The sequence below is a fragment of the Nicotiana tabacum genome, chromosome 17 (genome assembly GCF_000715075.1).
Source record: "Nicotiana tabacum cultivar K326 chromosome 17, ASM71507v2, whole genome shotgun sequence".
Classification (NCBI taxonomy): domain Eukaryota; kingdom Viridiplantae; phylum Streptophyta; class Magnoliopsida; order Solanales; family Solanaceae; genus Nicotiana; species Nicotiana tabacum.
In genome coordinates this window covers 88,831,196-88,890,568 of record NC_134096.1, presented here as the reverse complement: position 1 = coordinate 88,890,568, position 59,373 = coordinate 88,831,196, and the positions used below count along the sequence as shown (strand labels likewise).

Here is a 59,373-nt window from a genome sequence, read left to right as displayed (position 1 = left end):
TAAAACTTCTTAATATAAATAACTCTTAAAATTTGTGTAAAACCAAATAACTTAAAAAATAAACAACTTATCATAGAAGTAGTTTTTTATTTATAAGTTATTTAAGAAAAATTATATATTAAATGCCAAGCGCTACAAAAATTTATTTAACAAAAAGTTCTCATAGAAAACTTCTCGATCCTCTCTTTCTTCTGATTCTATGCTTACTGTCACGATCCAAAATTACGTGACTGGTACCTGGCACACTACCCGACCCGAGCGAACCAAACATGACGTCTTTCATGAAAACCAATTTTAACTGCGGAAGCTTCTTGAAAATCATATACATTTTCAAGTTAAATGATAAAATATTTTCCAATTCAAAATCACACATGACGTCTTGCATGATAATAAAAATGAGACTAAGTAAAATAAATATACTTTTATGTATATTGTGTACAACCCCGTTATTACAACTTTTCACAACTATCTATGGAGTCTTTATACCAAAGAACAGAATTAAACAATTGGGTTAATACCCGACTAGCGTAAATTAAGAAAACAACATGATAACTACCGCGAAACAGGAGTGGTGCCTTACCATATACCTCAGGAAGAAAGTCATCCTAGCCCTGACCGCATGCCACGTATCATACCTCATCCTGAAATATGTAAAGTAAGCGGGACCCTGGAGGGAAGGCCCTAAGGGATGAGTACACCACATCGGTACTCAATAAGTGTCATAGACTCTCTCTAACTTAAGTTCTTGGGACAAACTTTATAGAAAAAATGCATCAATATTTGATATAAAACGATAAGAAATTTTATCAATTCATGATCCTTGTCATTTTAAATAAAAGACAAGAAAAACATAACCCACAATATATACTTTTAAAACATATATATCAACCCAAGATTTTGGATAAATTCATACAAAATCATTTCATTTGCTTTAAGTCATTGAAATTACTTTCGGCTCCTTAGGCCTAAACATAGGAAAATCATCATTACCTTTCACTGGGAGTACTATACCATCACCGACATAAGAAGGTCAACTAGGTTATGTACCTAGCAGAAAGTATCATACACCCTACTTGCTCAGGTCGTCTCATCGTAATGTCGTACGAATCGACTCAGCCATGCTAATAATAACATAAAATAGTACCCCCCCCCTCGAGGGAGAGCACTCTGCCGTAGTCTATACCACAAAGTGGCCATCTACGCCTACACCGACACGTATAGTTTCATAACAACGAACACAATATATCTGAAGTCAATCTCGGTGAACACAACTCCCAAAATATTTGATACTTCAAAAATAGATTCATAGCATAGTAGTCTCAAATGATCTATTTTTATCAAATCATAGCATTAATAGAAAATCAAGACATTTGAACAAATTTTAAATAAATAACCTTTTACATATTAAAACTTTTAGCAATTTAACATCAATCTTTGAAAGATACCGGTCACAAGTGCTATTCTATTTATCAATTTTCAAAAGAAATACTTTTCATGAAAACTTATCTTTAGCACTCAAATATGTATACTCTTATCAATACATAAGTTTTGATAAAAACTTATAGTAACATTTATCTTGAGTGTCATTTTGGCAACAAGATTTAAAATAAAATTTTATAAAACAACATGACACTACATGTGCAACGTAATATTTTAGTACATGGAGACATCTGTACTTCTTTGTCCCCACAAGCACGAAAGCACATTTGCAAATAACTTAAGCATTAACTCGAAACATGCTTTTAGAGAATCCCTCAAAAAGAGTAAGTTTTAATCAACTTACCTCGCTTTCGCTTTATTAACATTCACAAACTTTCAATCCTCTTCCATCGTTCCAACCTTGATTAAAATGCTCAAGCATCACCAACAACTCGATATCTACAATTAGATATCCTAATTACATCAAAATATGACCTAAAATATTGACCAATTTATGGCTCATAAGTTGACTACAAGCCTCCAACAACTCAAATCGCCGAATAGGTTCACTTACTAGCATATTCAACTCCACTCTTATCAATTAATACTCATTTGAAGTCATCAATGATACTATATTAATTCTCCAATACCGCCAAATTAATATTCATCGTCTTAATTAACCAACATTTCCAAAATATTCAATTTGGTGATTACTTAGCTGAACACTTTCAATTTATCTAGAAAATGATTCCATAGGTTCATCGCATCCTTTAATTTCATTTCTAAGAACACTCTTCATCTTCCTCATTTTCTCAAAAATACTATTTATGCCATGAACTAGGGTTTGTGAATTCAATTATCCAACCATAATAACTTGAAATAAATATTATAACTACTCTCACCGACTCATAAGAAATGAGTTTGAATCATTATGATTACCTTCTTAAAGCTTTTCCTCAAAAATCTAATATTTAGAAAATTTTGTGTTCTTGAACAACTTGAAAGATTTTTAGGGATTTCAAAGATTGAATTATGTTAATACTAGTGTTAATAGGATATTATTAACTTAAAATATCCATAAAAACTCACTTTGTATTCTTAAGTTGTCCCAAAGTCGAATCCACCATGAAAGCACCAAATACTAGCTCCAAAATACCCTCTCACACGACCTTGCCGTATGCACACAAAATAATATAATTAGCACACATCAACTTTCTTAATAGCGATTAAGTACCTTGAAATTTTTCCGGGGTGCTACACTTACTTTTATTAGTAGAATTTTTGTTATGTCTTTTTATGTTAGTTTGGATTTATAAAAGTGTTGTTTCATTACAAATATTTTGTTAGTTTAAGTTAAACATTGTGTGGTTTGATTTAAAAAATTTAGGGCACCCATTCATTGAAATATATTATTGACTCCATTAAACTTTGAATACCCTTGGCCAAATTTTTGACTACGTCACTGAAAGCGTGTGCAACTTAAAATTTCAATTTGATAAATAATCTTAAGATTGAGTCACATAATTCGAAAACTTTATGAGATGTAATGAATACCAAAAGAGACTAATGTGGTTAGATATCTGACGATATAGGTATAGATAATTAATTTGGTACATTGAAAGCGAGCTAAAAACGAGATAGTTATAAGATTATGTGCAAAGAATAATATTGGGCTATGAATTATGATACTGGCAACTTTGCAAATTTATACGAATCAAACAATTATTCAAAGGATTGGAATTTGGAGAAACGAGAATACAAACTTCTGTAGTTTGATAGATACGTTGGTCGCCCTCGGTCCATCGGTTTATGAGAAGGCCAAACACGTCAAAATTGATTGTCGTTTGTTAAAGTAAATATGCTTTTAGAGACAATATCTTACCACGAAATTTGATAGTTTAATAATATACTTATAGACATTTTTACCAATTCTCAACCAGACAAGGGAAATAATATGATGTAACAAACTATGTATACACGACTTGTGATATACCATCATAAAGAAAGTATTATTAATAAACTGGAAATATAAAGATTTTAGACATAAGATATTGATGTTCACAAATTTTCTCAATTGCTTCTCCTATTCTTTTGTTTCTCACAATAGTTTTGTTGGTTAAATTATCTATATGATAACTGTTTATCCGAAAAATGGTACAATTAAATTTGTTCGTGGTTTCTAGACAGATGAATCAATTTGATCCCAATAGATAATGAATTAATCAATTTTCGTACAAGATACTTAGCTCAAATATAGATAAAACGACAGATTTGGAGAGCCCAGGAACAAGATTTCTGGGCACGATGATGATAAGAACAACAAGCTAGAGAGAAATAGTATCAAGATGGTGTATTAGAATATGTTCTTTGATCTCCATAAAATCGTGTCTTACAATGATTGGTGAGCCTATTATTTATAGTTCAGTGGGTGTAATGGTCGGTCCTAACACTAATGATAATTATTAAAGTGCGATAATGAAAACCTAACAGTAAATATAAATGCCCAAATTCCTGTAATGGGTTATTATTCTTTATTGCTATAAAATATTCTTCATTGAATGCTACCGGGCGTATCATGCTCATTGCTTTTATGGACTTTCCTTTCTCAGTGACATACGAGGTAGATGTACCCGGCTATCCGTCTTCCCGGCTTTGATTCCACGTGTCCCCTTCTTCAATGGCCATGTACCGTGACATATTTTACCCAATACAGATAGTCCCCCTGCTTTCTGGTGACATAACTTTGTGTTACCGGGAAGTTGGTGAGAATCTTCTTTTGGCGTGAATTACTATAATTTCTTTTCAAGGTTAGTAACGGTTGATTAGACGCCGGTCTTTCAGCATTTAATTCCTTGAACACACGTCCTCCTATGATTTAGCATGCCTTTTGCCGGTTATCGAGGTAATTAGGGCCAAGTGTTTTACCCCACCCAAAATTTTTACCTATACGTATCGACTCCCTTTTCCTTTAGGTTTTACCAGTTGCTTGAACTTCCAACCTACATCCATGTTCTACATCTCTTCTTTAATTTCTTCCAAACACATAACTTTTTCTTCCCCTCCTCCAATGGCTTCTTCATCTAAACATTCTAGTTCTTCGAAGAATAAGAACAAAAATGAAAATTATGCTCCTCCCACAGTAAGTTCCATAATCCCCAAAAGGCTCAGTACTTTGAAGGATTTGAAGGAGAAATTTTCCACTGATAACCCATGTACATGGGCGGTTAGCAGGTATCCATCTTCCATTAATCCTTCTAGTATTCCTACTGTGAAGGAAGACTGTTGTTGCTGGAATTTGAACATCATCGCTCCCGACCTATCGGAGCGATTGACCCTTCCCAAAGAGGGTTCCACGTATTTTTACACGTACCATTTTACCTTGGGTACATTCTCTTTGAGTGGGGAGCTTGATTCCGTGATAACAGAATTTTGTCCTCGCTACCAGGTATGTTTGGCATAGGTAAGCCCCTCTGTATGAAGGACGGTTGCCTATCTTCGGTGCTTATGCTTTGAAACCAGAGAAGAGTTGACCCTGGCTCATATGATGAATTTGTACTCCCCCCCCCCCCCACCCCAAGATCTTCCGCGGGGGGATGATAAATCTTTGCAAGTATGGTCACCATGCTTTGATTTCCAACATGGATGATGACAATAACCGAGGGTGGATAGAATGGTTTGTTTGAGCTACCTCCGATGACATTATTCCAACAACGGCCTCATCCTTTCCGGTTGCTTGGAACCGTTCCCGTAAGTTTCTTTCAATATATTCTCCCCTCCTAAGTGCTTTTTTATGCATGTATTGATATTTCAACTTCTGTATATTGTACCGACCCGATAGGCCCCACCGGTGGTAGAAGGCTTGGACCGGTAGGTTCAAAAGATTTTGGACATCACCACGCCTGAAATCCGCTTGTGAAAAGACCTGTCCATTAAATACGGGTGGAAGGCCAAGAATCATGGTAACTATGATTTGCTTTGCTTTTAGTTTTTGCATATGTGGATTTTGGCTGAATCTCCTCACTTGTTTGTCAAATTAGGTCTACCCCCGGGCTCAGTCGAGATCCTCGAAGAGGATGTTTTGGTCGACCCTACTGATGCGGCGAGGCTGCTCCAGTAGGCGCTTGCTCGAACGGGTGCCTCCGGGTCTACTTCGGGCGCAAATATTTCTTCACGGAGTCCCCAGCCAGAGAACAAGCAACCAAAAAGAAGGTGTTCCTCTGCGCCCGGGGAGAAGAATAAGGGGGCAAAGATTGATGCCCCCAAATCATCCCAGGTGGCGACGTTGGTCGGTCCTCCCTCCGGGCCGGTCATAGACACTGTAGTGATTGATCATGATGAAGCTTGTGATGAGGGAGCTTCTCTTCATAGAAGACAACGATCCTTATCCTCTCAACAAGATGCTCAACCTGTTGATGCAGTCACACCCGCCGAGGATGATGTCTTGACACTTTGGGGAGAGTTTGATTTGGTGGAAAATGCTAACTCCCGTTCTTGGGCCCCAATCGTTGTGCCCGATACTGCAAGGTAGAGTACCGGGTCCTTGCCATCCTCGGTTGATGAGCACCCAACAATCAGTGTTGCCTTCGGTGCAGCTGCTTCCCATTCTTCTCCTTTACTAACTTCATCACCACCTTCTTTGCCACCAGCGGCTGCTACCTCTTTTCCATCTTCATCCTCGCTTCTCCTAATAACATCATCTCCAACGGCCTCATTTGACCATGATGAAGGCGTTCCTCTTCCCTAGTCTCCTGTTCATGACAATTTGGGGAAAAATTATGCTGCCTCTTCTGAATATCCTCATAGGAGGAAGAATGTTACCCTCTCGGTATCTACCGGGTGCAACCTTCTTTCCCCCCCGGTGGAGCTTGCAAATTATCTGAAGCCCTTGGTTTCAGAGAAGATTTGGGAAAAGATTCAAACACTCTCGGGAGAGTGTTTGTTGAACAATGTCATGCATAATGCTGCAGCGATATGCTTCTTTCTTCTACTACTATTTTGTTTAGCTTCTAAATGAGTGCATTTTAAGTTTTAATTCTTTTTATCTCGCATGCCAATTTTCCTTCTTTCAAGGGCCTACAAAGGTTAATCCGCGAGAAGGAGGAACTCTCTTTTGAATGGGATCAGCTTTTGACGGAACGGGACTGGGGTGTTCTTCGCTCTCGAAACTGGAAACCAGGGCCACTGAGGCCGATCTTTTTGAAACTCGTTTGCAGTAAAGTGAGCAAGAAGTGGTAACCCCCAGCCAGGAAAGTTCGGCCACTGAGGGCTGGCTTTGATGAAGTCGAGGCTAAATGGGCTGAGTTCCAAAAAGCCATTCTTGCTGCCAATGATCGTGAGGCTACTGCTGCTGAAAGGGTAACTAATTTAGAAGTAGCCTTGAATTCTAAGGCCGAAAAACTTCTAAGGTCGAAGAGTTTGCTACTGCGGGGGCGAAACATGCTCGGTTAGAGGAGAAGTATAAGAAAACTATCGAGCACAACATGCCCTATAGTTCAATTGTCCATGATGTCGATGTCAGTCTTCGATATGCTAGGTTCGCCCGGGAAAATGTTTCTGCCGAGATCACTCAGCTCAAAGAAGAACTCAGGCACTGAGAGGCTTCCCTCATTGTTAAAAAAAACTTACGCCATGTACAGTATGAGGAGAAAAATCTTGGAAGCAGCCAAAGCTGGCATTATTGATATTGATGCCGAAATTGCTAAGGCACGCGAGCTTGAGTTGGATGCAAAGAATAGACTCCCGACGCGGTCTGACGCTCCCGGTTCTTCTGATTCTGGTTCCGATATTTCTGATACTGAATATAAATCGGAAGGCGATGATGCCGAAGACCCAGTTGGAGAAGATGTTGAGCCATCGGTGGCACCACCTACTGCTCCCAGAGATATGGATACTTCTCTTCTCTTTCGGTATTCCGAACCTGCAAATTATATTTTCCCACAGGAAGCCGACCACTTCGCGTTCTCCGATCTTTTGATAAGGACTTCCTTCCACCCATTTTGAAAAATAGTCAGTCAGAATCAAAAGAAACCTTACCTTTCCAGGAGCCTGTGATAATGGTCTAGCGATGTCCATTCCCCATTTCAGGAACGGTCACGGGGACAGAACTAAATGCAGGGGTTTCGCCGGTTGATGTGCTAGTGGTGCGTGGCATTAGCACTTATCACATTTTCGTACAAAGTGTTTGGCATCTTATTCCATACGGGGCCAGTAATATCCTGCTCGGACTAACTTCAGCACCAGAGAATCTGCGCCCGAGTGGTTTCCGCATATCCCTTCATGGACTTCTCTCATGACATAATTAGCTTCTGATTCTCCTAGACACCAGGCCAACGGGCCTTGAAAGAATTTTCTGTACAACTGGCCTTTCCTAAAGCTATATCGCGCAGCTTTGGTGCACAATTCTCTTGATGCTTTGGGGTCCTCGGGCAATTTTCCATGCTCGAGATAATCGATTATCTCATTTTTCCATTCCCAGACCAGACTGGTCGAATTTACCTTGTAATAGCCCTTTGTGTACAAGGTTGAGTTCATCAATTGTACTACCGTACCTAATTCCGGTCCTCAAACTTCTATTGATGAGCCCAGATTTGCTAATGGATCCGCTTCTGCATTTTCTTCCATCGGGATTTGGGTTATTGACCACTACCGGAACCTTGTCAGTAAAGCATGAACCCTTACTATGTATTGTTGCATACGCTCTTCTTTGGTGTCAAAAATTCCGTAGACCTGATTTACCACCAACTGTGAATCACATTTCACTTTGATGGCTTCGGAGTCAAGTCCTCGGGCTAATTCAAGCCCTGCAATCAAAGCTTCATACTCTGACTCATAGTTAGTTAGAGGGATCGTTCTGATGGCTTGCCTTAAGGTTTCCCCTGAAGGCGTGATCAAGACAATTCCGAGTCAGAACCCTTTCACGTTTGAAGCTCCATCCGTGAATAAGGTCCAGGCTCTCATTGCCGGTTCTGACACCATTGTTGCCTCTTTGGCAGCCAGAGGCAATAGTCCTGGGCTGAAATCGGCCACGAAGTCAGCCAGGACTTGTGATTTAATCGCTGTCCTCGGTTTATACTCTATGTCTATCACGAACCAAACTCCCTCTGTATAATGTCGTGACGACACCTAGTCTCTACGACTAGGTAAGCCTAACAAATTACGAAAAATAACAAAACGAAAGTAAAACTTGGCAACTAACAGCAGTGGACAGTTGGATAACTAGTAACAATGCCGCTCGGCATGTACAATAACCAATACTCTATAAATACACAGTCTTCCCAAAACCCGGAGCATCATAAGTTACAAGCTACAAAAGGAAACGGGTATCTATATACACCAGAGTCTAACAAAAGAAGTACAGAAGGTAAATGGCATATGAGAGAATAGAGGGGGACTCCGAGGTCTGCGGACGCGACAGATGTACCTTGAAGTCTCCGTACAACAGCAAGCACTTTGATCTAGTAGCGGGGCTGATAAAAAGCACCTGGATCTGAACACAAAACATGTGCAGAAGAGTAGCATGAGTATACCACAATGGTACCCAGTAAGTGCCAAGCCTAACCCCGATCGATTAGTGACGAGGTCAGGTCATGCCCACTGGTAAATAATAAATAAGGCAGGAGAATATACAGTATAATGAGAGACTAGAATTTAACAAAAGAAAACACATTAAGGGAACTGTATAACACACAGGGCTAAACAACAGGGGATCTCCCGAGATACCGTCTCGTAGTCCCAAAACAAATATGCAAGGAGAACTCCTGAGGTACCACTTCATAGTCTCAAAAGTAAATATACAGGGAGAACTCCCGAGATACCGCCTCGTAGTCTTAAAAGTAAATATGCAGGGAGAACTCCCGAGGAACCGCCTCGTAGTCTCAAAAGTAAATGTGCAGAGAAAACTCCCGAGGAACCGCCTCGTGGTCTCAAAAGTAAATGTGCAGGGAGAACTCCCGAGGAACCGCCTCATAGTCTCAAAAGTAAACACACATCTCAAACCAATAAATACAATAGTTAACAGCAAGATTTCTACAGTTATACTAATAAGGAATAAGGAAAAGCAGGAAATCAACTAGGCATGCTTCACAAAGTTCAAATAAGCAGTTAAAGCACGTAGACATGCGGTATTAGACTAAACAAGATAACTACACATACTGGAATAGCTAAATTAAGAATGAAAACAGACTAATGCTCATTTAAACGGTATAACTCAAATAAAAGGGAAAACATGTTGCTACTTAGTAAAATAAATCGGGTTTTACAACAAATAGCCCGAGTACGTACTCGTTACCTCACGTACACGGTGCTCACATATCACAACATTACCAAATGCTAAGGGGATTTTTCCCACACAAGGTTAGGCAAGCCACTTACCTCGAACCAAGCTCAATCAATCAGTAAGAATGCCCTTTCCTCGATTATCCAACTCCGAATGGCCCAAATCTAGCCAAAAATAATTTCATACCATAAATACAACTATATTAGACTAATTTAATTAATGAAATCAAGTCTTTAACAAGAATTTCAAAAATCGCCCTAAAAAGCCTCCCCGGGCCCACGTCTCAGAATCGGGTAAAAGTCACAAAATATGAACACCCATTCACTCACATGTTCACTCGTACCAAAATTATCCAAATCCGATATCAAAATCTCAATCAAAACCCAAAACCTTAGTTGAAGAACTTCTTCCCATTTTCCCCAAATTTTTCACCCAAATCCGAAATTAAAAGATGAAATTAGTGATAGATTAGTGGAATATAACCATAAATGGGTTAAGAATCGTTTCCCAAAAGCTTCCTCTGAAAATCTCCCAAATTATCGCCCAAATTCGAGCTCTCAAAGTCCCAAAATTGAAAATGGGATAAAACCCTCGAACTTGGCCTTTTCTGCCCAGCGATTTTGCATCTGCGGGCATATAATCGCACATGCGATGCCGCACTTGCGGAAATTACATCGCAGGTGCGGACTTAACTTAAGTCCCCTGGGTCGCATCTGCGAGAGAAGCGCCGCACCTGCGGATGTGCTCCTGCGACCAAGGAACCGCACCTGCGACCATCACCGCACTTGCGCGCATATCAACTGCAGAAGCGAGGCCGCTTCTGCGCAATTACCTTCGCACCTGCGAACCCAACTTGGGCTGCCAAATCCCATATTTGCGCTCCTTCATCTGCACGTGCGAGTCCGCACATGCGGTCTCCCCTCCGAAGGTGCGAAAACACGAGAAACCATAAAATCTTCACCATAGCTTAAGTCCAAATTCAATCTGTTAAGCATCCGAAACACACCTGAGGCCCCTGGGACCTGAATCAAACATACCAACCAGTCCTAAAATACCATACGAACTTAGTCGAATCCTCGAATCACATAAAACAACACTAAAAACATGAATCACCCTCTGATTCAAACTTAATGAACTTGAAACTTCATACTTCAAAAACCGATGTCGAAACCTATCAAATCACGTCCAATTGACCTCAAATTTTGCACACAAGTCACAATTGACATCACAGACCTACTCTAACCTCCAGAATCAGAATTCGACCCTGATATCAAAAAGTCCACTACCAGTCAAAATCTCCCAAAATTTGACTTTCGCCAATTCAAGCCTAAATCAGCTACAAACCTCTAAAACACAAACCGGGCATGCCCCTAAGTTCAAGATCACCCAATGAAGCTAACGGAATCGACGAAACTCCATTTCGGAGTCCTCTTCACACAATTCCGACTACGGTCAAAATCCTAAGGCTTAAGCTTCCGTTTAGAGACTAAGTGTCCCACAAAAATACTCTGAAACCAACAACAAAACCTCCTGGCAAGTCACATAAGCAGAAAAAGATATGGGGGAAGCAGTTAATAGGGAATTGGGGATATAACTCTCAAAAACGACATGCCGGGTCGTTACATCCTCACCCTCTTAAAACAATCGTTCTTCCTCGGACGAGCATAGAGACATACCTGAAGTGGTGAAAAGATGAGGATAACGGCTGCGCATATCCTGCTCGGTCTCCCAAATCGCCTCCTCGACCGACCGACCCCTCCACTGAACCTTCACTAAAGCAATGTTCTTTGACCTCAGCTTTCGGACCTACCTGTCCAAAATAGCCACTGGCTCCTCAACATAAGACAGATCCTTATCCAACTGGACTGAGCTGAAATTCAACACATGAGATGGATCACCGTGATACTTCCGGAGCATAGAAACATGGAATACCGAATGAACTCCTGCTAGACCGGGAGGTAAGGCAAGCTAATAAGCAACCTTCCTAACACGCCGCAATACCTCAAAGGGACCAATGAACCTTGGGCTCAGCTTGCCCTTCTTCCCGAACCTCATAACGCCCTTCATAGGCGAAACAAGGAGCAAGACCCGCTCTCCAACCATGAATGCAACATCGCGAACCTTCCGATCTGCATAACTCTTCTATCTGGACTGGGACGTGCGAAGTCGATCCTGAATCACCTTCACCTTATCCAGGGCATCCTGAACTAAGTTTGTACCCAATAATCTAGCCTCGTCTGGCTCGAACCAACCCACTAGAGACCGACACCGCCCACCATACAGAGCCTCATACGGTGCCATCTGGATGCTCGACTGATAAATGTTGTTGTAGGCAAACTCCTCAAGAGGCATATCCTCTAATATCTGAATAGTGCACTCGGACTGTCCGTCCGTCTGTAGGTGAAATATTGTGCTCAGCTCCACTCGAGTACCTATCTCATGTTGTACGACCCTCCAGAACGGTGATGTAAACTGTGTACCCCTGTCAGAGATGATAGATACCGGTAAGCCATGAAGCCTGACAATCTCGCGAATATAAATTCGAGCCAGGTGCTCGGAAGAATAGGTAGTCATCACAGGAAGGAATGAGCTGACTTGGTCAGCATATCCACAATCACCCAAACTGCATCAAACCTCCGTTGAGTCCGTGAGAGTCCATCAACAAAATCCATAGTGATCCGCTCCTATTTCCACTCCGGAATTTCTAACTTCTCAAGTAACCCACCTGGCTGATGATGCTCATACTTCACATGCTGGCAATTTATACGCCGAGCTTCATATTCCACTATGTCTTTCTTCATATTCCTCCACCAGTAATGTTGCCTCAAACCCGGTACATCTTTGTGGCACCCGGATAAATGGAGCACCGCGAGCTGTGAGCCTCCTGGAGAATCAACTCACGCAACCCATCTATATTGGGAACATAGCCTGCCATGCATCCTTAATGCACCATCATCTCCAATAGTGACCTCCTTAGCATCACCGTGCTGAACCGTGTCCTTAAGGACAAGCAGATGGGGATCACCATACTGACGCTCCCTGATAAAATCATAAAGAGAAGACTGAGAGACCACACAAGCAAATACTCAACTCGGCTCAGAAATATCCAATCTCACAATCTGGCTGGCTAAGGTCTGAACATTCAATGCCAATGGCCTCTCTGCTACTGGTAGATATGCTAAACTCCCCAAACTCTCTGCCCGGCAACTCAAAGCATCGGCCACCACATTGGCCTTCCCCGGATGGTACAAAATAGTGATATCATAATCCTTAAGCAGCTCCAACCACCTCCGCTGATGCAAGTTAAGATCCTTTTGTTTGAATAGATGTTGCAAACTCCGGTGATCGGTGTAGATCTCACAAGGGACACCGTACAAATAGTGCCGCCAAATCTTCAAGCCATGACCAATAACTGCTAACTCAAGGTCATGGACATGATAGTTCTTTTCATGCACCTTCAGATGTCTGGACGCGTAGGCAATCACCCTACCGTCCTGCATCAACATCGCGCCGAGACCAATCCTCGACGCATCACAATATACAGTATAAGACCCCAAACCCATAGGCAATACCAATACTGAGGTTGTAGTCAAAGCTGTCTTGAGCTTCTGAAAGCTCTCCTCACACTCCTCTGCCTACCTGAACGGAGCACTCTTCTGGGTCAGCCTGGTCATATGTGCTGCAATAGATTAGAATCCCTTTACAAAACGACGGTAATACCCCGCCAAACCAAGGAAACTCCGGATCTCCGTAGCTGATGATGGTCTAGGCCAACTCTGCACTGCTTCTACCTTCTTCGGATCCACCTTGATCCCATCACTCGATACTACATGACCCAAGAATGCCACTGAGTCTATCCAAAACTCACACTTTCAAAAATTTTGTATATAACTTCTTTTCTCTCAAGGTTTGAAGCACAGTCCTCAGGTGCTGCTCATGATCCTCCCGAGTCCGGGAGTACACCAGAATGTCGTCAATAAACACAATGACGAAAGAGTTAAGATAAGGCCTGAACACATAATGCGTCAAGTGCATAAAAGTTGTTGGGGTATTGGTCAGCCCAAAAGACATCACAAGGAACTCGTAGTGACCATACCGAGTTCTGAAAGCAGTCTTCGGGATATCTGGCTCCCGAATCTTCAACTGATGATAGCCTGAATGTAAGTCAATCTTGGAAAACACTCTAGCACCCTGTAACTGATCAAATAAGTCATCAATATGAGGTAATGGATACCTGTTCTTCACTGTGACTTTGTTTAGCTGGCGATAATCAATGCACATACGCATAGAACCATCCTTTTTTCTTCACAAATAAGATAGGAGCACCCCAAGGTGACATACTGGCCGAATGAAACCCTTATCAAGCAACTCCTGTAACTGCTCTTTCAACTCCTTCAACTCATAAGGAGCCATACGATATGGAGGAATAGAGATGGGCTGAGTGCCCGGCAACAAATCAATGCCAAAATCAATATTTTTGTCAGGCGACATGCCCGGAAGATGAGCTGGAAACACATCTGGAAAGTCCCTCACTACTGGGACTGACTCAACTGTAGGGGCATCAATACTGACATCTCTCACATAAGCTAGATACGCATCACACCCCTTTTCAACCATTTGTCGAGCTTTATGAAATGAAATAACTCTGCTGGGAGTATACTATAAGGTACATCTCCACTCTAATCACGGTAGACCCGACATAGCTAGCCTCACGGTCTTAACGTGACAATCAAGAATATATAATGGGGTGACAACTAGTCCATGCAAAGATAACATCAAAGTCTACCACATTGAGCAATAATAAATCGGCTATGGTCTTAAAACCACTAAGAGCAATCAAACACGACCGATACACGCGGTCTACAACAAGAGAATCTCCCACAAGAGTAGACACATAAACAGGGGAACTCAAGAAATCCTGAGATACGCTCAAATATGGGGCAAAAATAAGAGGACATATAGGAATATGTAGAGCCTGGATCAAATAAGATCGATGCGTCTCTATGACAAACCGGAAAAATACCTGTAATGACAGAGTCGGAAGAAACTACCTCTATACGAGCCGAAAGAGCATAATATCTGGCCTGGCCTTCCTCTCTAGGGCGACCTCGACCTCCCCGACCTCCACCTCGAGCTGGCTAAGCAGGTGGGGCGGTAGCTGGTGCTGGAATCATAGACTGAGGACCCGGTAGAGCACGTAGTGGCTGAGAAGTCTGTGGAGGTACACCCCTCCTAAGTCTGGGGTAATCCCTCACCACATGGTGAGTGTCGCCACACTCAAAACAAGCTCTCGGAGGGCGTGGCTGCTATGACTAGCTCGGGCCAGGTCTGCTGGACTGGCCACTAAAAGTACCCCGTGCAGGAGGTGCACTAGTTACTGGCGGTGCATAATAAGGCTCTTAGGGCCTAGAAGGGGCTGGAATACCACTGGCGGCTGGAAGAGTTTAATGAATGGTGCGACTCACATAACCCTTACCATGGCGAAGTGCAGCTAGGGCACGAGTACCACTGTAAGTGCCAGACTCTTGAGACCTCTTGTCCTCCCTCTCCTCTCTATCCCGAGCGAGCATGCCCTCCAATCTCCTAGCAATACTCACAACCTACCGGTAAGAAATATCCATATCCAGCTCCCTGACCATACTAATTCTGATACTGGGGTAGAGTCCCTCAATAAATTGACGAACCCTCTCTCGAACTGTGGCAACCAAGGCCGGTGCATGTCGGGCCAAATCCCTGAAACGAACTGCATACTCTGACACAGTCATAACACCCTGGTGCAGCTGCTCAAACTCCACGCGCCATGCATCCCTAAGGCTCTGAGGGACATACTCTCTCAAAAATATGTCAGAGAACTGAGTCCATGTAAGTGAAGCTGCCTCAGCCGGACTACTCAACTCATAAGCACGCCACCACTGATAGGCTGCTCCTCTAAGCTGGAATGTAGTAAAAGAAATCCCACTCGACTCCGCTACACCCATAGTACGAAGAATACGGTGACACTCCTCTAGAAAACTCTAGGCATCCTCTGACGCTAATCCACTGAAGGTAAGAGGGTGGTACTTCTTGTACCTCTCAAGTCTAAGCTGCTCCGCCTCAGAAACTGCTGCCCTAACATCGGGCTGAACTGGAGCTACCGGTTGCACTGGTATGATCTCTGGATCCTGGTCTACCTGAACTCGCTGCTCTGGGGTACCGACGACGGGAGTCTATGCTCCTCCCCCTTCCTCAGATGTGGCAGGAGCAAGTGGAAGCAATCCAGCCTGAGCTAAGGTGCTGAACATGCTCAGAAACTGGGCTAGAGTCTTCTAGAGGGCTGGTGCACCAACAGGTACCTCAGGTGTCTGCCCTCCAGCTTGAGCTGCTGGGGGCTCCTCTGTAGCAGCTCGTGCGGGTGCTCTGGCTGCACCGCGTGGACGTCCTCGGCCTCCACCCCGGCCTCTCGCAGCTCTAGCAGGGGGCGTGGGTGCCTGGTCATCAGATCCGCCTGTACGTGTCCTCACCATCTGTGAGAGAATAGAATACAGAAGTTTAGAATTTCGACGTCAACAATTTCGCATGACAAGGAATCAAAGAAGTGTAATTTTTTCCTAACAGTTCCATAGCCTCCCGAAGATAAGTACAGACGTCTCTGTACCAATCCACGAGACTCTAATAAACTGGCTTGTGACTCATGACACCTATGAACTTAGAGCTATGATACCAACTTGTCACGACCCAAACTCCCTCCGTATAACGTCGTGACGGTACCTAGTCTCTATGACTAGGTAAGCCTAACAAATTATGGAAAATAACAAAACGAAAGTAAAATTTGGCAACTAATAGCAGTGGATAGTTGAATAACTAGTAACAATGCCGCTCGGCATGTACAATAACCAATACTCTATAAATACAGTCTTTCCAAAACCCGAAACATCATAAGTCATAAGTTACATAAAGAAACTAGTATCTCTATACACTAGAGTCTAACAAAAGAAGTACGGAAGGTAAATGGCATAGGAGAGAATAGAGGGGGACTCTGAGGTCTATGGCGCCACAGATGTACCTTGAAATCTCCATACAACAGCAAGAACTCTCAGCTAGTAGCGGGGCTGATAAGAAGCACCTCGATCTGCACACAAAACATGTGCAGAAGAGTAGCATGAGTACACCACAATGGTACCTAGTAAGTGCCAAGTCTAACCCCGATCGAGTAGTGACGAGGTCAGGTCAGGCCCATTGATAAATAATAAATAAGGCAGGAGAATATACAGCATAATGAGAGACTAGAATTTGACAAAAGGAAATACAGCAAGGGAACAGTACAACACACAGGGGTAAACAGCAGGAGAACTCCCGAGATACCATCTCGTAGTCCCAAAATAAATATGCAGGGAGAACTCCCGAGCTACCGCCTCGTAGTCTCAAAAGTAAATATACAGGGAGAACTCTCGAGGAACCACCTCGTAGTCTTAAAAGTAAATGTGCAGTGAGAACTCCCGAGGAACCGCCTCGTAGTCTCAAAAGTAAACACACAGCTCAAACCGATAAATACAACAGTTAACAATAAGATTTCTACAGTTGCTGATAAAGAATAAAGAAAAGCAGGAAATCAACTAGGCATGCTTCACAAAGTTCAAATAAGAAGTTAAAGCACGTAGACATGCGATATTAGACTAAGCAGGATAACTACACATACTGTAATAGCTCAATTAAGAATGAAAACAGACTAATGCTCATTTAAACGGTATAACTCAAATAAAAGGGAAAACAAGTTGCTACTCAGTAAAATAAATCATGTTTTACAATAAATAACCCGTGTACGTACTCGTCACCTCACGTACACGATGCTCACATATCACAACAGTACCAAATCCTAAGGGGATTTCCCCCACATAATGTTAGGCAAGCCACTTACCTCGAACCAAGCTCAATCAATCAGTAAGAATGCCCTTTCATCGATTATCCGACTCCGAATGGCCCCAATCTAGCCAAAAATAATTTCATACCATAAATACAACTATATTAGACTAATTTGATTAATGAAATCAAGGCTTTAACAAGAATTTTAAAAATCACCCTAAAATGCCTCCCCAGGCCCACGTCTTGGAATCGGGTAAAAGTCACAAAATATGAACACTCATTCACTCACAAGTTCACTCGTACCAAAATTATCCAAATCTGATATCAAAATCTCAATCAAAAACCAAAACCTTAGTTGAAAAACTTCTTCCCATTTTCCCAAATTTTTCACCCAAATCCGAAATTAAAAGATGAAATTAGTGATAGATTAGTGGAATATAACCATAAATTTGTTAAGAATCGTTACCCAAAAGCTTCCTCTGAAAATCTCCCAAATTGTCACCCAAATCCGAGCTCTCAAAGTCCCAAAATTGAAAATGGGATAAAACCCTCAAACTTGGCCTTTTCTGCCCAGTGATTTCGCATATGCGGGCTTATAATCGCACCTGCGATGCCGCACCTGCGGAAATTCCATCGCAGGTGAGGACTTAACTTAAGTCCCCTAGGTCCATGTCTGTTAGAGAAGCATCGCACCTGCGGATGCGCTCCTGCGACCCTCACCGCTCCTGCGCACACACCAACCGTAGAAGCGAGGCCGGTTCTGCGCAATTACCTCCACACCTGCGAATCCAGCTTGGGCTGCCAAATCCCGCATCTGCGCTCATCCGCACGTGCGAGTCCGCACCTGCGGTCTCCCCTCCGCAGGTGCGAAAACACCAGAAACCAGAAAATCTTTAGCAACTAGCCTAAGTCCAAATTCAATCCGTTAAGCATCCGAAACACACCCGAGGCCCCCGGGACCTCAACCAAACATACCAACCAGTTCTAAAATACCATACGAACTTAGTTGAGCCCTTGAATCATATCAAACAATGCTAAAAACATGAATCACCCCCGATTCGAACTTAATGAACTTGAAACCTCAAACTTCTAAAATCGATGCCGAAACCTATCAAATCACGTCCGATTGATCTCAAATTTTGCACACAAGACATAATTGACATTATAGACCTACTCCAAGCTCCGGAATCGAAATCTGACCCCGATATCAAAAGTCCACTATCGGTCAAAATCTCCAAAAATTCGACTTTCGCCAATTCAAGTCTAAATGAGCTACAGACCTCCAAAACACAAACCAGACACGCCCCTAAGTCCAAAATCACTCAACGGAGCTAACGAAATAGATGAAACTCCATTCCGGAGTCGTCTTCACACAGTTCCGACTACGGTCAAAATCCTAAGACTAAGCTTCCGTTTAGGGACTAAGTGTCCCAAAAAAATACTCCGCTCCAAAAAGATACGGGGAAAGCAGTTAATAGGGGATCAGGGCTATTACTCTCAAAATGACAAGTCGGGTCATTACAATGTCGAACTCGCTCATTTGAACGGCCTATTTGGCCAATCTACTCGAGAGTTCGGGTTTATGGAGTATATTCCTCAAAGGAAAGGAAATCACCACCGTTATCGGGTAGCATTGGAAGTAGGGCCTTAGATTTCGGGCGGCTACCACGAGAGCTAAGGCCAGCTTTTCCAGATATAGGTAGCATATTTTTGCTCCCGTTAAAAGTTTGCTAACGTAATATGTGGGGAATTATGTACCCTTTTCTTCCCGGACAAAAACTGCGCTTACCGCAACTTCTGAGACCGCCAGGTAGACCAACAATGATTCTCCTTCTTTAGGTTTCGAGAGCAACGAAGGGCTTGACAAGTATTTCTTCAATTCCTCCAAGGCTTGCCGATACTCTGGCGTCCACTCGAAGTTGTTTTATCTTTTTGAGCAGCACAAAGAAGCGATGACACTTCTCTGATGATCGGGAAATGAACCTGCTCAAAGTCGCTAATCTGCCTACGAGTCTCTGTACTTCCTTTACGTTGAATAGTTGATCCGGGATGTCCTCTATGGCCTTGATTTTGATGGGATTCACCTCAATTCCTTTTTATGAGACCAGGAATCCTAAGAATTTACCTGATCCGACCCCGAACGCACACTTCTCAAGGTTAAGCTTCATATTGTGCTCCCTGAGTGTGTCAAACATTTCTTGCAAATGTCTCGGGTGATTACCTGCAAGTAGAGACTTAACGAGCATATCGTCTATATATACTTCCATAGTTCTTCCTATTTGTTTTTCGAATATCTCATTTACGAGCCGTTGGTAAGTGGCTCTGGTGTTTTTTAGTCCGAAGGGCATAACGTTGTAACAATATGTATCAAAATTTGTTATAAATGAAGTCTTTTCCTGTCTTCTGGGTTCATCTTGATCTGATTGTACCCGTAATAGGCATCGAGGAAACTCATTAACTCGTTCCCGGTCATAGCGTCGATCATTTGATCGATATTTGGCAATGAGAACAGTCCTTCGGGAATGCCTTGTTAAGATCTTTATAATCTACGCACATGCGAAATTTATTATTCTTCTTAGGAACTACTACCATATTAGCTAGCCAGTCCAGATATCTTACCTCTCGGATTGAATCAATCTTAAGTAGACGGGTTACCTCTTCTCTGACGAATTTATTCCTTGCTTTGGCAATAGGGCATTTCTTTTGCCTTACCGGAGGTATGCTCGAGTCCAAGCTTAACTTGTGCACGACTAAATCTGTTTGGATTCCTGTCATATCCTCGTGCGACCATGCAAAATAATCAGCGTTAATTTTAAGGAATTCAATAAAATCTGACTTGAGCTTTGGGTGTAGTGCTGTTCCCAAATGGAATTTCCTTTATGGGAATTTTTCAAACAGTGCAACCTGCTCTAGTTCTTCTGTCGTAGATTTCGTTGCATCTGTTTCTTCCGGTACTTAAAAATACCTTGGTATATGATATTGCTTCGACTTTTCTGCCCTCGGGGAAACTTCCTCTTGTTCGGGGTCGGAAGCCAGTTATGATAACTGCTATGCCGCATGTTCCTTTCCCTTGCTATGAGAGACTGAGATCACATTTATCTCTCTCGCTGCCAGTCGATCACCTCTTATCAGCTTAATCCCCTCAGATGTCGGGAATTTCAGCAATAGGTGGTACGTCTAAGGCACAACTTTCATCCCGTGCAGCCATGGCCTTCCCAGGATGATATTATAGCCCATGTCCCCATTTACTACTTTGAAGAGATCTGTCTTTGTTACGCCCTCGGCATCCCTAAGCAGTAAAATTTCCCCTCGGGTTATCGCGCTTGCGAGGTTGAATCCTGCAAGGAGCTTTGTTATCGGGACGATATTCCTGGTGAGTTTAGCTTGATCTAGAACTCTCCATTGTATGATATTGGTGAAACTTCCTGGATCCATCAAAACACGTTTAATTTTAAACTTTAACACATTTAAAGAAATTACCAGTGCGTCATTGTGCGGTAGAGTAATTCATCCGCGTCTTCATCCGTGAACGTGATATCATCTTCCCGGAATCTCTTACTATAGGTTGTTGATACTTTATTCTTCTTTGCGGCCGAGAAAGTGACCCCATTAATCTCGTTCCCTCCGAAGATCATGTTGATCGTTTGATGTGGAGGTTCTTCTCCTGCCTTCGAGGTTTGCGCGTCGCCCCTGTCCCGGCCATAATTATTTTTGGCTCAGTTACTCAATAGTTCTCTGAGGTGACAATTCTTCAACAACATTTCTACTTTTTCCCAGAGGTACCGACAGTCCCCAGTTTGATGGCCATTAGTGTCGTGGTATTCACACCATAGATTTGGGTCCCTCTGGCTGGGATCGGACCTCATAAGTCTCGGGAATCATGCCTCTTTGATATCTCTCATGGCCGACACTAACTCCACCACGCTGACATTGAAATTATACTCTGATAACTTTGGATAAGAAGAACCTCGTGGTCCTGAGATTTCTCAATCTTGCAACGATCTGTTGTTCCTCCCACGATCGGTCCTCCTGTCATAGGTGAACTTGTCCGATGTTCGGAAGCTCCTGTGAGGACCTTTCGTCCGCTCGTAGGGCAGAAACCGGCCCCTTAAAACTTGTCTATGTGTGTCGACATCGTCCTTTATTTTTCCTTTGTTCTTATCCCGTCCCTTTGCCGATGACGGGAAGTCAACATGATCGTCTTCGATCCTTATCTTTGACTCGTACTGGTTGTGGACATCCGCCCAAATTGTTGCTTGAAACTCGATCAGACTTTCCTTCAACTTTCGGGAAGCATCTGAACTCCTCGAGTTCAAACCCTTAGTGAACACTTCAACTGCCCATTCATCTAGGGCGGGCGGTAACAACATCCTTTCCTTCTGGAACTGGATTACGAACCTTCGTAATAACTTGGATTCTCCCTGTGCGATCCAGAATATGTCTGCCTTTCGGGCTTGTACCTTCTGGCACCGGCATGGGCCTTGATGAACGAATCCGCGAGCATTTCGAAAGAATCTATGGAATCCTCGAGCAATAATGAGTACCATGTCAAGGCTCCCCTCGTGAGAGTCTCACCAAATTTCTTCAATAACACGGACTCGATTTCGTGAAAAGCCAGATCATTTCCTTTTATCACCGTTGTGTAGGTGGTGATGTGTTCTTGTGGATCTGAGGTCCCATCATATTTTGGCACTTCAGGCATTCTGAATCGCTTTGGGATTAATTCCGGGTCTGTACTCGATTTGTACGGTAATTGGATGTACTTCTTTGAGCTCAGGCCTTTCAATACCGGGGGTGCTCCCGTGATTTGATCCATGCGGGCATTTACTTCCTTCATGAACCGCAAGAGTTCTTCCTTGAACGGATCGTTATCGCTGTTGAGGCCAGATTTACTCCCCCACCCCCGTCGGAGCCAACTTCGCCACTGGGAGTGTTGTTGTCGACTCTCTGCGTCGTTTGGTTCGTTGGAACAACGGGAGGAATTGGATCTCACTTGTTTGCATTATTTGAAGCGCTTGTTTTAACTCTGTCATAACCTGATCCTGCCGTGTGAGGTGGCCTAGAATGATTGCTTGTTGCTCTTGCAGGATCCTTACTGCATCTGCTACGTGCCCCTGGTCAACATCATATGGAGTTGCCTCTCGTACTATTCTGGGGTACCGTCCGTCATACACCGGCGTGGCATCTTTTCCCTCATTGCGAGTGTCGCTGATTGAGTCCTCAAAATAGTGATGTTCCCCTTGAACCGCAGGATCGCGAGTGTTAATAACGGTATTGATCGCCATTTTTTGGTGATTTTTTGCTAAGATTGAAAACGATCAAAGCTTGTCTATGGAGAAAAAGCAATGACCAATTTTAATCGCACGGTTGTCTAGGCCCTACGGTGGGCGCCAAATTATTTACCCGGAAAATAGTACAGTTGAATTTGTTCGTGATTTCTAGACAGATGAATCAATTTGATCCCAAAAGATAATGAATTAATCAATTTTAGTACAAGATACTTAGCTCAAATGTAGATAAAACAATAGATTTGAAGAGCCCAGGAACAGGGTTTCCAGGCACGATGATGATAAGAACAACAAACTAGAGAGAGAAATAGTATCAAGATTTTGTATTAGAGTATGTTCTTTGATCTCGAGAAAATCGTGTCTTACAATGATAGTTGAGCCTATTATTTATAGCTCAGTGGGCATAATGGTCGGGCCCACCACTAATGACAATGATTAAAGTGCGATAATGGAAACCTAAAGGTAAACATAAATACCCAAATTCCTGAAATAGGCCGTTATTCTTTAATGCAATAGAATATTCTTCATTGAATGCTACCGGGCGCAGCATCCTCAATGCTTTTATGGACTTGCCTTTCTCGGTGACACACGAGGTAGATGTGCCCGATTTTTCGTCCTCCCGACTTTGAATCCACATGTCCCCTTCTTCAATGGCCACGTACCGTGACATATTTTACCCGATACAATAACATCTCCATGTTCAATTTATTCCTTGGAATGTCTTTCTTCAAAGGGAAAAATATTGCATCTCGCCATTTTCATTTCGCGTGGTCATGCTATAATAAGTGTAACGAAACAATGATTGGGAACCATGTTGGGTTCAAGGAAGATTTGACCAAATCAAACAAATAAATGTTTATTTATTTATTTATCATGACAATATTGAACAAACCAAACAATTATATTTTGGTAAATTCTCTTTTGGGTCAATTGAACGACATATGTCACCCAAATCAACGCAAACTTTTAGATGGACTATTTGAATTGTGTCTAAAATGACTCGCACTTGAATATATATAACCAACCCAACATGCTAAAGTACAGACAAGTTAGAGGAGTCATATAGTATTATATTTGTGGGTTAAATTTGGCACCCCCACATTCACCTTCAATTGAACTGAACTTAAGTTGAACAACTCTTTTTGAATTTTTCAACAATATTTCCCTTGGTATTAAGGGCCCGTTGGAAGATTTTTCTAAAAAAAAATCACTTTTTTTCAAAACTAGCGTTTGTTCATAAAATTTTCAATTTTCACTTGAAGATGCATTTTGAAAATTTTCGAAAATTTAAAAAACTGTAAAAAGCTATTTTTCAAAATTGTTACTCAAATCACTCACAAAATTTCAAAAACAACCCAAACTGAAATTTATGTCCAAACACAACTCTAAATTTCAAATACCAATTTCACTTGAAAAATTTTTTTTACCATTTTTTTGAATTTTATAATTCTTATGTCCAAACGCCTACTAAGTACCCACAGTTTCAAAATTTATTGGAGTTACAATTTTAATAACTATTATAAAGATAAGTAAAATAAATCCTTCATAACTGATGTTTGGGGTGTGCCAAGTCAATAGACGACTACTATAAGGGATCGGAGAGAATAAAGCAAAAAATGTTAGAAATATGCATCATTATGGGTGGTCTTTGATTTTTGGCATTTGGGGGAGGTTCACTGACCAATGGATAAATTTTCAAGGTAAAAAGTCAAAAGGTTTGCCCCTTGTTAAGCTTAAAATTCTGCTCATATGTGTACCAAAGGTTTTAAAACCATTTCTTTTCAGGAAATTTTACCTCCTATATCAAAGGTATACACCCTATTTATTATAAACCAAAATCATTTTAAAATATTATTTTCTATAGCTATCTTTATATTTTATAGCAAAATAAGTATTTAGGGTATATATTACCATTGATGCATGAAATAAGATATGAAATACACTATTTATGTTTTCATCTATCTTTCTTTAAATTAACACACGATTCTCTCTCAGAATTTTTCTTCTTTCTCTCTTTGAGCAAAATAGGCCGAATCATAGATACACGAAAGAGAAACGATTTATGAAAGAAAGCCTAAAAATCTCAAAATCGGAAACATGAACGTAAACCTATAATAAAAAAAGGAAGTGGATATACCTTGGGCGACAGAGAGATTGAAGAGAAAGATGGATTCTTAGCGCGGTAAGTAAGAGAGAAAAGAAGAAGAAGCGGTCGAATTGGAAGCGTTATAAATTGTAATGGAAGAGGTAGTGAAGCGATACAAGGATTCTTGACCGAAAAACGCTATCTCCGACGAACTTTCTTCTCTTCTTTGCTATTTAGTCACATACAATGATACAAATACACTGTATTCTGTACAAATTCACTCAAACACATTATATTTTTATACAAGTACGCTTTTTTTTGCATGTGTTTATGTATTTCGAAAGTATGTATTTTTTAATACAGCTGAATACACATATATTCATGCATATTGTATATACAGTATACATAAATACAAGATATAAATATTGAAATACACTGGATACAAATATTAAAATATAACAGAATATAAACAGTGAATACATTTAATTTTAAAATACAGTGAAATACAGTAAAATACACTAAATACAAATAGAAATACAGTGAATACAACCAATGAAATATACTGAATATAGCAGTAATAACATGTATTAGGAATAACTAAAATATTGTTAATATAAATACATTTGAATACATTGAATATAAAATAGTGAAGTACAATAGATACAAACACTGAATCTAATAAATGCAATAGTAAAAAAAAAAAAAATAAAACACACTAAATACAAAAGTTATATACAACTGAAAAATTATTCTAATTAATTGGGTTAATAATGAGGTATGTTAGAATTAATTTTTTTGAGTTATATTAGAAGTGTATCACGCTAATTGATATTATTTCCGTTATTAGATAACTGGACATACCTATTTTTAAGGTGATTGTCGTTACTGTATTCATGAATACATGACGCGAATACATACGAATACATGCGCATACAGCTGGACTGTCCTGATTTTAGGCGCTTTTACATGCACGTATAGCTGGATTGCCCTGATTTTAGACGCTTTTTGCTGCTGTATTCATGAATACATGCGCGCGAATACATGTGAATACATGCACGTACAGCTGGACTGCCCTGATTTTTAGGCGCTTTTTGCTGTTGGCAACGCAAATACACGAATATACTACTGTAACAACTGAATAATAGCTACAGTAAGTAATTATATATATGATAGCTATAGAAAATAAATAGTCACTACACAATAGTGGTTTCTTAAAATTCTTCTTTCTTTTCCAGGCCATGTAAGAGCACACCGGCCCAGTCCATTCTCCTAAGTCGAGTTATGATGTAGTTCTAATTATCAAATTTGATAAACGTATAAGTCGTCCACCTTATCCAAAATAGTTAACTTGTGATTTCTAATACAAAACTCATCTTAACTCTAGCTCGTTAAATTTAAACGATTGGATCGGCCATGATCGATTTGTCATCCAATCCAAACCGCGTATTTGAAATATCTGGAGGTGCGTACGGTAATTGGTAAACCTAGAAAAGAAAAACGAAGACGCCGGCCAAATGCATGCAGAGAACTTTGAGAGTTGTTTGATAATCTGATCATTATATAGAGGAATTAAAAGAAGAATATAATGGGGTATTGCCCATGTTTTCGTAGCAAAAAAAAGGGGATCAACTTGAAAACCAAGCTCAGCAACAATTACGTTCCTATCGAAGGCGCCCCTACTACGCCCATCAAGTCTGATCTTGGTTTGCTTCCACTTCTTTTCCTTCCCCCCTTCGTCTTTTTCGTCGATTTAATCTTGTTTCTTTTAAATTTCTAATGTTCAACAGGCTTGCTATATATTAATTAGCTCCGCTTTCATTCTGTTTTTATAGCCTCTACTTGAAAAATTAAATTTTACTACTATATATACTTTTATCTACGATCAACTTAGATGTCCAAGTTACCTGTTGCAGCTCCAATGACTCACCATGCAAAAATACATTTGAATGATTCTTACCCAAATCTTCCAGCCTGATTGCAGTTAGCTTCTCTATCTCGTTTTAATATACCTGGTCGAGTTTAATATAGTATTATTAATTAGTATTTTAAATTTGGTAGGAAATAGTCGTGTCCCATTTAATATGAGGGTGTTTAACTGTACACACAGAATACTAAATGTTTACTTGCATGCCATTTTATTCGTGGATGAACAAAAAAAATGCTGAAGTAACGATTGATAAGTTAGTTTGATAAGAAAAAAAATCACATTAGTGAGAATTGCTTTTGTTTCACAGTTAATGTAGGTTCTACTATATTTTTTAACAAAATGATGCCAAGCTTTTAAAAGTCTAGTCTCAGAAGAGGGGAATTCCACACACTCAGGATTCACATACATCTTTGCATCTGCTGGCCGTCCTGACATCTTGTTTTAGTAAATTGATTAGCTACATTGATATTCTCACAAAACTTCCCATGTTTGACATAGATAAACAGTTTATTGATAAATTCCTTGGTTCTGAAGTCATCTTTTTGTTAATTTGCACTTCATTTGTTGAGACCGGTAAGTTGGAAGAAAATCCCATATTATAGTTATAAGGATATTAAGGTGTGCTTTTAGAAGCTTGAATAGTCATGAATCCCCTGGTGTAATAATTCATCTGTTCTTTCTTTGTTGTTTTATATGCACCTGCCAGATAATGCAGTCAAATATAGCACTCTCTTGGAGCCCAGACAACAAGTACCAATATCAAAACATAGTTCTCCTTCGGAAAGCAACCTTCCAACTTTCTCTTACAGGGATCTTGCAGTGGCAACGAGCAATTTCAGGCGAGAATCAATTATTGGGGAAGGTGGCTTTGGGCCAGTATTCAAAGGGCAGCTTGAAAGTGGTCAGGTGATTTTCACTACATTAAATCTTTATCCAGTTTCATGTTAAAGGAAGTGTGTCTTGTTCATTTCATATTCATCATACTTTTTGGTCCTGGAATGATCCATTCAGGTTGTGGCTGTTAAGAAGCTAAATCATTCAGGTCTTCAAGGGGATAAGGAGTTCTTTGTGGAGGTTCACATGCTTTCACTGCTGCGTCACCCTAACCTGGTTAATCTAATTGGTTATTGCATTGAAGGAAACCAGCGCATTCTTATCTATGAATTCATGCCTCTAGGATCTCTGGAATATCATCTCCATGGTAATGCTTCAAAGTTAACATAGTTTCAGCTGATAGGAAATTCTCACTTACACATGTTATGAAATTTGGATTGGCAACAAAAGAAATAAAATTAATAGATTCTTATTTGTATACCTGCGGCCATCTGATATGCTTCAATAATACCATTCTTTCCTGTCTTGGTCTGCTTTGAAGCTGTAGATTCATTCATTACTTGCTGTAACTCATTTAAGTTTGAAACAAGTTCATTTTCAGGATCCTTGAAGATATGAAGTTCTTATTATCACACATTAAATACTCATCCACTTCTATTTTCATTAATTTTTGTTCTTCACCGAGGAAGTCTTCACTGCTTCTGTCTGACATACGCATTCCAAAATAGATCCGGTGGTTCCTTTAGCACGACACAGACTTCTGACTTTGTCTAAAATTACTAAGCTTGTGTTGTTTAGCAGAAGAGCTGCATTGCTAAATTTGATGGATATCTTTTTTCTCACTTCACTTCTCGCCGTGAAAATGATCAACTGCCCTTCTTTAACTCCTAACTGTATTTACTGTGCGTTAAATTTGCTGAACCTATTAGTGTTTGTCTACAATATGTCTTCCAAAGTTGTTACTATGTGAGTATTAGCTTTGGTGGGAAATTTTCTAGCATTACCTTGATTTGAACTTATCTCTTTTCTGTAGAATGTTGTTCAATTGAACAGGCATCAGAGGATGCAGCTAATATGTGCACCCAGCCGTTAAAATTTGAATTGTGATGATTTAGAGGGTAATGTGCAGATATGACGCCTGACATGGAGCCATTGGATTGGGATACCAGGATGATAATAGCATCTGGCGCCGCCAAAGGGCTGGATTACCTTCACAGCCAAGCTGATCGTCCTGTTATTTACAGGGACCTTAAGTCAGCAAACATATTATTAAGTGAGGGTTTCCACCCTAAACTCTCTGACTTTGGTCTTGCAAAATTTGGACCAGGTGCAGATAATACGCATGTTTCAACTCGGGTTATGGGCACTCATGGATATTGTGCACCTGAGTATGCGGGAACTGGGAAGCTGACTATGAAGTCAGACATCTATAGTTTTGGTGTGCTCTTGTTGGAGCTAATTACTGGATGTAGAGCAATGGATGACACTCGCGAACATGGAAAAGAAATGCTTGTTGACTGGGTAATGAACTTCACTCACTGATGACAATTAATTCAATACTTAGCAAGCTGGAACAGAATCCAATTTTGAAAATTAATTCCTGTAGCAAGTTTTTGTTTCACTACTTAAAGATGTTTATGTGCCACTTTTTGACTCTGCCTTCTAGTACGTTAGGTTTGAAGCAAAAGGTTTTATCTGAGTGTTCAATAATTTTATCATGATGTCAAAGGTATTTCGTGAAATGTCTGCTCTCAAATAATTTGAATTACCATCTTTTCACCGTTCTGACCATTTGTGATGAAATATATCATAAGCTAAATTGTTTCGTTTGTTTTTCTGAATGAAAAGTGTTGAGCTTGATAACACTAGTCTCCTGTTTCAGCACTTCATGTTTGTGCACTTCAGTTTTGACCTGCTAATAGTGAGCTTTGTTTGCCACTTCACAGGGACGTCCTATGTTGAAAGACCGCAAGAATTATGTGCAATTAGCAGATCCAAAGTTAAGAGGCAAGTTTCCACAATCTGTTTTCCGGAGGGCAGTAGATCTGGCATTAATGTGTGTTCAGGATGATCCCCATGCTCGACCTCACACGAAAGACATTGTGCTTGCTTTGAGCTACTTTGCATCCCAAAAGCATGATTCACCTTCAGCTCAGTCAAATCAGATTGGATCTCAGAGGGATGGGAGGATATTCCAGGGAGAAGAACAAGGAAATGCAAGCCCTGTTGATTTTAATCGTGCTGGAATCGCTGTAAAGGAAATGAGAGCTTCGAGCAAGGATCAAGAACGGGAACGAGCTGTTGTTGAGGCCAAGAAGTGGGGCGAGACCTGGAGAGACAAAAGGAAACCGAATGTTGAAGATGATTTTGATTATAGATCAAGGTGGTGATTACAAGTTAGTTTCCTTGCAGAGAACCTCAGAGTTTTTTGTTGCTGCATTATGAGATTACCATAAATGTTACTTCAGGACTATTTTGTTTCATGTGAAGCAACTTCAGATCACCATAGTGGCTCTTCGTTAGGTGCTGCCCTTATGTGAGACTTTAGTATGGAAATGCGAGTATGCAATGGTCGTTTTCTTATGCTTTGATATAATAATTTCACGAGCTCAGAACTATTCAATGGAGATGCGTTGGACAACATAACATTGGATAACATTTATCATTATTAACTAGGTTTGTTTCTGTTTGTCATGTGAAATCTTGTTCAACTACTAACCATAAGATGATGTTTGCTGGAAGATTTATGTTGCATTAACCTGTATGGGCAAAATATTATCTCTAATATGATCAAACTATGTTAACATTAAAGAGGCATTCGCCAGGTGTTATCAGTACGACTTCAATAAAGACCTGCCCAAGGTCGAAGTGGTTCCAGAAGCAATGAAGGTTGCAGTCGAAGAGTTAGCAAGGATCAAGGTCGAGAAATCGACGTAGATAAAGGTCGAGGTCGAGCATCCTAGACAGGGTTATAACGGCTAGTTTTAGTATATGACACAAAAGAGAATATTCTAGTGGATATTCTCTGTACCTGTAATATTAGGGTTTTTTAGGAATATGTTCCCTATAAGTAGAAAAAGACGCAATGATAGGTAGGGGCGAACTCACATATTGCTAAGGGTGTTCAACTGAACCCGCTTTGTCGAAAAATACTATTGTGTATCAATGTAAATTACAACTAAAGCATGGTAACTTTATATAAAATATTATATTTGAATCCACGTAACAATTGTTTTGCTCTTGCAAAAGTATAAAGCATGGTAACTTTATACTTCTTTTTCGTATAGATAGCAACAAGAATGTGCAAATGCTAGACTAGGGGTGTCAATGGACATTTAAAAACCGATCAAATCGTACTGAATCGATTTTTATGTTTCTTTTAATAAAACCGTAGGTTTTTACATAAATATATAACCGTACCAATAATTAGGGTAGGTTTTTTATTTTATAAAAATAAACCGAAAAAATACGAACCGTACCGAATAAATTTATATGTGTAAAATAATATATATATTAAGTTTAAAAATAATAAAGTATTAAATTTTTCTTTGGCTTTGGAATTATGAAAGTTGTTGCAAGTCAACAAGTAACTAATTTCAAAATCCCAATTCTCAAACCTATTATGCTACTCCTACTAACACTAAATTATTTTCAGCTATTCACTAGCAGGACACAAAGTATTCTAGCGATTATGAGTAGCAAGCTACAAAGTATTATTTCCTTCCGTATGATTTAGATTTATCTTTTTGAATATTTCCATAGATTTTATTCTTGAGTCCCAACTTGGTTAATATCTTTTCACTGTGTGATTTATATTTTTTTTGTCTTTGATTAGTTTCTTTTACGCTGCTGTAGAATAGTTGATGGATCTATACTTTAGTCATCTTTCATGTTTTTATAATTTATCACCCTTTAAACAGTAAAAATATCTACACATTTTTGCTAAGTCCTATAAAAGTATATATGTTATTGCATTCTACTTCTACTAGTGACTTTTACATGATATTAAAAAAAATCGAAAATTAACCGAATCGTACCGATACCGAAGAGAAACCGACATGATTTGGACGGTTTCGAAAAGTCTAATTTTGGTTATACATTATTGAATAACCGAAAAATGGGTATGGTATAAATTTTATAAAATAACCGACCGAACCGAACCATTGACACCCCTATGCTAGGCCTAGTAAAACTGTTTTGCATCAAATTAAATTAACCATACCTTGGCTTGCTGATTTATTACTCCAATGGCTTATATTTTCTCGTACTTTAAAGTTTGTTTTCTTTACTTAAACTCAAATAAAACTTATACTGTAGTTTACTTTACTTCAAAAGGTAATTTTAGCTCTCTCCTTCATAAAATTTGCTAAGCCTTGCAAGTATATTTGTTGAAATTATATATTATTTGTTAATTTAATTTATGTGGAAACTTTTTCATTCTTTATAATTAAATATTAATTACACTACTGTATAAGCTCTCTTATTTATTTATATATAATTTTGGTATTGATTTAGTTTAGTTTGTAACTATTTTCTTATTGCCTTCTTTTATAACTAATAATTTGTTACTTATAAAACTAAAAAAATATTTTATAATCTCAAATTTCTTAGAGTTAATAATTTTTTGATTGGTTAAATATTATTTTTTGGTTAAAGTATAACAAAATTTTAAATTAGCTAAATTTAAATTTGTTAAATTAAAATAAGCAAAAATTTGTTAGAACTATAAAGTGTCGGACTTTAAGATGATTTCATTTTAAGATTATGCTGTGAACAAAAAGGACAAAAAATTGCTTCATGTTACTGCTTATATTAGTTATAGTTGTTTTCGACTGAACCCGCTTGCATAAAATCCTGGATCCGCCACTGATGATAGGGGACATGAGATATTCAATTGTGAAAAAACACATTGATTTTATAGAAAGAATCTAGCCCTATTACAAGCATACGAAAACAACCTTTTTACTAAGACTCTTGTCTAACTTTTTCACTTGATCCAAGAACATGCTGAGTGTTCAAAGGCTCATCAATCATTCATTATTATCAGAAAGAATATCCACAGATCCCACCATTTTCGGGTGACTCACACATTTTTATTTACTTAAATGTCATTCATTGCTATTTATTACTCCCTCCGTTTCTTACATCTTTTTGGATCATTGAATACTGTTATTATTGTTCATATTCATTACCATTCGAACAAACATACGTCTTATCTGCCATAAAACCGACAACCTCATCTTTTGAATATTATTATTAGCTAAGATTAACTCTATTTTACTTAAATCTAATTGGTTAAACCCAAATCTATATTTTGGGTCAAACATAACCAATGTAAATAAAGCCGTGGTTGCCGATAATCTGCGTTGATTAAGGATTCAAGAGGTATAAAATTTGGGACTACATTCATCCACTGTATGGTATTAGCTAATAATGTTATATAGTTTAATAAAGTTTATACCAAAATCTTTGGTATTATCTTTTCCCTACTGAATGTGGAAAGATGATCCCAAGATAATCTTGTTCCAAACCAAATAATCCGTTACAGTTCCACCCACTTCTAAAATATGATCAAAGGGAGGAAATGGAAAAGCGAAAAAGCAAAAAAAAAAGGTCCTACCGGGAGTCGAACCCAGGTCGCTGGATTCAAAGTCCAGAGTGCTAACCACTACACCATAGAACCAGATGATGCCATACAATCAGTATGTTTTATAATTTTCTGCTTCCACCATGTTGATTCTCTTTTGATTCTTTCCGCACGAAAAAACTGGAGTGTAAATTGAAAAAAATAAGGTACGTTCTTTATTATCTTTCTCTACGTCTGAAGAAGGGAAAAATAATATTCCATCAATACAATTTATGTGATATTTTTTGCTTCGTGATATTTAAACTGTGAACTTTGACCAGCATTTTAAGACTTATTTTTCATCTTATATTGACATGACAAGAAATACTTTTCATATAATTTTTGAATATTCAAATATTAATTTCAAAATATTTAGTTAAACTAATACAATTTAGCTTTAAAGATTAGTCCATTGATTCAATAATTAAGAGCCTAGTCGAATAAGAATCAAGGTAAATCCTATTCTAATCTACATTATTTAAGGGTATGTTTCAAATCTCAAAAAAATTCTCCTTTTTCTCCTTCTATTGATGAGCTCACTTAGAAGTGGAAGAAAAAAATATAAAAGCAATTTGCTATTGTTATTATCCCAAGCAAAAATTTAAGGACAAAAAACGAGTGCCAGGGTATCCAAGTGTTGCTATGAAACGTCGTTTTCTGGGAAGGACAAAAGCTAAGCGGTCCACAACAAAAGTTCAACGGGTCCTCCTTTCGCAAGCTTGCCCAACAGTAATTCGCCACGTCAGTTTGACCATCCTGTAAAGTTAGAAATGGGCCCCCACAACACACTCATACAAACCAAACCCTTGTTCGCCTCTTTTCACTCTCTTTACCCTCATGCCTTGTCGGCCCATTTAACCCAAAACTCTACTCCTTTCTTCACCGGAAACCTGACTTTGTTGCCGGCAAATTTTATCGCCGGGAAGTCTCACACTCTCATAATGATAGCTCTCAGTTCACTCATTTAAGTGTTTATTTGTTTTTTGTGTAATTAACATTATCTGCTGCCGGAGCGTTTGTACTTGATTTTCTGCTAGAGATCCGGATTTGAGATTCATTGGGCTATAATAGAGAGGAAGCCCGGAGATGTATGTGGTACCTCCTCCGAAACGATCCGATCCTTTATCTGGATCCATGAATGGGTCGGATGATTTGCGGATTTACCAGGCATGGAAAGGAAGCAATGTTAGTATATCCTTACACTTTTACTCTTAGGTTTAGCTCTGCCATGATTTTCTATTGCCGTACACCTGATGAAGCTTTTATTTTTTATTTTTTATTTTTTTTATAAGATGTTAAAGCTTCAATTTTTACCTGTTTTCCGTTAGCTTATTGTCATTATTAGAACTACTATGAACTATACTTTAGTCTGCTGATCATACTTGATATTGCATAGCAAACTTTTAAACATCAGCCTGGGTTAAAAAAGACCCAAGAATTAGAAATATAGCTTCCTCAAAAAATGTGAGAATACGAGGTATCTTCTTATATGTCAAAGGTGAAATCCCTGAAGATTCTGCGTTTTAGTTAATGGTGCTTATAAGTTTTTACTGTCCATGGAAGTGCCGAACAACTGTGTAGGAGGAGTGCACCAGATGTGCTCATTCTAGGTTATGTTATCACATTTACTGTAGTAACATTGCCATAATTTGGCTTGTGCAATTCTACTTCTCAGAATGAGGTTTTAGTGTTTTACTTAGAGTAGGACAGTTGTAGATTATTTTTACTCTCAATTCTAGGACAAACGTCTTCGGTAGTCTCAGTCCTTATCATATGTTCATCTAAAATTGAAAATCTTTTCTTTCCTACAACATCTTTTCCAGCTGTTCATGTGTTGAAAAACCATTTCTTGACTTACTGAAAAGTGATATGTGCTTTACATGAACTTCCTGTGTTAAAAAGGGATCAGTTATCTCTTTAATTTACTCCTTACAAAAAGAAAAAAGAAACATTTTCCGTGAGAAGAGTTTCACGTTACAGAATATATGCCACTTCCTTTTCTTAGTTTCTGACTTTTTAATGTTCTTCTCTCTGAGCAGATATTTTTCTTTCAAGGAAGGTTCATATTTGGGCCAGACGCAAGATCACTAGCACTGACCATATTTCTCATAGTGGCCCCTGTCTCAGTTTTCTGTGTCTTTGTTGCTAGAAAGCTGATGGATGATTTTTCAAATCACCTGGGGATATTGATTATGGTTGTAGTCGTTGTGTTCACATTCTATGTAAGTTCTCTCCCTAGTCTTCATTGTTAGTAACATCCTCATCACCAACATTTCACAGAACAAGCTTACTAGCAGTTGATGATTGCAATTGCAGAGAACACAATAGCTGTATAAAGTTGTCTTTATTTAATCTCACCATTGCTGGAAACAAAATACCAAGCATTAGATAATTAATGATCTGATGCTACCGTTGCAAAATTCCAAGTATTAGAAAATCAATGATTTTAATTGATCTGATATTAACTTGGCACTGCATCTCAAGGATGTAAGTTTGGCTTGGTTGTGCCAAACTGCCAATACTGTTAAGTGGCTGTCCTCACAATGGAAAGGATTGACAACCTTATTGCATATCTTGTGCAAGATCTCTTCCAAGTTGCACTGCTAAGAGTTTCACATTTAAATCTTACAGGTTTTAGTTCTACTCCTTCTCACATCTGGAAGGGATCCAGGAATAATTCCTCGTAATGCACACCCTCCAGAACCAGAAGGTTATGATGGTACTGCGGAAGGTGGTGGACAAACTCCTCAATTACGTTTGCCCCGCATTAAAGAAGTTGCGGTTAATGGCATTACCGTGAAGATCAAATACTGTGACACCTGCATGCTCTATAGACCTCCCCGTTGTTCTCACTGCTCAATCTGCAATAACTGCGTTGAAAGATTTGACCATCACTGCCCTTGGGTAGGGCAATGCATTGGGCTGGTAATTCTTTTTTTGCTTAACATTTTTTTAGTTGGTAGTACCGCACTAGTAACTGATGTTCAGTTAACTTTTCTCTGCTTGATATATATGATGAATTATTGCATATATTCTGCAATGTAGTGTTATCAGATCTATTTTTTCATAATCGCACTCTTCGTTTCTGCTGGGAAACCTCAAAAAAAGATACTCATGAAAGACTAATTCTTTTGCCTAAAAATATGAAAAACTGATTCTTTCTTCTTTTTTAGTTTTAAAACCTACTATAATGTCAATTTGAGAAAACAAGTAAACTGTGTACAATGTCCAAAGATAACTTGTAAAATTGTAGACTTCATGAAGAAATGATGTGTATAATCAAGTTACCCCAACAATTTCCAGCCACAACAAAACTTAGAAAATTACCGAATAGTCGATACAACAAAAATAACGTCAAAATATGATTTTCCGCTATTAATTCCATAAATCTCATCCCATAATTTAGCCATAACCTAGAAAATTTAAATATACTCGGACAAGAGTGGGTTGCTCTAGTGGTAAGCACCCTCCACTTCCAACCAAGAGGTTGTGAGTTCGAGTCACCCCAAGAGCAAGGTGGGGAGTTCTTGGAGGGAGGGAGCCGAGGGTCTATCGGAAATAGCCTCTCTACCCCAGGGTAGGGGTAAGGTCTGCGTACACACTACCCTCCCCAGACCTCACTAGTGGGATTATACTGGGTTGTGTACACACTACCCTCCCCAGACCCCACTAGTGAGATTATACTGGGTTGTTGTTGTTGTTCTAGTTTTAGGATAATATTTAGCGCCCTAGATCTCTGTGGTGGAAATAAGTTAAGAGGATTTGGTAAACATATCCGCGATTTTAAGTTCTCATCTTACAACGGTCTTGACTCTCAGATTTATGAAGGTATGAGGTCAAGCTGGTCAATTTACCAGTCAACTTCAACGTCCACATTAGATTTCTGGAAATATCTTTATTCATTTGCTTGCACTGATAGTTTTCTGTAATTAATGCTTCTTTAGAAATGGTTCATCTATGGTTACTGTCTTGCATTCGTGCTTTACATTGCACAGATCTCTGAAACTTTTGTATCTTTTATTGCAGCGAAACTACCGTTTTTTCTTCATGTTTGTCTTCTCTACAACACTTCTTTGCATATATGTTTTTGGTTTCTGCTGGGTCTACATTAAGAGAATAATGGTTCTAGAAGACACAACCATATGGAAAGCAATGATCAAAACACCTGCCTCCATTGTTCTGATAGTATACACTTTTATATCAGTGTGGTTTGTTGGAGGTCTTACAGGTATGATTATCTATACCTTTGTAGAATTCATAGAATTAGAATCCAAGATCATTATGCTTCCCTTTGTTTAGCTAAGGTGGTTTGGATTTTGATGTGTACTGTGGGTGACATCTATTTTCTGGCTATTGCAGGATACTTGTGAGAATTTTAGATACCGGTATGATTGGCGCGCCAACCCCTACAACAAAGGAGTCATTCAGAATTTCAAGGAGATATTCTGTACTACGATTCCTCCATCCAAGAACAATTTCCGTGCAAAGGTGCCCAGGGAACCCAAGATGCCAAGTCGATCTGCAGGTGGGGGTTTTGTGAGTCCAAACATGGGAAAGGCTGTGGAGGACATAGAAATGGGCAGGAAAGCGGTTTGGAGTGAAGTAGGGGGAGGAGTAGATAATGATGGACAATTTAGCGACAACAATGGCCTGAACGTTAAAGATGGTGTGTTAGGCCAAATGTCTCCCGAGATAAGAACTACGGTAGATGAGGCTGATCGTGCGGGAATACATCCTAGAGGATCCAGTTGGGGAAGGAAAAGTGGAAGCTGGGAGATGTCGCCTGAAGTTCTTGCTTTGGCATCAAGAGTGGGAGAACCTAATCGAACCGGTGGGAGTAGTGGCTTTACAACAGCCCGACCAACAGATCAAAACTTGTGATTAACAGATAGTATGAAATTGGATTGAATAGATTAGTGGTCCTTGGAGGCGTGATATGTGGTCATTCAACTTGCACGATAATGTTGTGTATTATCTGGGACTTTGGGACTCTGTGTTGACGGGTGTGAAGATGTTGCTTTGGTTGTTGGCTTTAGGAAGTGAACTATTGTGTGATATGAGCGGTGCTTTTTATTCTTAAACTTGTATTCTAAGTGTGGAATAGTTAGTGTAATAGCTTTCATCAGTGTGTTGTTATGTTCATAAACTTCATGGTAGGTGATGAATATCTTCTCACACAGCTATATTAATTTACCAACACATGCACGTGTACAAACTTTACTGTGTTGTCTTTTCAGCAGTTTAGGTCTAGAGCTGCTTGCCTTGTAACATCGAAAAACGGTTCCTTCTGTGCACCACGCAAACCGGAGTTTGAAGAGTTGTTTCAAATGTTAAAAGAATTGTTGTAGTAATTTATACAGTACATTAATTCTGGGAGCTTATCACTTTGGGTCAGGAGTCGTAAAAATCTCATATGCCGTAAACGTTTCTTTGAGGTCAAATGCACCATTTTGAATCTAGTGTCTGGCTTGGTGTTATGTTCTTTTGTTGCACAATTAGATTGAAATGCTCATCATAAGGATTCATCTTTCCTTTTATGGCCTATAGGCACCTATTCAACTAACGGAAACAAATGTCCAGTAAGTTATGGATCATCGCCTTAATTTTTCATTTGTTACATGTTAACCACTTTTGATCTTTCAAAACATAAGCATAGGTTCTTTCCTTTTTATGATAGTTTGTTTAATCATTATCATACAGCAAATACAAATTTAATTCGTCTTTAAATCATATTCTTAATTTAAGGTCAATAAATGAAAAGCGTTATGCATTGCCTAGTACGCGGATACAAACATAATGAAGCTGGCTCGGCTCGAGTCAGGCTTATTCAAATTGTAGCAAAGATCGGTTGAGCTCGAATAGGCTCGGCTCAGCTCAACTTTAACCTAAAAATGAATATGATGGTTATAATATAGTATTAAGAATCAAATTGGTTAAAATGCTAGCTTGAAGGAATGAGTATGAATAGTAGAAGACTCTCTCTATATAATTTTAAAGCGTTGGTCATAGATGAAGTGAAGTGGCAACTCTATATGGCGAGCAATAATATTTATCCTTTTCTCACTATTTTGGCCTTTTCTTCTTATTTTTCCTCTTTATTTTATTTTAAAAAGTCTAGAAGTTGTCTACTTTCATTACTCACTTAATGTAGACAACATTTAAGAAATGAAAGATGAAATGGCGTTTCAAGACCTTAAATATTTTCGAACAGTTATGCCTGCAAGCAAGTGATAATTGCAAGTAAAGAACCAAAACTATAAGGAGAGAATGAAAATAGAAAGAGCAGAGATTATTGTGGACGATGGGTAGTAGCATTTTAGTTGAATTCGAACCAGCCGCAACAAGCTTTTACAGGGACAACGAAACAAACTATCTTATTTTCTCATAGAAATTTTATCATTTCTGCAATAAATCTTGACGTGGTATAAGAGTCAATGGATCAATTACGTTTCTTTGTTCTTTGACGTGATACTTGTGTGTGGTTGTATTATATATGATGTAAAGTCAAATTTATCTCATTTTATCACATATTGTTCAGCATTCTGGGGCAAGGAACTTTGTTCTTTTTCTTAATTGTTTTTGGCACAAATAACTGGTATTACTGGAAAGAAGTCCATCCACTGGACAAAATAATTAAGTACCTATTATTCTTTTCCACGTCGTTTTCCTTTTATATTTGGCATGTAGAACTTATTGTTCCTTTTCTTTCCCTTTTTCTTTTTTGGGAGATCTTGGCTTAAGTTCGTTTTTGCTATTTAGTTTTTGTTAGTTCATTTGTGGTGTGTGATTATACGAAGTTAAGATATTGCTATTACTAATCAGTTATAATTTTTTCTATTGTGTTTGACAAATTATCATGTAGTGGAAATTTTAAGATCTGAAGGCATATTGATAACCAATATATATATATATATATATTATAAATCAAGGCAGATCGACATTAGAGGGTGAAAAAGAAAATTGGAGGTCCGAGAAACTACAGAAAAGAGAATGCCGGTATCGTTAGAGGTAGTTTTTTTTTTTTTTTTTTTTTTTTGGATAAAATGATGTATAAAGCGATTTACTGATGCGAGAATACACTAAAGGCTTTGATCTTTCTTTTAGAATTGCTATTGTAAATGTGTAATTACCACGAAAAATAAAAGTTCTTCTAAATTCTACTTTTAATGCTGGGTGTTTCATTACCAAATTCTACATACTCAGTTTTTCCTAAATTCATATCCAATGCTATAACTGTCCAATGGGATGGGACGGGACGGGACATGACGAATTACCGGAATAGGACGTGACATACGGAATTTTACCGGGACGGGAAGGGCTCAAGCCAGGGACATATTCCGCTTTAGCACATCAAACACTAGAGCATCGGGAGGAGCTTGTGCACTTCATACTCAGCACCATCAGCTTCGAATAGGTGGCCACAACCAATATCTTTTCTGATAAAAATCACCGTCAGAAATACAATAAAGAGTAATTTCAACCGCATGCAGATCATTAACACTCCTGGGAATTGATACAACAAATATAACATATTTTAGTGATGGATTTCTAAGTAGATATTGATACAATAGATATTAGGAAAAAATGCCCTCTTTTAATTTCAATTGCATTTGGCTGGTCCTAACAAAACAAAATATTGCAATCTGTGGAGCCTGCTAATTATGGGCAAAAAAGAGGAAGCGAGATTGCAATACATGTAAGATTACTCCTCTGTACCCTTCCGAGAGAAAGAGGAATTCAAAATTCTCAGATATACATATGGAAAGGCGAGACTAAAATAATTGTTTAAAGCAGAGGATCAAGTTTACTAGGTTGATTCTAAAAAGATCAAGATTGTGACCTCAAGCTTAGCAGTAGGTATAAAATTTGTGACCTAAAGTTAAATTTATAAAAAAAATGGTTCCACCTTTTCTCTTTTTCCATACTAAGAGTTTACATAAAAGCTTTAACTTCACATAATACTATTATCATTTATATTGGCAAGGATTAATTCCAGTTAATAAGATATTAGTCATGTGTTTACAATATATTACCTTAGATATTTTTGTAAAGAAAATTATCTACTAATATGAAAATTTGATTAATTTTATTTTAAAATTCAAAATATTTTTACTACTAGAAAGTGACATCCTTACTTTATTTATTTTCTTTTTTTAAACAATTTTTTTTATGTTTTTTTTAATTTTCCATACAAACTTTAAATTGTTTAAGCAAAAATAAAAGTATAAAATTCATTATTACGAAATTTTGGTGGCTTAAAGCACAAGCTTTAATAACCTTGAGTCGCCTCTAATTGGGAGTCTTTCAACAATTGGCTTAATGTTAGCTATCATACGAATATGCTACTTGGAGCTCAAAAGATATGAGCGATAATTTTGGAGTGATCAATCAGAGTTACTAAATTTTATAGGTAACTTTATCTACACCTTTCGATTCTCATTTTAATTTGTGCTATGACAAATGCAATCTTCCTTCCTAACTAAAGTTAGTCTATTGATGTTCTTTATATAGAAGTTCCATCTCGGTTAAACTTTACACTTTGTTCGCTCCAAATACAGTTTTTTAGTTTTGGTATTGACACAAACATGCCACACTTTTAAAGTTCTCTTTCGTTTAAATCCATTTCGTTTGTGGTAATCTTTATAGTTCGTCTCCAAATATTAATAAACTAATACCCGGAAATCAATTCGATGGTTTAGCTGTCAGTCTGTCACAATCACCTTACTTCTCTGATTAGACCTTGCAAAGCAATGATCACAAACTAAGCAAAGCATTAACATCAAAAAAAACAAACTCCATCCGTATCAATTTATATAAACCTATTTGATTGGGTACGAAATTTAAGAAAACAAAGAAGACTTTTAAACTTGTGGTGTAAAAAGAGACACATATATTTTGTGTGACTATAAATCATTGCATAAAGGTAAATTGTTTCCAAATAAGAAAAGTGATCATTCTTTTTGACACGGACTAAAAAAGAAATAAGTTCACATAAATTGAAACGGAGTAAGTACCTGTCATGTTATTAGAAACTTAAAAGAAATACTCCATCGAGAAGACAAACATTCTAATTTAAGGGGTTTTGGCGATCTAACTCTACCCAATAGACTCTAATAAAACAATCTCAACTAATTCCGCAATAATATCTTGCGCATCTAATGCTGGAAAACGTTGGAATGACATACTCTTTCATCATATATATGACCTATCAAACCTAACAAAAAGAGTGACAATCAATCATTTCACCTCAATTACTCAGTTCAACCTAAAATAAATCAACTAATTGAGTCGAGATAATATCATCTCATCAACTTATGGCTACTTGGCAAGTGTCATACATTTAAAACCTGAGTCAAATTAGTCCTACACTTTCGTTCCCTTCCAAAACACCAACTTGTTTGGACACAATGACCTTTTAATTAATATTTTAAAAAGTTGGTATAAACAAGAGAAAATTTTAAGGAAAAAAAAGAAGAAGAAGAGGGAATTTAAAAAGACGAGGAATGAAAGAGGAAAAAGGGACTTGGAAGAGAAAAAGAAAGAGATAACGTTGAGAAAGCAGATAGTTGTACTGCGGAGTATGGTGAACTGATTATCGTGACTTTGACCTTGAATTGTAGCTTTGGCTATTTATCTCGTGAAGATGTTTATGATCATAATAGGATATTTGATTGAAATGCAAATCATAAGCATACATCTTTCGATTACCTAAAATTGTGGTTATTAAATTTTTCCTTATTTGAGTTAAATGAAAGCTCCTAATATTTAGGACCATGAATTTTATTAAGATTTTACCTTATATAATATCTTTCATATTAATTTTCTTAATATTTATGCCCAACTTTTTGTTTCTTTATAAAGAAACAAGTAGCGAATTCACAATTCAAAGTTCAAGTGGTTGGCTTCAAATTTTCGATTTTAAGTCCTTGATAAGGAAAAAATTTCTTGACTTTTGGTATAATATTTCTCTAGAGATATTGTTTTTAAAAAATCATACTAATTACCATTTTATCTAATATAAGAATGAAAAATTAATCAAACATTTTGTTTAGAACGTCCTATATTGATAATGCATTTTAATATAATATTGGCACTATTTTTATACGTATTCAATATTTTCTGTTTATTAATATTTTTATAATATACAAAAATTACACTTAATAAAAGACAAATAACCTTTTTAAAGAAAAATTTAGCGAATTCACAAATCAACTCAAATTTTGGATTTTAAGTCCTTGATACTAACATGAAAAAATTTCTTGACTTTTGGTATAATATTTCTCTAATAATATATTGTTTTAAAAAAATCATACTAATTACCATTTTATCCAACATAAGAACAAAAAATTAATCAAACATTTTGTTTAGAACGTCCTATATTGATAATACATTTTAACATAATATTGGGACTATTTTTATACTTATACAATATATGTTGTTTAATAATATTTTTATAATATACAAAAATTATACTTAATAAAAGATAAATAACTGATAAATTCTTATTGAATAAATAATAATTATGATTAAATATTTAAAATAAAGGATAAGCTAATAGTAAGAATTTGAATCCAAAAATGTTAAACTATATTTAATATCGAGAAAAAATTAGTTAAACTATATTTAATATTGAGAAGAAATTAAGTGTTTACATAAACTAAATAGAATTTTTTTTTAATTATTTTCCAAATTCATCATACAAGTAAGAATATATTTGTCACGACCCAAAATCTAACTAGTCGTGATAGCACCTAACCCAACCCGCTAGGTAAGCCAACTTTCAATTATCCAATTCCAATAATAATTATTAAAGCAATTTGAGTGAATAAAGATCTTAATCTTATACATTTCCCCAGAACTGGTAGTACAAATTATGAACTTCTAAGAATAGAGTATACAAAGCGAAAATGAAATAATTACATAGTCTGTTTGAATAATACATAAATATGGCTTTTATAAATCTAAGGCTACCATGAAAAAGAGGCGGCTATAACAGGAATGCTGGTACATCTTCAAATCCCGCAACCATCGAGCACATCAACAACAACACCCAACATCTGCACGCAATGTGCAGAAGTGTAGTATCAGTACAACCGACCCCATGTACTCAGTAAGTAACAAACCTAGCCTTAGGTTGAAAGTAGTGACGAGCTTCTACCAAGGTCGGGTCCAAAACCACTAGTACACAACAATCCATAACAACATAACACAAATAATACCAGAAGTAACTCAGAGATAAAATGCTCAGCCAAATCATGATTTCAAAAATAATAGTTCTTCCTTTCAAGTACATTAGTGAAAAACCCAAATCGTTTACCGAAATTTCCAAAAATATGAATAAGTTTGAAAGCAATAATTTTTCAAAAATCTTTTCAATAATAAATGATATGTTTCATTTTCTTTCCAGATAACCCGTGTAAAATAAATGCATCACTATGCCCATCTGTCAACATGTGTGAGAAATCATGAATAATGTGATACCGTACAACATGAGAAAAACACATCCCTATGCATATATGTCATGTGTGCATGTCAATGCAATGTATCTTAGAGATTGTACTCATGTACTCACACTCTCAGAGTACCTAATTTCACTGTCTCGTATTCTCTCTCACTATGCTCAGCACGCTCAATCACTCAGCGCTATACAATACCTGCTGCGGCGTGCAGCCCGATCCCTATTTATAATCGACTGCGCTCACTGTGGGTGTGTACAGACTCATGAGGGGATCCTATAGCCCAAGCACTATAAGCACGGAAAACTCACGTGCTTCACGGACAACTCACGTGCTATAATATCATATCTGAATCCGCACGGATAACTCACGTGCTATAATAATATCTGGATCCGCATGGCCAACTCACGTGCTGCGCAGCCAACTCACGTGCAATAGTATAATATATGGATCCGCACGGCCAACTCACGTGCAATAGTATAATATATATAAAGCCAACATGTTCTGCTGCGGCGTGCAGCCCGATCCCCAAAAAAACAATATCTTCACAATTAGGCCCTCGACCTTCCTCAGTCATCAATCTCTCCAGTCTCTCTCTCATGGGCTCACAATGTCACGAGAATAACCCAAAATGATGATATGATGTATCAATAAATAACAATAGAGACTGAGATATGATATGCAATGAAATGAATATGACTGAGTATGAATTTTCAATTTAAAATAAATAATTCACAATAATATGACCTTTGTGGGTCCCAATAATACTGGCACATAGCCTCAACATGATTTTTAATATGCTTTTCAGTTTAATTTCTTTAACTCATAAACCGCATGGAAAATGCCAAGATCATTTAACTACAAAATTCCACAGAAACAATTATGTCACAATTTCTATAGTGCACGCCCACACGCCCGTTACCTAGCATATGCGTCACCTCCCAACAATTTATTAATTACATATATTCAGGGTTCATACCCTCAACTCGAAGACTAGAAGAGTTACTTACCTCGAACAAGCCGAATCCAATGTCAAGCAAGCTAAACAATGCTCCAGAAATCCCATTATGCGCGTATCAACTCCCGAACGGCTCGAATCTACCACAATTAATTTGATTCAGTCCACACAACTTATAAGAATTACTTCCATATCAAATTACTAATATTTTCCAAAAATTCGAAATTACGCCCCAAAAATACCCGTGGGGCCCATGTCTCGGAATCCGATAAAACTCAAAAAATTCAAACCCCCATTCAATCACGAATCCAACCATACTAAAATTACTCAAATCCGACCACAACTCGGCCTTCAAATCCTCAATTAAAGTCTATGATTTTTTCTACTATTTTCAACCCAAACACTCATTTGTTGATAAAAATAATAATAGATTCGTGTAATTTAACCAAAACCTAGTTAGAATCACTTACCCCGTTATTTTTCTTGAAAAACTCCCGAATATCTCCTCTTTCCGAGCTCAAATCCGTCAAAAACTGAAAATGGGACGAAGTCCCATATTCAGAACTTAAACTCTCTGTCCAGACTCTCTTCTTTGCGAACGCGACAGCTCCCTTGCGTTCGCGAAGCACAACTCGACTGCCCACAAATTTAACCCTTCGCGAACTCGACCACGGCTTTGCGAACGCTACCTCGCGAACGCGTAGAACAAGGACCCGGGGGTCCCCAATAGCCTCACTCCTTTTCGCGAACACGATACCTCTCACGCATTCGCGATGCACACATAGACCATACCTTCATGTCCTCCCCTTCGCGGACGCGAAGAACAAAACCTCACACTCATAAAATACTCTTCGCGAATGCGAGGGCCCACTCGCAAATGCGAAAGAGAAAATCAAAAAAATACAATAATAGATATCAGCAATCTCACCAAGGCCAAAAATGATCCGTTAACCATCCAAAACTCACCCGAGCCCCTCGGGACCTCAACCAAATATACCAATAAGTCCTAAAATATCATACGGACTTAGTCGAACCCTCAAATCACCTCAAATAATGCAAAAACCATGAATTACACCTCAATTCAAGCCTAATGAACTTTGAACTTTCAAATTTATATCTTGTGCCGAGATACATCTAATCAATCCGGAATGGCTTCAAATTTTGCATACAAGTCATAAATGATATAACGAAACTATTCCAATATCCAGAATCAGATTCCGACCTCGATATCAAAAAGTCAACCCCCCGGTCAAACTTTTCAAAATTCAACTTTCGGCATTTCAAGCGTAATTCCACCACAGACCTCCAAATAATTTTTCGGACATTCTCCTAAGTCCAAAATCACCTTACAGAGTTATTGGAATCATCAGAATTAAATTTCGAGGTCGTTTACACATAAGTCGATATCTGGTCAACTATTTCAACTTAAGCTCTAAACCTTGGAACTAAGTGTTCCAATTCATTCCAAAACCTTACCGGACCCGAACCAATTTTTTCGGAAAGTCACACAATAACTGTAAAGTATAATTTAAGTAGAAAATGGAGAACCGAGGTTGTAATACTCAAAATGACCGGCCGGGTCGTTACAATATTTCAGGTTGATAAAACCCTAGGATACATAAATTTATCTCCATAAGAAGAACGATGAAAGGAACTAGAAGATAGATTAAAATTGGTTATAGTATAATATCAATAGTCATTGATAAAAAGGTAAACTTGAAGCAATAAGCATGAAATAGAAGAAAAAATATATTCTAAATGAGTTGTCGTCAGTTTATTTTCCTTTTTGCATTATTCCAACAAATGACAGGTCCAATGTTTTCATTTCACATTTCTAAAAGGCCAAAAGATTCATTTTTAATTTATTTTATTTAATAAATCTTTGAATTCTTGTGATAAAAGTACTTTTGTGTTATTTCTTTGTGTTTAGTATTAGGTACTAGGAACAATAATAATTTTCATAAAATAATTCTCTTAAGTCCAAAGAAATATTTTGGATAACTATTTTTTTTGCTGTTTTAGATGATAGCAATAACAACAATTTGGTATTTATAAAAATTATTTATGTGATTTCTTAAAATTGCATACTCAATGAGGTACACCAAAAAAACGTACCTGAAAACTAATTACTATAAAAGTGAAAGGATCTAATGTAAAAAAATGATAGACCAAAATGCATGCATATATAAAGTTGAGCGATTTTTTTATCTTTTAATTTAATACACATTCTATAACATTTGTGTACAAAAATATCAGTACATATTCTAATAAATACTACTCCCTAGATACAAATTCTCTCATTACCTTTTGGTAAATTCTTTAACTCAACATCAACTTATAGAAGTACTTATGAAAGGACATCACTTCAAGTTCATACAACATAATTTTAGGGAATAAAATAGATTATGTTATAATTTCTTATTAATTTTTTATCAAGTATATTTTATTAATTAATACCATAAAAAGAAGAAAATCAGATAACTTTAATAATTAGAGGCAAAGCTTGAAGTTACTATGAGGCATCTGAAGTATGAGGGGTTGGAGCAAGACTTATTCATTTATTAAGTTAGCTAAATCAGATCAATTCAACATTTTCAGGAACCTACAATTTTTTATTTTGATATTTATTTTATAAGTTATATATATAATTTAATAACTTTATATGTAATTTCTTAAAATCGATGTACTCAACAGTATGAGGTACAGATGCAATAATTTATTCTTTTTATATATACTTTATATTAATTAATACTATACACACATACAACGCACGTACATTAATACTAGTAACATGAAATTTGATTGAAATGCAAATCATAAGGATACATCTTTCCTTTTATAGGCACCAATTCACCTAACGAAAACAAAAGTCGAGTAAGTTATGGATATATATTGACTTAGCTTTTCATTTGTTACATGTTAACCACTTTTGATCTTTCAAAACATAAGCATAAGTTCTTTCTTTTTTATGATAGTTTGTTTTATTGTAACATGTTAGCACCCTGTGTTCGTAAATAATTTCTGCAAAAATAAAACTAATAAAAACAGAAACAGAATATAAACAGAATAAATAAAGTTTCGAGCCCAACAGAAAACTGTGTTTCCTTAAGAAATTTAATCCCCTCACTGTTGCCCAAGGTTATTAGATTAATTCTTCCTAGGATAGAACGTAACAACTATTCTGTAATACCGGCAATGAAAATTACAGAACTTCGTCGAACTCAAAAAATAACAACAAACCACACTGATGCTTATGTTTTGCTTGTTTGAAAACATTGCAGAAATGCAGAAGAGAGAGGGGAGAGTATGCAGATTTCGTTCCTAAAAATGAGGCAAAACCTCTGAATTTATAGCCAAACAGTCTGGGTTGAACAGGTGCAAAGGTACCTGTTCATATGAGGTACCATTTCGGTAGAAGTCTCGTCGCGAATTTTAAACTCAAAACGACCGTTGGGAACCACGCTGAAGCTAAAGCCGAGCTGAGCGACGACAACGACAACGCGAGGCACCACTTCTTCTTTACTCTTTAAGAGCTAGAAGATGTGCTTCTCTATATAAGCACAAAGATTTTCTTTCCTTTTTCCGATGAGGGACAAAGTGCATTAGTAAAGGAAACTATTTTAAACTTTTCGTTTCCCTCCATTTTTCATTCACACCTCTTATCTAATTAGATAATAAACCCAACAATCCCCCACATGAATGGGGAATGACTATTTAAAAATATGTATGCATGAAAAACTGTGTGATTTACAAGCAATGATTAATCGCATCTGGATAAGTATATTTCTCTTTGAACTTTCCATAGTAAACTTAAGTCGGATATATTCGGTCAATTAGTAGATTTAATATCTTTGAATCGTCGAACTGTGGTGTATACCTAGACATCCATAAGCCACACAATCAACCCTTTATCCGCCTTTGGTTCTCATTGTTGTGTTCGTTTCAGCCATGAACACCGCCTGATTTATAAGTACGTAGAGAACTGGCCTTATAAAATTCTCCTTGAAGCAACTTACACTTCACACTTATATATGTGATTCCTAAATGTGTTATCCCATAGATACACTATTTGATATACTATGTATCAAACTTAAAAAGCATTAAAAGGCCTTAACGCTTTATCCTTGGTATTGAACATTGTCTCATCACGAGAATAGACCAAAATTTTATTTGACAATGTTGAACCATCATTAATGACTTTGTTTGATCTCCTTGAACCTAGATCTTGGGATCTCCAGTCTTTTAGGTAGAGTTACCGCCACAGTGACTTGTCCTCAGCCATAGTCCCATTCCCTTCGATGATTTATCAACTGCCTCTCTATTTAGGCCTTTTGTAAGTGAATCCGACATATTATCCTTTGACTTTACGTAGTCAATTGTGATAATTCTACTAGAAAGTAGTTGTCTCACGGTATTATATCTTCGTCGTATGTGACGAGATTTTCTGTTATACATAACGCTTCCAGCCCTTCCAATTGCCGTTTGACTATCGCAATGTATGCATATAGAAGCCATTGATTTGGGCCAAAATGGAATATCTTTCGAGAAATTTCGAAGCCATTCAGCTTCTTCTCCAGCCTTATCTAAAGCTATAAACTCAGACTCCACTGTAGAGCGAGCGATGCATGTCTGTTTGGTTGATTTCCACGACACTCCTCCACCAATAGTAAACACGTATCCACTTGTGGACTTTGTTACTGATAATCCTGTGATTCAATTTGCATCACTATATCCTTCAATTATCGCATGATATTTATTGTAGTGCAAAGCATAATCTTGGGTATGTTTTTGATATCCCAAAACTCGTTTCATTGCCATCCAATGAGTTTGGTCAGGATTACTTATGTAACGACTCAGTTTACTTACTGCACAAGCTATATCAGGTCGTGTACAATTCATGATATACATTAAACTTTCCTACACTCGATCATAATCTAATTGAGATTTGCTCTGACCTAGATTCTTTGTAAGAGTAACATTTATATCAATCAGGGTCTTTACGACTTTGAAATCTAAATACTTGAATTTTTCAAGTACCATTTTAACGTAACGAGATTGGGACAATGCCAGTCCTTGAGGAGTCCTATGGATTTTAGTTCCTAGAATTAAATCAGCAACTGCTAAGTCTTTCATATCAAACTTACTAGCAAGCATACGCTTAGTAGCATTTATATCCACAATGTCTTTGCTCATTATTAATATATCATCAACATATAAACATACAATGACTATATGATTTGGAGTATTTTTAATGTAAACACATTTATCACACTCATTAATCTTAAATCCATTTGCCAACATTGTTTGGTCAAACTTTGCATGCTATTGTTTGGGTGCTTGTTTCAATCCGTAAAGAGACTTAACAAGTCGGCACACCTTCTTTTATTTTTCTGGAACTATGAACCCTTCAGGTCATTCCATATAAACTTCTTCCTCCAAATCTCTATTTAAGAAGGTTGTCTTCACATCCATCTGATGGATTTCAAGACCATGCACGACGGCTAACGCTATTAACACTCGAATAGATGTAATTCTCGTTACCGGTGAGTATGTATCAAAGTAATCAAGACCTTCTTGTTGTCTAAATTCTTTGACAACTAATCTTGCCTTATATTTGTCAATAGTACCATCAACTTTTATTTTCCTTTGGAAAATTCACTTAGAACCCAAAGATTTATTTTCTGGAGGAAGATCAACCAATTCTCAAGTATGATTACTTAATATTGATTCTATCTCACTATTGACTGCCTCTTTCCAATATTGTGCTTCCGAGGAAGACATTGTTTCTTTAAACGTTTGAGGCTCATTTTTTCAACAAAAATATCAAAAGTCTGGTCCAAAGAAAGTAGTTGTCCTTTGACATTTACTACATCTTGAATTTTTCTCATTAAATATACTTTCCTTTGCTTATTCTCGAGGTCGCGTAGAATTTTCACTAGACGACTCGCATTAATTTTTATACGGATAAATATTCTCAAAGAATTCAGCATTATCGGATTCGATTACCGTATTAATATGAATGTCAGGATTTTCTGATTTATGAACCATAAAACGATATGCCTTACTATTTCTTGCATATCCTATGAAAACGCCATCAACCATTTTTGGTTCAATCTTCACCCTTTTGGGTTTAGTAACTTGTACTTTAGCCAAACACTCCCACACTTTAAAATATTTTTAAGTTGGGTTTCCTACCTTTCCATTTTTCATATGGAATAGATTGAGTTTTGCTACGGGGAACTCGATTGAGTATTTGATTAGCTGTAAGAATAGCTTCCTCCCACAAGTTCTGGGGTAAACCCGAACTTATCAACAAGGCATTCATCATCTCCTTTAATGTTCTATTCTTTCTTCCGCAATTTCATTAGATTGCGGTGAGTAAGGGGCAGTTGTTTGGTGAATAATGCCATATTCCAAGCATACTTCTTCAAAAGGAGATTCATATTCGCCACCCCTATCACTTCTTATCATTTGATCTTTTTGTTTAGTTGCGTTTCAACTTCATTTTTGTATTGCTTGAATGCTTCAATTGCTTCATATTTATTATTAAGCAAGTAAATATAGCAATATCTAGTACTATCGTCAATAAAAGTTATGAAATACTTTTTCCCACTGCGAGATGATATTGACTTCATGTCGTAAATATCTGTGTGAATTAAGTCTAAAGGATTTGAATTCTTTTCAACCGACTTATAAGGATGTTTAACATACTTAAATTCCACACATATTTGACATTTCAAATTATCGCATTCAAATTTAGGCAATACTTCCAAGTTAATCATTTTCCGTATAGTTTTGAAGTTGACGTGACCTAAATGTGCATGCCATAAATTATTTGACTCAAGTAAGTAAGAAGAAGCTTGAACTTTATTGATATCAATAGCTATTACATTCAACTTGAAAAGGCCCTCAGTTAGGTAATCTTTTCCTACATACACATCATTCTTACTTATTATAATTTTTCAGAAACAAACACATACTTGAATTCATTCTTGATAAGAAGTCCAGCAGAGACTAAATTCTTTCGAATTTCTAGAACATGAAGAACATTGTTTAGAGTCACAACTTTGCCCGAAGTCATCTTCAAAGATATCTTTCCAACTCCTTCAATTTTTGATGTTGCGGAGTTTCCCATAAAGATAGTCTCGTCGGGCCCTGCGGGAACATAATAGGAAAATAACTCTTTGTTATCACAAACATGGCGAGTGGCTCCAGAATCAATCCACCACACCTTGGGATTTCCTACCAAGATGCATTCAGATAGCATGGCACATAAGTCCTCCATTTCATAATTCTTTTCAACTGTGTTTGCTTGACTCTTCTTCTTGTCCTTCTTCGGTGCACGACAGTCCACAGCCTTATGTCCAACCTTTCCACAATTTTGGCAATTACGTTTGAACTTCTTCTTGCCCAGGTAATTATTTGGACCAGACGGCTTCTTTCTCTTTCTGTTGCTTATAGATGTTTCCTCAACAATATTTGCTCCCATTATTGTTGAGTTACCGTGAGACTTCTTCACAGTGCCTTGTTGTCCTCTTCAATCCGTAGACGAACAATAAGGTCTTCAAGTGTCATCTCCTTGATCTTATGTTTCAAGTAATGCTTAAAGTCCTTCCACAGCGGAGGCAACTTTTCAATAAATACCGCAACTTGAAACGCTTCATTTATGACCATACCTTCAATCATAAATTTATAATTAGTAAAATTAATATTTTGAATAAAAATATCGACTCTATTTATACCTTCAGCAAGGAGGTCATGAACAATCACTTGCAGTTTTTGAACTTGCGTTATGACAGATTTACCGTCAACCATTTTGAAATCCAGAAATTTAGTGGCCACAAACTTCTTAAGTCCAGCATCTTTAGTCTTGTACTTTTTTTCAATAGCATTCACACAACTCTCGTGATGTTTTCATGACGCTATAAACATTGTACAAGCCGTCTTCCAAGAAACTTAAAATATAATTTTTGCATAAGAAGTCTGAATACTTCCATGCCTCCGTGACAGCAAATCGCTCATTTTCAGGAGTTTCTTCTCCCAGAACTGGAACGTCCTCGCTGATAAAGCGTTGTAAACTGAGTTTGGTCAGGTAGAAGAACATTTTCTGCTGCCAACGCTTAAAGTCCACGCCGAAAAACTTTTCGGGCTTTTCTGCCGATGCCATCGCCGGTGTAGGAGTTGTGCGACTTGAAGACGCAGTAGTCCCAATAGAACCATTTTGTTGTTCCGTACTTGTTGTCATTTTTCTGTAAAAGAAAGTGACACAACCAGAATTAGTAAGTCGGTAATGTTTTTATATCTTCAAACCGAATACAAATAACCGAGTAGAAAATCACAAGAATTTTAATCTCGGGTTGAGTAGAAAGTCAGAAAGACTTTAATCTCAAACTGGAGTAGAAAATCCAAAGATTTTAATCTCCAAAACGGGAGTAAAAAATCGCTAGGATTTTAGTCTCCCAAAGCAGAAAGTAAGATGAATACAAAATATAAAAAATTAAATTCCTTAAGCTTGTTAGCACCCTGTGTTCGTAAATATTTTCTGCAAAAATAAAACTAACAGAAATTGAATATAAACAAAATAAATAAAGTTCCGAGCCCAAAAGAAAAATTGTGTTCCGAGCGAGCGATGACGACGACGGCGCGAGACACCACTTCTTCTTAACTCTTTAAGAGCAAGAAGATGTGTTTTTCTATATAAGCACAAAGAGTTTATTTCCTTTTTCCGATGAGGGACAAAGTGCATTAGTAAAGGAAACTATTTCAAACTTTTCGTTTCCTTCCTAATCTTTTTCCTCCATTTTCCATTCACACCTCTTATCTAATTAGATAAAAATCCCAACATAACACCCAGACTTTAGACATGGTCCCACATCGAAAAAATACAAGAGGAATGCTGGGTATATAATTTAACAAGTCTTAGACCCTAATGATGCGTTTTAAACCCGTGAGGGCCTAGGCCCAGAGCAGACAATATCATTAGCGGGCTGGGCTATTACAGATGGTGTCAGAGCTAATCTTGTGTCAACCTTGTTGATGGTGGGTCAGAGTTCAACTGAGTTTAGGCAAATTTCGATAAGCCGGGGCAAACCTCAGTGCTGAGTCTATGCGAATCCCATACGGTGAGGCAAACCTCAGCAAGGACGCTGAGTCCATAATAGGGGGTGTATGTAACACCCCAGACTTTAGACATAGGCCATGCCGACAAAACATAAGAGGGATATTGGGTATATAAGTTAACAAGCCTTAGACTCTAGTGACGCATTTTAAACCCGTGAGGGCCTAGGCCCAGAGCAGATAATATCACTAGCGTGCTGGGTTGTTACATTTATCATAATCATAGAGCAAATACAAATTTAATTCTTCTTTAAGTCATATTCTTAATTTAATGTTAGTAAATGGAAAGCGCTATAGGCATTGCCTAGTACGCGGACACAAACATAATAAAGCTGGCTCGGCTCTACTCAGGCTTCGCCAAGTTGTAGAAAAGCTCGGTTGAGCTCGGATAGGCTCAGCTCAACTCAACTTTAAACTAAAAATGAATATGTTAATTACAACATAGTAAAGAATGAATATGAATCAGTAAAAGACTCTCTCTTTCTATATATATATATATATATATATGGTCATAGACAAAGTGATGTGACACTTGTATATGGCGAGCAATAATATTTATCCTTTTCTCACTATTTTGGCCTTTTCTTCTTAATTTTCCTCTTTGTTTTATTTTGAAAAGTCTAAAAGTTGTCTACATTCACTACTCACTTAATGTAGAAAACATCCATGACATGAAAGATGAAAAGGTTTCAACACCTTTAATATTCTCGAACAGTTATGCCCGCTAGCAATGGTATTTGCAGGTAAAGAACCAAAAATATAAGCAATTAATGAAAATAGAAAGAACAATTTTGGACAGTGAGTAGTAGCATTTTAGTTGAATTCGAACCAGCCGCATCAAGCTTTTACCAGGACATCACAACAAATCTTCTAACGCAAGCATTAGAAGGTTACTAAAATGCCGAACCTTCTCACGCAAGCATTATAAATTATTTACTATTGCATTAGCATATTGAATGAAAAATTCGTTTGATGGCAGTTACGTCATTGGTTAGTTACGGCAATATCAACATTGCAACAGGTTTATATACTTCAAATCAAAACCTTCATTCTTTAGCTCCTTTACAACACAAGAATTTCACGAACAAATAAATTAATCATGAAAGCACTTCTTCTCCAATGGCGGATCACTAGAACTGTTGCCTATTTTTCATGTTTGAGATAGTGTGATCAAGAGTATCCGTTCACCCCGGCAACACGAGTTTTCTTAAAATATACTATTATCCTGATTCAAATCAACTTCTGATTTAATTGTTTCGTCATGACTTAGGAACTAAGTTGCTGATGAAATTGAAATTATCTGTCAAATTAAGTGGAATACAATGGTCTTGTTATCCTTCATAGCTAATTTATGACGTCTTTGGAGCTAAGAACTTAAGTAGAGTGGAGCCCTTCAAATATCATTAAGTATTTTAAGATAGTAGAATTTGGTTAATCTGCCATATGGATGCCCATTACGCCATTGTCTTACCGAAAGATACTCGAACCATGTGTGTACAAAGTACAATATATTAATTGGCAAGGGCTAATTCAAGTTAATAAGGTATTAGCCATGTGTGTACAATATATTGCCTTAGTTCATTTTGTAAAAAAATATTATCTACTAATATAAAGATTTGATTAATTTAATATAATTCAAAAATTCTAATATATTTCTACTGCGAGAAAGTGACAGCCTTACTTTATTTATTTCTTTTTTATAATTTTTTTCTTTTTCGTACAAACTTCAATATTATCTAAGTAATATTAAAATTATAAAATTCTAATATTCCAAAATTTTGAGAACTTAAACAAAGGCTTTCATACAAAATATATTTTTATTAAAAAAAGTATTTTTGGCTTCCCAAAAGCTTGGTCGAACAAGGGAGTTGTTATCAAATGAGAATGATGAGGTTACCGTGTCTCAAAGTGAAAGTTGGATTACCAAAATGTCCCTCAAAATTTGGATGACTATTTTACCCTTCACTTAATCATTATCATTACTTTAGACAATAAGTGGGAAGCCTCAAAGTGGAAGTTAGATTACCAAAATATCCATCAAAATTTGGATGACTATTTTACTCTTCACCTAATCATTACTTTAGACAAAATTAACCTTGAAGTGATGGACTTTAATACCCTTGAGAAAACTAACTATTCCTTCATAAATGAGTATACTAATCAAGCTTCTCTTCTCGTGAATCTCAAAACTGAAGAATTTGAAGTGTTGTGATTGATAAAACAATGAAAACCAATCGATTTCTTCTTAAATGGGTACATTAACCAGGAACTAAAGAGTTGCAATTGATAAAATGATATAATTCAGATTCATCTTTTAAAAAAAACTAACTGTATATATAGATGGTCATTCTTCCAATTAAGTCTATTCATTCTTTTTGGATTACACTCTATATAATGATAGTGGTGCATCCTAATAAGCTCCCGTTATTGATGTCTATATGGATATTAGATTACAGAATTCATCTATATGCTTGTGATACCCTGATCAGGGGCATACGCAAGAATTTTTGTAAGCGGTGTCGAAATTTATAGAAGAAAGGTAATAATAACTTTAATTATCATTCTTCTAGACAAGAAATAGCTTTAGTCTATTGGTTTTGTTGAGTCTCAAGTTAGAAAAAGTCCTGAATTAAATTGTACTTCATCACAATTTTTATCTTAAAGCAAAATCAAACACATAATCAATGCGCCAAGAGACAATTTATGTCACGTTGTGTCCTTTTTTTCCTACTTATCCGTTTGCTCACAGTATTAATGCATATATTTAATAAAAAATTTGACGAAGCGGTGTCGCGCGACACCGCTTCGATATATGTGCATCCGCCCCTGACCCTGATATGAGTCGTTTTTAGGAGATTTTATTAGATTAGCATATATATGGGAAAGGTTCTTCCCGCTATCTTCTCTACAAAATTAGTTTGTTTTTCACTTAAAGAAAGGCAAAACACATTGCGAAGATGTTATTCACACACTGCATCTTCGTTAAATTTTGCAACTTATTGCGTTATTTGTTTTTGCCCAGAAAGAGAAGAATTTAAGAATAATTCTCTTTTTATCTCAGTATGTCCTTTTGCTTAACTTTTCTGTAACAACACTGCAGGTTATAATTATGTATATAATTCTTTCTAGAGTCCCATGGATTGTACATTTGCGGGTTTTCCTTGAAAAGTTCAGTTGGAGATTATATTAGTGGTACAAGATCTTGAGGCTTTTGATTGTGTGTAGCTATCCTTGTGGGAATTCTTCTGATTTGTAAATGATGTCTTTCAGTCGGTTGCAATATATATGAAGTCTACTTTCATTATCTTTTAGGAAGTTTAAGTGCTTATATAGTTGCAAAAATATTAAGTACCTCTTTTTATCCATATATACAGGGCGCTAGAGTCAGAGTCAGAATTTGAACCTTATGAGTTCAGAATTGTAATCCTTTTAATAAGTTACTAAGTTCTAAATTAATATATTCAATGAATTTCTTAAGACAAGTACATGGTTTGAACAAAAGTTACTGCATTCGGCCGAACCCGCATCCTGCACTCTACCTCCACCCCTGTAAGTCACAAAGTTGGTTTTAATTGAAATTATGGTTAATATATTGGCAAAATAGCCTCGTGGCCACTTAAACTTGCGCCCAATTGTCAACCCGGTACACAAACTTATATCAATTGCTAAGAAACACATCCAATAGCACGTGTATATCAATTACGGCGACATGTCAACACATCATTTGTTAGACTATTTATTCCTTGCCATGTATTATTTGCGGGTCCCATTTTTAAAATTAATATATTAAGAGCCCGTTTGGACATAAGAATTTTATTACTTTTTTTCAAAAAAAATTCATTTTTTTTCGAAATCAGCGTTTGGTCATAAAATTTTCAATTTTCACTTGAAGATGCATTTTGGAATTTTTCGAAAATTTGAAAAACTACAAAAAACTGTTTTTCAAAATTTTCACTCAGATCACTCACAAAACTTCAAAAACAACCCAAAATTATATTCATGTTCAAACACAACTCTAATTTTCAAATACCATTTTTGCTTTTTTTGAATTTTACAATTCTTATGTCCAAACGCCCACTAAAATTTCATACCATCTTCGTCACTGAACTCATGTCCCCCCCCCCTCCCCCCCAGTAAAAGAAGCTATTGCGGCAAAGCCTCCGACCAAGCCCCAAATCCAAGAAACTGATAGACCACCGGAAACCTCGAGTTGGCCGGAGAAGTCACTGGTAAATGTCTCTGTATTTTCAGCCATCATTTTCGCCCAAAACCCCTAATTACCATCTCCGTTAAACCTCCTTCCCACCAAGCCCAGACCAAACAAATCAAAAATAACCCAATTCAATATCCCCTGCCACAAAAATTTAAAGAAAGAAAAAGAAAGGAGCAATGACCAGAAAAAATTCTTCGGCACCATCATCAGAGATTTTCTTTTGCCGACGTCGAGTTGTGTGGATAACCTTTTTTATCTTTCTTCTTCTGCATTCTTGTACTCAATAGAACAAGATTAATTCTTTTCAAGTAAAAATTAATAATGAAAAGGGGATG

General features: G+C 37.5%; 2 protein-coding genes and 1 non-coding gene across 3 annotated transcripts; 2 read left to right on the top strand and 1 right to left on the bottom strand.

Moving 5' to 3' along the window:
• Window positions 1-26,344: 26,344 nt before the first annotated feature.
• Window positions 26,345-30,409, top strand: LOC107795624 (putative serine/threonine-protein kinase PBL7). Its single transcript, XM_016618286.2, has 5 exons — window positions 26,345-26,610; window positions 27,541-27,740; window positions 27,846-28,035; window positions 28,798-29,189; window positions 29,615-30,409. Exons 1-5 carry the CDS (start codon window positions 26,493-26,495, stop codon window positions 30,056-30,058), a joined length of 1,344 nt encoding a protein of 447 aa, XP_016473772.2. The 5' UTR covers window positions 26,345-26,492; the 3' UTR covers window positions 30,059-30,409.
• Window positions 30,410-33,279: 2,870 nt separating this feature from the next.
• Window positions 33,280-33,351, bottom strand: TRNAQ-UUG (transfer RNA glutamine (anticodon UUG)). The gene has a single exon. It is a non-coding gene; the product is annotated as a tRNA-Gln (tRNA).
• Window positions 33,352-34,116: 765 nt separating this feature from the next.
• LOC107795623 (putative protein S-acyltransferase 7) lies at window positions 34,117-38,493 on the top strand. The gene is made up of 5 exons (XM_075234570.1): window positions 34,117-34,479; window positions 35,334-35,516; window positions 35,926-36,219; window positions 37,321-37,542; window positions 37,654-38,493. Exons 1-5 carry the CDS (start codon window positions 34,381-34,383, stop codon window positions 38,173-38,175), a joined length of 1,320 nt encoding a protein of 439 aa, XP_075090671.1. The 5' UTR covers window positions 34,117-34,380; the 3' UTR covers window positions 38,176-38,493.
• The last annotated feature ends 20,880 nt before the right edge of the window (window positions 38,494-59,373 follow it).

Coding starts and splice junctions, on each gene's coding strand:
- LOC107795623 (XM_075234570.1), top strand. CDS start 34,381: ATGTATGTGGTACCTCCTCCGAAACGATCCGATCCTTTATCTGGATCC. Junction 35,517..35,925: donor TCGTTGTGTTCACATTCTAT/GTAAGTTCTCTC, acceptor TAAATCTTACAG/GTTTTAGTTCTACTCCTTCT. Junction 36,220..37,320: donor TAGGGCAATGCATTGGGCTG/GTAATTCTTTTT, acceptor CTTTTATTGCAG/CGAAACTACCGTTTTTTCTT.
- LOC107795624 (XM_016618286.2), top strand. CDS start 26,493: ATGGGGTATTGCCCATGTTTTCGTAGCAAAAAAAAGGGGATCAACTTG. Junction 26,611..27,540: donor GCCCATCAAGTCTGATCTTG/GTTTGCTTCCAC, acceptor TGCACCTGCCAG/ATAATGCAGTCAAATATAGC. Junction 28,036..28,797: donor TCTGGAATATCATCTCCATG/GTAATGCTTCAA, acceptor GGTAATGTGCAG/ATATGACGCCTGACATGGAG.